General features: G+C 49.7%; 1 long non-coding RNA gene across 1 annotated transcript; it reads right to left on the bottom strand.

Annotated features, from left to right (window-relative positions):
* Nucleotides 1–20,287: 20,287 nt before the first annotated feature.
* On the bottom strand, nt 20,288–40,339 carry LOC140716214 (uncharacterized). Its single transcript, XR_012096270.1, has 3 exons — nt 40,247–40,339; nt 23,999–24,237; nt 20,288–21,048 (listed from the first exon to the last, which is right to left on the bottom strand). It is a non-coding gene; the product is annotated as an uncharacterized lncRNA (long non-coding RNA).
* Nucleotides 40,340–72,089: the final 31,750 nt, after the last annotated feature.

The following is a 72,089-nucleotide window of genomic DNA, read 5'->3' as shown; positions in this document are numbered from 1 at the left end:
TTTAAAGTAAATTCGTTGTCTGTGAAATTTCATGGCATGCGATGACGTCACACCCGGTTTCGCCGCGTCTTGTGGGAAAATACCGGTTTGGAGAAACGGGAAGGAGTGGGCTCACATGTGCAGGATCAGCGCAAGAAAAGTTTCTTTCTACGCACTAGAAACATCAGTGAAGCAACGCCGTAAGTTCATGAGATAATCGATGTGTGGAATTAAAAATGTTAACGCTGATTCTGTTAAAAGTAACGATGGTTGATAAGGTTTATGTTTTCGTTAGTTAAAGAGTTGCGGATAGTTTGTGTTGAAGTGTATTTAAAGCAGTCAATGGCGTAGGTAGATTCTGACTGTATGTTGCACTTTAATGTAATGTAGTTGTTGTAGTTTTACTTTTGCAAGTATTTACGATGTAAATGTGATATCAAGAAGGAAACAAATACTGTATACATTTTGTATTGTTTTATCAACAGTTTTCACCATACGTTAATGTGGAAGAGTGAACAGTAAACGGTTAATCTTACTGTGATCCTGTTTTCATTGACGACGGTTTACCTCGGTGTTTAGTTCAGCGTTCCCTTACACCTGAGCGAGAACACTACAGCGGTGTTTGGCTTACACCAAACATAGCATTTTAGTCGGATGGCCAAAAAGCTACCTTCTTCCAGCTGACTTCAGAGTCTCCCACACATCTTCTGGCAAACTCTAGCTGAGATTCCATGTGAGTTTTTTCAACAGCGGCTTTCTCTTTGCCACTCTCCCATAAAGCTGTGACTGGTGAAGCACCCGGGCAACAGTTGTTGTCTGCGCAGTCTCTCCCGTCTCAGCCTCTGAAGCTTGTAACTCCTCCGGAGTTGTCCTCAGTCTCCTGGTGGCCTCCCTCACTAGTCCCCTTCTTGCACGGTTACTCAGTGTTTGAGGATGACCTGCTCCAGGCAGATTTACAGCTGTGCCATATTCTTTCTATTTCTTGATGATTAACTTAACTCCAAGGGATATTCACTGACTTGGAAATGTTCTTGAAGTCATCTCCTGACTCGTGCTTTTCAATAACCTTTTCGCGGAGTTGCTTGGAGTGTTCTTTTTATCTTCATGGTGTAGTTTTTGCCAGGATACTGACTCACCAGCAGTTGGACCTTCCAGATACAGGCGTATTTTTACTATAATCAATTAAAACACCTTGACTGCACATGGGCGATCTCCATTTAACTCAAAGTGTGTTCATGGGATCAGTGTCCATTCAGAAATCGGATGGCAGAGGGGAAGAAGCTGTTCCTGAATCTCCGAGTCTGTGTCTTCAGGCTCCTGTACCTCCCTGATAGCAGCAGTGAGAATGTCCTGGGGGGTGGGGATCCTTAATGATGGACACTGCCTTTCAGGCACATCCCCTTGAAGATGTTTCTCACCATCTGGGACATGGACTCTTCTCATGAGAAGCCTGAAGGTACCCTCTCAAGACTTTAGAAACAGTGCCTCCCTCTCCGGAAGAGGCCACAGTGAGGAATAGAAGAAGAAGAGGGAGGGAGGGAGGAGGGGAAGACAACTTGCTGGAAGGAGAGATCAATGTTCATCCCGTCAGGCTGAAGGCTAACTAGATGGAAAGTGTTGTTCCTCTGTCCTGAGGCTGGCCTCATCATGGAATTGAGGAGGCCGTGGATCGACAGGTTGGAATGGGACTGGGGACTGGAATGTTTGGGAAATCCTGTTTTCTTGTAGATGGAGCGAAGGTGCTTGACAATATGGCCCCTCAGTCTAGGCCAGGTCTCACCAATGTAGAGGAGGCCGCAGCGGGAGTACTGGATAAAGCGACATCATTTCCTGTGCAGTGCTCCATGGGAAGTATTATGGCGGCCAGCCCACAAGCTAGGCCAAGCAAGAATGTCTGTTTAACAGGGCAATTGTTAGAGCCCAGTGGTTTGTGAGGGGGGAAGGGTGGGATTCAAGCTACAAGAGCTGGTGCTGCCCTCTGCCTCGCGACCTAAGGGGGCCGAGTTCGATCCTGACCTGGGCACTTTCCGTGTGGAGTCTGCAGGCTCTCCCTGTGACTGTGTGGGTTCTCTCCCACATCCCAAAGGACCGCGGGTCAGTGGGCTAATTGGCCACGAGTGTGTGGGTGAATGGAGGTAGAGGATGAAGAATACAGTGAGGGTTAAAGATTGGGATCCGCGAAGGATTAATAATGTGGTGGTTAGCACAATAGTTTACAGTGCGTGCGACCCGGGTTCAAATCCCACCGCTGCCCGTAAGGAGTTTGTACGTTCTCCCCGTGACTGCGTGGCTTTTCCTCCGGGTGCTCCGGTTTCCTCCCACAGTCCAAAGACGGACCGGTCGGTAGGTTAATTGATCATTGGAAATTGTCCCGTGATTGGGCTAAGATTAAAATTGGGGGATTGCCCGGCGGCGCAGCTTGAAGTTCTGGAAGGCCTATTCCATGCTGGATATCAATAAATACAGAAGTAAATGAATAAATTATTAAGTAGATAGATCAGAATCAGAATCAGGTTTCTAATCACCGGCATGTGACGTGAAATTTGTTATAGCAGCAGCAGTTCAATGCCATACATAATCCAGCAGAGAGAGAAAAAAAATCATAATAATAAATAAAATAAACTACAGTAATAAATAAACAAGTAAATCGATTACGTATATTGAATAGATAACAAAAAAATGTGCAAAAACAGAAATACTGCATTTAAAAAAAAGTGAGGTAGTGTCCAAAGCTTCAATGTCCATTCAGAAATCGGATGGCAGAGGGGAAGAAGCTGTTCCTGAATCGCTGAGTGTGTGTCTTCAGGCTCCTGTACCTCCTCCCTGATGGTAACAGTGAGAAAAGGGCATGCCCTGGGTGCTGGGGTGATGCAGTCTGTCAGAATGTTCTCCACGGTACAACTATAGAAGTTTTTGAGTGTATTTGTTGACATGCCAAATCTCTTCAAACTCCTAATGAAGTACAGTCACTGTCTTGCCTTCTTTATAACTGCATCGATATGTAGGGACCAGGTTAGATCCTCAGAGATCTTGACACCCAGGAACTTGAAACTGCTCACTCTCTCCACTTCTGACCCCTCTATGAGGATTGGTATGTGTTCCTTCTTCTTACCCTTCCTGAAGTCCACAATCAGATAAATAAATAGATAGATGAATGAATGGAAGGATGGTCGATGGTCAGACTGTACTTGATGGGCTGAAAGGCCTGTTTCCCTGCTATACCTCCCTATGACTCTACGATGTGGCATTGTAGTTTCTTGGAGACTTGCAAGAAAGCCCATCCTTCTTTCTAAGGGTCCTCCACCTGCTCAGGAGAAGTCCGGGTTTGGTCAGAGGGCAATTGCAAACTTGTTTCCCGTCACCAGTAGCTTGCTTCCTGCCCTTGTGTGCCCATCTCCTGTGCAGACCGGCCCGGGATAGGGAGGCAGGCGGCTCTCCCCCGCATCTTCACAGCAGTGGAACTGAAACCTTCACGTCTTGCTCATTCAGGTTAACCGGGTTGAATCCAGAGATGAAGGGGTTAACCTAGGAGGCGGGCTTGACACGCCTGGGACTACACTCGCTGGAATTCAGAAGAATGAGGGAGAATCTTAGAGGAGGATATAAGATTATGAAAGGGATGGATAAGATAGAGAGAGGAATGTGGTTTCCACTGGTAGGTGAGACGAGAACAAAGGGATATAACCTCAAGATTCAAGGGAATGGATTCAGGATGGGAATGGGAAGATGCTACTTTTCCCAGAGAGTAATGTCAGCCCAGGAAAAAGACTACCTCAACAAATATATTTAAGACACAGTTAGATAGTTTTTTGCACAGCAGGGGAACTAAAGGTAACGGGGAGAGGGAGGTAGGTGAAGCTGAGACCAGCTATGGTCTTATTGAATGATGGGCCAGGCTCGATGGGCCAAATGGCCTACTCTTGCCCCTCAACACCACACACAAAATGCTGGTGGAATGCAGCAGGCCAGGCAGCATTGAAAGGAAGAAGAACTGTCGACGTTTCGGGTCGAGACCCTTCGTCAGGACGGCCCGAAACGTCGACAGCGCTTCTCCCTATAGATGCTGCCCGGCCTGCTGCGTTCCACCAGCATTTTGTGTGTGTTGCTTGAATTTCCAGCATCTGCAGATTTCTGTGTCTTTGCACTTGCCCCTATTGCTTCCAGGGAAAGGCCAACGAGATGGAGACATGTTGATGGAACCAAGAGAGACAATTGCTCCCTCCGAGCCAGAGGCTTTCCTTGCTCCCGTTAAAAAGAGCGTTGGGCTTCATTAGTCGGGAGGAACTGAGTTCCAGAGCCCTGAGGTAACTCTATAAAGCCCTGGTTCGCCTAACGCTGAGAAAACTGCTCAGTTCTGGGTCGTCTCATCACGGGAAGGATGTGGAAGCGGTAGAGAGTGAGGAGGAGATTTACCAGGACTAGGGGGCACGCCCTGTGGAGAAAGGAGGGGCTTTTCTGTTTGGAGTGAAGGAAGGTGAGCAGTGACAACAGAGGTGACAGACCAAGACTTCTCCCCTGGGGCGGAGATGGGTAATACCAAGGAGCATGATTTTATGGCGGTTGGAGGAAAATATAATGTTTTTTTTTACACAGTGAGTGTGTGGGATGCATTGCCAGGTGGTGGGAGTGGCAGATACTCTTGATAGGAAGATGGATGATAGAAAACCAGAGGGTTATGTGGGAGGGAAGGGTTAGATAGATCTTACAGCAGGTTACAAGGTTGCACAACATTGTGGGCCGTGCGTTCGCTCCACCATAGGAGGCTCTCTCGTCTGGACAATGGGCGTGAGGTGCGACCTCAGCTCTCGGTTCATGCCAGGGCTCTGCACGGGAGGGGCTGAGATAGACAAATTCCTTAATCAAGATCATTTGCTACGTTGAACTTCAAACGCAGCAGGACTCTTGCTGCTCACTGCAGCCTTGGCTTGTGTCTCCCGTGTGAAATATCGCAGTAAGCTCCAAATTCCTTCCACATCGTTCCCACCAGTTAATTACTCCAACATCTTACTTTATCACAAGAGAATTCCTGTGTGTTTGGCCCTTCTGCTGTTGCCAAGACTGTGAGGTTGGAAAAGATCATTCATAACCTAGTGGCCAGTTCCAGCAACCCACACACCCGGGGATGGGACAGCACAGGTTAGGTGCAGAGTGAAACTCCCTCTACACTGTCCCATCACACACTCCCAGGGCAGGGACAGCACAGGTTAGATACAGAGTGAAGTTCCCTCTACACTGTCCCATCACACACTCCCAGGACAGGGACAGCATGGGTTAGATACAGAGTGAAGTTCCCTCTACACTGTCCCATCACACACTCCCAGGACAGGGACAGCACGGGTTAGATACAGAGTGAATCTCCCTCTACACTGTCCCATCACACACTCCCAGGACAGGGACAGCACGGGTTAGATACAGAGTGAATCTCCCTCTACACTGTCCCATCACACACTCCCAGGACAGGGACAGCACGGGTTAGATACAGAGTGAAGCTCCCTCTACACTGTCCCATCACACACTCCCAGGACAGGGACAGCACGGGTTAGATACAGAGTGAAGCTCCCTCTACACCGTCCCATCACACACTCCCAGGACAGGGACAGCACGGGTTAGATACAGAGTGAATCTCCCTCTACACCGTCCCATCACACACTCCCAGGACAGGGACAGCACGGGTTAGATACAGAGTGAATCTCCCTCGACACTGTCCCATCACACACTCCCAGGGCAGGGACAGCATTGAGTGTGGAGAGGGGGAGGTCGGTGAAGGTTGGGAGGGCAATTTTCCTGGTTACTTTACCCTTGGGCTTGGCCAAACTTGACTGGGCAATTAAGTGCAAAGACTATCTCAATGATCAAGAGTCAACAGTTCAGATCTCACTCTGGTAACTGGGAAACCTCCATTCATGTTTGAAATGATAAACAGGGCTAATTATAACGGTGGCCACACAATTGATGGTTTTTGAGAAAACCCATTTATGAAATATTTCATATTTCCTTACAACATAGAGGCCATTCTGGCCATTGAATCTATACTGGCTCTCAGACCAATCCATTTATTCCATGCTCGCATGTTGTTCCTGTAAACGAGGATTTAATTTTACTTCAGAACAACCTTCCACTCTCTTTTATGTAGGAAAGCTTCCTCAAAATTCCTAAAATTTCCTTTTCCAGTCCTTAGGCAACGATTACTAGTCTGCTGCTCCCCAAACAGCAGGAATAGCTCCACTACCTTTCCAATAACTGTAAAATTTCACACTGGTTGAAGTTCCAAGGAAGATTGAAATCATCGAGGCGAGTGTGTGTTCAGCGCTGTCTTCCAGCTGTTTGATCGTTGCTGCCGAAGTAAAGTCTCTCTCTCTTCCTCTCTCTCCCTCTTTCTCTCTCTTTCTCTCCCTCTCTCTCCCTCTGTCTCTCTCTCCCTCCCCCTCTCTACCCCTTCTCTCACTGTGATTCCCCCCTCTCCCTCTCTCTCCCCCTCTCTCTCTCCCTCTCTCTCCCCTCTCTCTCCCTCCCCCCTCTCTCCCCCTCTCTCTCTCTTTCACCCTCTCTCTCCCCTCTCTCTCTCTCTCTCCCCTCTCTCTCCCCCTCTCTCTCTCTCTGTGATTCCCCCCCTCTCTCTCTCTCCCCCCTCTGTGATTCCCTCCCTCTCTCTCTCCCCTCTCTCTCTGTGATTCCCCCCTCTCTCTCTCACTCTCCCTCTCTCTCCCCCCTCTCTCTCTCTCCCCCTCTCTTTCTCCCCCTTCTCTGTGATTCCCCCCTCTCTCTCTCCCCCCTCTCTGTGATTCCCTCCCTCTCTCTCCCCCTCTCTCTCTCACTCTCCCTCTCTCTTTCTCCCCCTTCTCTGTGATTCCCTCCCTCTCTCTCCCCTCTCTCTCTCACTCTCCCTCTCTCTCTCTCCCGCTCCCCCTCTCAATCCCTCTCTCTCCTCTCTCTCACTCTCTCCTCTCCTCTCTTCACCTCCCCTCCCCCTCCCCTCTCCCCTCCCCTCTCCTCTCCTCTCTCTCTCTCACCTCTCTCTCACTTTCTCATGGTGTTCCTTTGTTTTGTGGCTGTCTGTGGGGAAGAAGAATGTCAGGGTTGAATACTGTATGGGTACTTTGATAATAAATGTACTTTGAATCTTGTATCACCACCTAAGCATTTAATTTGTATCTGGCTCCCTATTTCTCTTGAGGAAAGGAAATATGTTATGCTGGAGTCTCCCCCACTCTCTCTGGTTTCACTCTGTTTTTTTTGGTTGGGGGCCAGCGTAGAGCAGCCACGACCATATTGAAAAGTGGGACAGGTTTGAGGGGCTGAGCGGCCTGCTCCTGCCCCTATTTTCGCATAGACACAAGAACATGCAGATGTTGGATTCTGGAGGCCCCGGAAACTGAACTGCCGGAGGAAATAAGCGGGTCGAACCGCGCCTGTTGAACCGCAGCGACATTTCAGGCCGAGAGCCTGCCTCGGGTCTCAGAGCGGGGAGCGTTGACAGCCAGTGCAAAGAGGTTCGAGGGAGGGGTGAGGCAGGGGCTCGTCTGTGATAGGTGGAGGCAGGGATGATAGGCAGGTGGAGATAGGTGGGGGAAGGGTAGGGATAGAGGCTGGGTAGGTTGTTAGATCATAGAGTTTATTTATTTAGAGAATTCAGCACGGTAACGGGCCCTTCCAGCCCAAAAAGTACACAACACCCAATTACACCCTTGTGACCAAATAACCTACCATAAGACCATAACATATAGGAGCAGAATTAGGCCATTTGGCCCATCGTGTCTAATCTGCCATTTCATCATGGCTGATCCATTTCCCTCTCAGCCCCAATCGCCTGCCTTCTCCCTGTATTCCAGTGAGTACAGGCCCAGAGCCATCAAATGCTCCTCATATCCTTTCTGTCCCCAGAATCACTTCTGTGAACCTTCTTTAAACCCTCTCCACATCCTTTCCAAGTGGCCCAAAGTTTAGGGGGGTGGTGGAGAGGGGTGGGGGCATTTGGCGCTCTAGCCGCTGTTTTCTAGCTGGGCGATCTGTTAGCTTTTGTGTGAAGGAGTGGGCGGTGGGTTTGGCGTTTGCCAAATCCTTTACTATTTTTCTTTTTTTTTCTCATGTGGTGGGTGGGGAGTGCTTTGATGTCTTTTCCTTCGACGATTCCCGTGGTTTTTCTGTAATGTCTTGGCTATCTGGAGAAGGCGAGTATCGTTGCTTGTGCCTACTTTGGCAACAAAGTGCGCCCTCTGAAACCGCTCCCAATCCTTCAAGCAGGGCCTCACCAGTGCCTTAGAAAGCCGCAACGCTACTTCCTCGTGAACCCGCCGGAGCCCCTTTAAAAGAATTTCTCCTTCGGAATAAATCCCCTCCGCTCGAAGGGTTCACTGAAGAGTTGCTCTGCCCTCCGTGTGACTGGAGGCCTTACGATCAAGCGCGTGGAGTTTCTGAAGGAACGCTCGGATTTAAAATTGACCAGACATCTTTGGCATCCGCACAAGTAGCACTTTGTTTTGATATCTTTTTATGTAGTGCTGCCAGGCCTACCTAACCGTGGGGAGTGTATGACTGTCGCATAATATTAACCTACTTTAATTTTGATCTCGCCTTTAATCTCTTAAAAGCTTGCTAAGGCATGTCATTCAGTGCGCTCTTGTGTTTAACATGAGGTATGATTACTTAATTGAGATTTACAAGATGTAACTGCGGTTTTCTCTCTCTTGAGCAGGGTGGGGTGGGGGGGTTCCCAACCTGTTAGGACAGAGATGAGGAGGAATTTCTTTTGCTAGAGAGCGGCGAATCTTTGGAATTCATTGCCTCGGGCATTTGTGGAGGCCCAGTCATTGGGTGTATTGAAGGCAGAGGTTGATAGATTCTTGATTGGTCAGGGCGTGAAGAAATACAGGGGCAGAGGCGGGAGATCAGGGCGGAGAGGAACATGGATCAGCCATGATGAAATGGCGGAGCAGACTCGATGGGCCAAATGGCCTAATTCTGCTCCTATATCTTATAGCCTTTATTTTAATGCCATGGTCCAAAACCATTAAGCAAAATGTCAGTGGACCCCACGTTGGGCACCCCTGGAATAGAGGTAAGGACCTGACAGCAGAGAGTTTTTTCACCACTTGTACAAGGCACTGTGGCGTGTGGTTAGGGTGTCGGACTAGCGATCTGAAGGTCGGGAGTTCGAGCCCCAGCCGGGGCAGCGTGTTGTGTCCTTGAGCAAGGCACTTAACCACACACTGCTTCAGTCCACCCAGCTGAAAATGGGTACCGAATAAAGGCTGGGGGTTAACCTCGCAATAGACTGGCGTCCTATCCGGGGGGGGTGGGGGCAGTCGCCATGGAAACCGGCCTGATGAGCCTGTAAGACTCGGGACAGACTTTAACAAGACCCAGAACATAATCAGCATTAAATTCTGAAGAAGCAGCCTTTTCCAAGGAGAAAGTGGACTTCGGTTCAATTGAGGGGAAAGGGAGAGGCTGATTGGGTAGAAATTGAGAGTATGAGAGACACGCATGGAGGCTGAATCCTTATCTCTGTCTAAACCTCATTAATTAGTAGGCCTGTAGTTACCAACACGAGATTCTGCAGATCTCTTGTGTTTGTGCAACTGTGAAGAAAGCACAGCAGCACCTCTACTTCCTCAGGGGTTTGCAAAGGTTGGGCATGACATCAAAACTTCGACAAACTTTTACAGGTGTGTACTGACTGGTCGCGTTGCGGCCTGGTACGGAAACACTGAAAGCCTTGAACGGAGAATCCTACAGAAAGTAGTGGTTAGGCCTGATCCATCACAGGTAACTCCTTCCCCACCACTGAGCACATCTACATGAAATGCTGGCACAGGAAAACAGCATCCGTCGTCAGGGATCCCCACCACCCAGGCCGTGCTCTCGTCTCGCTGCTGCCATCAGAAAGAAGGTACAGGAGCCCCAGGACTCGCACCACCAGGTTCAGGAACAATTACTACCCCTTATACAGCTCTCGTTACACACACGTGCAGATCAACTCTTTGAGTGATTATGCAGAAAGTTTGAAGTTAATAACTCATCTCCTTCTACCTTAGGCCATGAACTTATCAATCACCCCTCATACATTGAACACAGACAGACAGACAGACATACTTTATTGATCCCGAGGGAAATTGGGTTTTGTTACAGCCGCACCAACCAAGAATAGTGTAGAAATATAGCAATATAAAATCATAAATAATTAAATAATAAGTTAATCATGCCAAGTGGAAATAAAGTCCAGGACCAGCCTATTGGCTCAGGGTGTCTGACACTCCGAGGGAGGAGTTGTAAAGTTTGATGGCCCATCATTCAATAAGACCATAGCTGGTCTCAGCTTCACCTACCTCCCTCTCCCCGTTACCTTTAGTTCCCCTGCTGTGCAAAAAAACTATCTAACTGTGTCTTAAATATATGTGTTGAGGTAGTCTTTTTCCTGGGCTGACATTACTCTCTGGGAAAAGTAGCATCTTCCCATTCCCATCCTGAATCCATTCCCTTGAATCTTGAGGTTATATCCCTTTGTTCTCGTCTCACCTACCAGTGGAAACCACATTCCTCTCTCTATCTTATCCATCCCTTTCATAATTTTATATCCTCCTCTAAGATTCTCCCTCATTCTTCTGAATTCCAGCGAGTGTAGTCCCAGGCGTGTCAAGCCATCCTCGTAGGTTAACCCCTTCATCTCTGGATTCAATCCGGTGAACCTGAATGAGCAAGACATGAAGGTTTCAGTTCCACTGCTGTGAAGATGCGGGGGAGAGCCACCTGCCTCCCTATCCCGGGCCGGTCTGCACAGGAGATGGGCACACAAGGGCAGGAAGCAAGCTACTGGTGATGGGAAACGAGTTCGCAATTGCCCTCTGACCAAACCTGGACTTCTCCTGAGCAGGTGGAGGACCCTTAGAAAGAAGGATGGGCTTTCTTGCAAGTCTCCAAGAAGCTACAATGCCACTTCTATAGTTGTACCGTGGAGAGCATTCTGACAGGCTGCATCACTGTCTGGTACGGAGGGGCTACTGCACAGGACTGAAAGAAGCTGCAGAAGGTTGTAAATCTAGTCGGCTCCATCTTGGGCACTAGCCTACAAAGTACCCAGGACATCTTCAGGGAGCGGTGTCTCAGAAAGGCAGCGTCCATTATTAAGGACCTCCAGCACCCAGGGCATGCCCTTTTCTCACTGTTACCATCAGGAGCCTGAAGGCACACACTCAGCGATTCAGGAACAGCTTCTTCCCCTCTGCCATCTGATTCCTAAATGGACATTGAAGCTTTGGACACTACCTCACTTTTTTTAATATGCAGTATTTCTGTTTTTGCACATTTTTTAGTTATCTATTCAATATACGTAATTGATTTACTTGTTTATTTATTATTGTAGTTTATTTTATTTATTATTATGATTTTTTTTCTCTCTCTGCTGGATTCTGTATTGCATTGAACTGCTGCTGCTATAGCAAATTTCATGTCACATGCCGGTGATTAGAAACCTGATTCTGATTCTGATCTATCTACTTAATAATTTATTCATTTACTTATGTATTTATTGATATCCAGCATGGAATAGGCCTTCCAGAACTTCAAGCTGCACTGCCGGGCAATCCCCCAATTTTAATCTTACCCAATCACGGGACAATTTCCAATGATCAATTAACCTACCGACCGGTCCGTCTTTGGATTGTGGGAGGAAACCGGAGCACCCGGAGGAAACCCACGCGGTCACGGGGAGAACGTACAAACTCCTTACGGGCAGCGGTGAGATTTGAACCCGGGTCACACGCACTGTAAACTATTGTGCTAACCACCACATTATTAATCCTTCGCGGATCCCAATCTTTAACCTCACTGTATTCTTCATCCTCTACCTCCATTCACCCACACACTCGCGGCCAATTAGCCCACTGACCCGCGGTCCTTTGGGATGTGGGAGAGAACCCACACAGTCACAGGGAGAGCCTGCAGACTCCACACGGAAAGTGCCCAGGTCAGGATCAAACTCGGCCCCCTCAGGTCGCGAGGCAGAGGGCAGCACCAGTTCTTGTAGCTTGAATCCCACCCTTCCCCCCTCACAAACCACCGGGCTCTAACAATTGCCCTGTTAAACAGACATTCTTGCTTGGCCTAGCTTGTGGGCTGGCCGCCATAATACTTCCCATGGAGCACTGCACAGGAAATGATGTCGCTTTATCCAGTGTTCCCGCTGACGGGATGAACATTGATCTCTCCTTCCAGCAAGTTGTTTTCCCCTCCTCCCTCCCTCCCTCTTCTTCTATTCCTCACTGTGGCCTCTTCCGGAGAGGGAGGCGCTGTTTCTAAAGTCTTGAGAGGGTACCTTCAGGTTTCTCATGAGAAGAGGACATGTCCCAGATGGTGAGAAACATCTTCAAGGGGAGGTGCCTGAAAGGCAGTGTCCATCATTAAGGATCCCCACCCCCCAGGACATTCTCACTGCTGCTATCAGAGAGGTACAGGAGCCTGAAGACGCAGACTCGGCGATTCAGGAACAGCTTCTTCCCCTCTGCCATCAGGGAGGAGGTACAGGAGCCTGAAGACACAGACTCGGCGATTCAGGAACAGCTTCTTCCCCTCTGCCATCTGATTTCTGAATGGACACTGAACCCATGAACACACTTTGAGTTAAATGGAGATCGCCCATGTGCAGCCAAGGTGTTTTAATTGATTATAGTACAAATACGCCTGTATCTGGAAGGTCCAACTGCTGGTGAGTCAGTATCCTGGCAAAAACCACACCATGAAGATAAAAAGAACACTCCAGACAACTCCGCGAAAAGGTTATTGAAAAGCACGAGTCAGGAGATGGCTACAAGAACATTTCCAAGTCAGTGAATATCCCTTGGAGTTAAGTTAATCATCAAGAAATGGAAAGAATTTGGCACAGCTGTAAATTTGCCTGGAGCAGGTCATCCTCAAACACTGAGTAACCGTGCAAGAAGGGGACCAGTGAGGGAGCTCACCAGGAGACTGAGGACAACTCTGGAGGAGTTACAAGCTTCAGAGGCTGAGACGGGAGAGACTGCGCAGACAACAACTGTTGCCCGGGAGCTTCACCAGTCACAGCTTTATGGGAGAGTGGCAAAGAGAAAGCCGCTGTTGAAAAAACTCACATGGAATCTCAGGTAGAGTTTGCCAGAAGATGTGTGGGAGACTCTGAAGTCAGCTGGAAGAAGGTAGCTTTTTGGCCATCCGACTAAAATGCTATGTTTTGTGTAAGCCAAACACCGCACATCATCAAAAAACACACCATCTCTACCGTGAAGCACGGTGGTGGCTGCGTCACGCTGTGGGGATGCTTCACTGCAGCAGGCCCTGGAAGGCTTGTGAAGGTAGAGGGTAAATTATGCGGGAATCCTGGAGGAAAACCTGACGTCTGCAAGAGGACTGCGACTTGAGGCATAAAGCCAAAGCTACACAGGAATGGCTTAGAAACAACAAAGTTAATGTCCAAGTTAGAGTGGCCAAGTTAGAGTCCAGACCTCAATCCAATTGAGTATTTGTGGCTAGACTTGAAAAGAGCTGTTCACTCATGATCCCCATGCAATCTGACAGAGCTTGAGTGGTTTTGTAAAGAAGAATGGGGAAAAATTGCAGTGTCCAGATGTGCAAAACTGATAGAGACCTATCCACACAGACTCAAGGCTGTAATTGCTGCCAATTGTGAATGTACTAGATGCTAGGTTGAGTGGGATGAACAGTTATACAATCAAATATTTTGTGTTTTATATTTGTAATTAATTTAGGTCACTTTGTAGATATTTGTTTTCACTTTGACATGAAAGAGTCTTTTCCTGTTGATCAGTGTCAAAAATGCCAAATTAAATCCATCATGATTCAATGTTGTAAAACATGAGAACTTCCAAAAGGGGAAGGGGGATGAATACTTTCTATAGGCACTGATCTAATTTAACTCTGTCTTATATCGTTTATTTCCACTGTACTGCTGCCGCAAAGTTAACAAATTTCACGACACATGCTGGTGATGTTAAACCTGATTCTGATTAATAGATGACACCTTCTTGGGGCACTGCCTTTTGGAGATGTCCCTGACAGTCAGGCAGACAGACAGACATACTTTATTGATCCCGAGAGAAATTGGGTTTCGTTACCGTCGCACCAACCAAGAATGGTGTAGAAATATAGCAATATAAAACCATAAACAATTAAATAATGATAAGTTAATCATGCCCAGTGGAAATAAGTCCAGGACCAGCCTGTTGGCTCAGGGTGTCTGACACTCCGAGGGAGGAGTTGTAAAGTTTGATGGCCATAGGCAGGAATGACTTCCTATGACGCTCAGTGTTGCATCTCGGTGGAATGAGTCTCTAGCTGAATGTACTCCTGTGTTTAACCAGTACATTATGGAGTGGATGGGAGTCATTGTCCAAGATGGCATGCAACTTGGACAGCATCCTCTTTTCAGACACCACCGTCAGAGAGTCCAGTTCCACCCCCACAACATCACTGGCCTTACGAATGAGTTTGTTGATCCTGTTGGTGTCTGCTACCCTCAGCCTGCTGCCCCAGCACACAACAGCAAACATGATAGCACTGGCCACCACAGCCTCGCAGAACATCCTCAACATCGTCCGACAGATGTTAAAGGACCTCAGTCTCCTCAGGAAACAGAGACAGCTCTGCCCCTTCTTGTAGACAGCCTCATGCATCCAACTATGGCAGAGTCATCAGAACACTTCTGAAGATGGCAAGACTCTGTGTTGTAGTTGAACTCTGTGGTGTAGGTGGTGAAGAGAAAGGGAGACAGGACAGTCCCCTGTGGAGCCCCAGTGCTGCTGACCACTCTGTCTGACACACAGTGTTGCAAGCGCACGTACTGTGGTCTGCCAGTCAGGTAATCAATAATCCACGACACCAGGGAAGCATCCACCTGCATCACTGTCAGCTTCTCACCCAGCAGAGCGGGGCGGATGGTGTTGAACGCACTGGAGAAGTCAAAAAACATGACCCTCACAGTGCTCGCCGGCTTGTCCAGGTGGGCGTAGACATGGTTCAGCAGGTAGACGATGGCATCCTCAACTCCTAGTTGGGGCTGGTAGGCAAACTGGAGGGGGTCTAAGTGTGGCCTAACCATAGGCTGGAGCTGCTCTAGAACAAGTCTCTCCAGGGTCTTCATGATGTGGGAGGTCAATGCCACCGGTCTGTAGTCATTGGAGCCACTGGGGCGCGGCGTCTGCGGTACAGGGACGAGGCAGGACGTCTTCCACAGCACAGGAACCCTCTGGAGACTCAGGCTCAGGTTGAAGACATGGTGAAGTACTCCACATAGCTGGGGGGCACAGGCTTTGAGCACCCTGGGGCCGACACCATCCGGGCCTGCAGCCTTGCTTGGGTGGAGACGTTTCAGCTGTCTTCTCACCTGTTCAGCTGTGAAGCCCACTGTGGTGGTTTCAGGTGGGGGAGGGATGTAGTCACGAGAGCGGGGGGGGGGGGGCTGTGAGGAGGGGTAGGAGGGGAGAGTGGAGTATGTGTTGGTTGGGGGCCGACAACAGATGAATCATGTGGGGGATGGGCAGGGGCCACAGTGTCAAATCTGTTGAAGAACTGTGTGTGTGTGTGGGGGACAGGGACTTGTTTTGTTATGGTGCTGTTAATGTTGTTTTTGTTGTTTGTGTCATTCTGCTGGTTACAGCGGACATGCTGTGTTGGTGTGGTGACCCTCGAGGGCTGCCCCCAGCACACTCTTAGATTCAGTGGTTCAATGATATCAGAGAATGTGTTCGGTGCACCACCCGAAATTCCTACTCTCCACAGACATCCTCAAAACAGAACGGATCCTCAAGGAGGGAATGACAGGAAAACTCTCGAACTCCAAAGCCCCCTCTCCCCCCTCCCACGCACAAGCAGCAGCAAATCATCAACCCGCCGCCCCCCCCACCTCCCCCACTTACTTCGGCAAGAGGCATCAGTGCCCAGCACCCGCCAAGGCCCCCAAAGAGAGGCCTTGAGCTGCCGGCCAACAGAAACTATCGTCCACCCAACAATTTGACATGCCACAGGCTCTGTCTCTCACTACTGAGGAGCAGGGAGGTGCCATCCTTTCCACAGTGAGCGGGGAAACTAACACACAATGCATTTCACTATGTGTTTCGACATGCATGTGGTAAGTGAACGAAAAAAATCTCTGAATCTACATCATCGCTCCACCAAACTCTGTGAAGAACATTTGCAATTCCTTATATGAGCCACAGGCAAAGTACTGCAGACGACGGAAAATCTGAGATAAAGATGGAAAATGGCTGACAGGCTCGGTAGGCCGGGCAGCAACTATGGAGAGAGATTGAGAGTCTAGAACATGCAAAGTTGGAGCTGGGGAGGGTGGTGCAGTCCATCCAGCCTTTTGATCCTGTCCTGGTTGAGACCCAAAGGGCCTCCAGGATGGAGAATTCCCGGGTGTCACAGAATATAAAACCCAAAAAGTACATTTTGGTACAGTTCTGCTCGGTGTCCATTATGTTCAGGCCGCCCCAATTCAAAAATGATCTTCTGAAGGCCCGCTTGAACCCCGTCGCTCAGCACTCGGTGCGTCACCCCCTGAGCCAATGTGACCGGTGCCTGTTTAGACTCTTCTCCAAGGCTCTCCGTTTCTCTGTCTCCACCACTCTCTCGGGCGGAGTGTTCCAGATGATCAGTCCTCTCCGGGTAACGTTGTACCCCTCAATGGCATCCCCCCCCCAACCCTAAACCCGTGTCCTGTAATGTTATCATAAACACCAGTGCGTCTGCAGGTGCTGGAAGCCCAGAGCCTAGAGTCATAGAAAAGTACAGCACAGAAACAGCCCCCTTCGGCCCATCTACTCTATCCTGAACCATTTAAACTGCCTACTCCCATTGACCATTCATATCTCTACCATCCAACACTTAAACGTTGAAACCGAGCTTGCGTGCACCACTTGCTTGTTCCACACTCTCGTGACCCTCTGAGTGAAGACTTTTCCCCTTATGTTCCCCTTAAACTTCTCACCTTTCACCCTTAACCCGCGACCTCTGGTTGTAGTCCCACCCAGCCTCAGTGGAAAAAGCCTGCTTGCATTTACCCTATCTGTCCCCCGCCATAATCTTGTAAATGCTTCAGCAGGCCAGGGAGCTTCTACGAAGAGGAATATACGGTCGATAATCCGGGTCCTGAAGAAAGGTTTTGGCCTGAAGTGATGACTGTTTCTTCCCCTCCATAGACGCTGCCTGGCCTGCTGAGTTCCTCCAGTATTTTCAGTGTGCTTCTCTAGAATGGGGATAATTGTCCTAGACTCTGCCCTATCCATGTATGTCAATTGTGCTCTCTCTCAGCCTCCAGGAAGGACAGACCCAGCCTCTCCAGTGTCTTTCACCACACAGGCAATGTCTGGGTGAATCTCCTCTGCACACTCTCCAATGACGTTTCACCTCACCTCATTTTCCTCATTCTCAGCCCTTGACTCTCCCGGATGAGTGGCAGAAACCGGCGGAGTATAATGGCGCAGGAGGAGGCCATCTGGCCCATTCACTCCGTGCTAGCCCAGAGACCCCATCGACCCTCTTCCGGCTTCTTGCCCAGTCATGCTCTCTCTCTCTCTCTCTCTCTCTCTCTCTCTCCAGTTCGGCCCCGACACTTTCCTGAAGGTGCTGATGATTTTAACACCACCCCACCCCCCCGTGGAGGGGGCTTGCTCTCTGTTCAACAAACTTCTCGCTGCTTTTCAAACTCATGACACCTCTGAGACTGCTCCCTCTCTCTGCCGTGCGTGGGCAGCCTCTGCTCTGGGCTTTGGCTGTGAGTGGAGTCTTGGAGCCTCGGGCCGGAGCTGGGAGTTGCTTCGGAGCTGGTGCGTGTGGAGGGGGGCACTGCTCCCGCTAAGCTGCGCGGTAACTGAAACGCGCCCGCGTTTGTAACCCTCTGTCGCCGCGCAGCTGGGATAACGACAGGTGAGACAAAGTTTATCAAAAGTTGAAAAACTTTCTCCGTTGTACTGCGTTCCATTATACGCTTCAATTAGTAAATAAAATCAAAAGTATGTGATTCTTGAATTTCCATTCTAAATATTCATAGTTTGCATATTCCAAAAATAAACATTTGAAGAGCTGCGCAGTTTTTGGGCTGTGTAAACATTTCCTGCTCGGAGCGATGGTTGGTCCGCGCAACTGTAAAGAGAAATGAGAAGGAAGAAGAATTATCTGATTATTTATTGTTTTCTTGTTTGTTGATTGATTGAGATATAGCACGGAACAGGCCGGTCCCCAGTTTAACCCCGGCCTAATCACAGGACGATTTACAGCGACTAATTAACCCGCTGACCGATACGTCTTTGGACTGTGGGAGGAAACTGGATCGCCCCCAAGTGAGCCACGTGGTCACGGGGAGAACGTACAAGCTCCTTACAGACTGCGGCGGGGAAGGTAGGAAGCAGGGAAAGCCATCTATCTCCTTCTCGCTTGTCCTCCTTCTCCTCCCCCCCCCCCCCAACTTTTTTCATAATCTGTCGTCTTCCCCCTTCCTCTCCAGTCCCGATGAAGGGTCTCGGCACGAAATGTCGACCGCCCATTCATTTCCATAGATTCGGCCCGACCCGCTGAGTTCCTCCAGCGTTTTGTCTGTGTCACTCCGGATTTCCAGCATCTGCAGAATCTCTTGTGATGAAGGAAAGCCTCTGCCTGTGTCAGGAGGCCTAGGCCGCACTGTCTACAAACAAACCAGACTGAACAGCGTGGGTGGCTTCAGACTGATTAGGCTTGAGGAAGAAGAGAAATTGGAGCAGACATTCCCATCCTTCTCTGCCGCCCCCTCTTGCACTTTCTGTCCCATTGACGGATGGCTCTGCCTCTTAAAAAGTAACAGTGCTGAGAGGTTTTTGCTGTCTGCTTTAACCAGACCCCGCGATAGATAAGTGTGGTTGGCCCACACAGGAGGTGAAAGGCTGAATCACCCCATCATCTTGCAGCTCCCAAGTCCACGTTTAATTAAAGGGCCTGGATTTATCTAGCACTTTCTTGGTGGGAGGCAGTGGAGGTTTAATCTAGGCTGACATTCTCTGGGTGCAGGGACTCGCCTGACTTATTCAAACTTTTGTTCCCTTAGGACACGGACAGAGGCCATTCTGCCCGTCGATTCTACACCGGTCTCATTCTGCCATGGATTCCCTACAACCTACCTTCTTGCTCGGCGCAGGAACAGGCCATTCGGCCCGCTGTCTCCATGCTGAGCACCCAGAGTGCATCTGTCCTCATTTCAATTCCTGGTGCTTGCTCCGTTGAGTTCTGTTTGAAGTCTGGGCACTTCTGAAACATTGCCACCACTGCCCGCTCAGGCAGCGTCTCCCAGATTGAAACCGCACTCTGGCTGAATATACAATTCCTCAGATCCCCTTCAACCTTCCCACTGCTTCATTAAAGCCTCTGATTTGGAATGTTTTAAGTTACGCACAAAATTTCTCACTATCCATCTCAGCTATTTATTTATTTATTGAAATACAACGCAGAATAGGCCCTTCCGTCCCTTTGACCCGCGCTGCCTAGCAACCGCGATTTAACCCCAGAGTGATGAATAGGCCCTTCCTTCTCTTTGAGCCCCGCCGCCCAGCAACCTCCGACCCAACCCCAGGCTAATCGTAGAACATTGAACAGTACAGCACAGGAACAGGCTATTCGGCCCACAATGTTGTGCCAAACCAGCTAAAAAGCAAATCAAAAACACCCAAACAGTAATCCCTCCTGACACCATGCCCATATCCCTCCATTTTCCTCACATCCATGTGTCTATCCAAACGTCCTATAAGAGCCTCCAATGTATTTGCCTCCACCATCATATCAGGCAGGCCATTCCAGGCATCCACCACTCTGAGTTAAAAACTTATTCCTTTGAACCTACCCCCTCTCACCTTCAGTGTATGCCCTCTGGTATTAGGCATTTCAACCCTGGGAAACAGATACTCCCTGTCCACTCTACCTACGCCTCTTACAAACCTTTACTGGATCTCCCCTCAGCCTCCAGAGAAAATTTACAGTGACCAATGACCAACCGGTAGGCTTTTAGGACTGTGGGGGGCAACCAGAGCACCAGGAAGAAACCCAGGTTCCACACCCCTCCCTTGCAGAGGATGTCGGAAGTGAACGACGAACTCCAGCGCCCCGAGCCGTAACGGCGTCCCGCTAGCCGCAACGTTACCACGGCGCCCAATTGATCTCTGCCTTTCATGGTGCTGTACGTCCGCCCCCTCTCAGCTTCCCCTCCGCTCCAAGGAGAACAGATAGATAGATAGATAGATAGATAGATACTTTATTCATCCCCATGGGGAAATTCAACTTTTTTTCCAATGTCCCATACACTTGTTGTAGCAAAACTAATAACATACAATACTTAACTCAGTAAAAAATATGATATGCATCTAAATCACTATCTCAAAAAGCATTAATAATAGCTTTTAAAAAGTTCTTAAGTCCTGGCGGTTGAATTGTAAAGCCTAATGGCATTGGGGAGTATTGACCTCTTCATCCTGTCTGAGGAGCATTGCATCGATAGTAACCTGTCGCTGAAACTGCTTCTCTGTCTCTGGATGGTGCTATGTAGAGGATGTTCAGAGTTTTCCATAATTGACCGTAGCCTACTCAGCGCCCTTCGCTCAGCTACCGATGTTAAACTCTCCAGTACTTTGCCCACGACAGAGCCCGCCTTCCTTACCAGCTTATTAAGGCGTGAGGCGTCCCTCTTCTTAATGCTTCCTCCCCAACACGCCACCACAAAGAAGAGGGCGCTCTCCACAACTGACCTATAGAACATCTTCAGCATCTCACTACAGACATTGAATGACGCCAACCTTCTAAGGAAGTACAGTCGACTCTGTGCCTTCCTGCACAAGGCATCTGTGTTGGCAGTCCAGTCTAGCTTCTCGTCTAACTGTACTCCCAGATACTTGTAGGTCTTAACCTGCTCCACACATTCTCCATTAATGATCACTGGCTCCATATGAGGCCTAGCGTCTCCAATCTCTCTTCATAACCCCAGGCATCGTGCTCGCGAACGTCCTCTGTGCGCCCTCCTGTACAATCACGTCCTTCTATCACGTGCTTCCTTCGTTTCGTGGCTGTCTGCGGGAGGAAGAATTTCAGGGTTGAATACTGCAGGCATACTTGGATCATAAATGTAGTTTGAATCTGGGTCGTGGAAAGTCCAAGACTGCCCTTGGTACGTGATGAGCGAGAGAACGTACAGGTATACCTAACAAAGTGGCAGCTGGGAGTGTGTGGAACACCCGGGATTGAGATGGAGTCCAGGATCGAGATGAATTGACTTTATTTCTTACATCCTTCACCTACATGAGGAGTAAAAATCTTTACGTTACGTCTCCGTCTAAATGTGGAATGTGCAATCATAGTAATTCATAATAAATAGAACAGCCAATATAATATAGAGTACACTCAAATCAGTGTGAGTTCATCAGTCTGATGGCCTGGTGGAAGAAGCTGTCCCGGAGCCTGTTGGTCCTGGCTTTTATGCTGCAGTACCGTTTCCTGGATGGTAGCAGCTGGAACAGTTTGTGGTTGGGGTGACTCGGGTCCCCGATGATCCTTCGGGCCCTGTTTACGCACCTGTCTCTGTAAATGTCCTGAATAGTGGGAAGTTCACATCTACAGATGCACTGGGCTGTCCGCACCACTCTCTGCAGAGTCCTGTGATTGAGGGAAGTTCAGTTCCCATACCAGGCAGTGATGCAGTCAGTCAGGATGCTCTCAATTGTGCCCCTGTAGAAAGTCCTTAGGATTTGGGGACTCATACCAAACCTCCTCAGCTGTCTGAGGTGAAAGAGGCGCTGTTGTGCCTTTTCATCACACAGCTGGTGTGAAGCTGTTTACCCTCTCAGCCCCAGATCCACGGATGTCAATAGGGGTTAGCCCGTCTCCATTCCTCCTGTAATCCACAACCAGGTTCAGGTTCAGGGGATTTATATAGAGTACAATATCCCCAGGAGTGGGTTACAGGACAGGGGTTTGGGGGCTTATATATAGAACAAGATCCTTTTTTTAACATACAAAATGTATTTATTACAAATTCAGTGCTATATGTACAAACAAGTGACTAACACAATTACTGCACTACAAATAGACAATGCACGTTAAACTGAAATGTTTCCATCTCTGTCAATGATATAGTAATAATCCCTCGCTGAGCCCAACGGTCCCGGAACTCCTCTATGGTCGCCGTGAAGAGCGTGTGCTCCTTCTCAATATTTACCCGGGCACGAACATACCCCCTAAACATTGCCAGGGCAGATCCCTCGGCCACCCGTTTCCAAGACCAGCGGATGACTGATCTCGCCAGCTCCGTGAGCAGGTTGACAAGGACGTCCTCATCCCTCCACGTGGATGACCGTATATAAATAGGGCGGGGCTAAGGTGCAACCAGAAGGCGAGAAGCAGCCCTCGCAGATACGCAAAAAGGGGCTTCAGCCTCACACACCCCATGTACGCGGTCTCCTCCAGCCCGCAGAAGTGACGTGCATCTGGGAGATCCGTGTACAAGCTAAGGAACTTATGGCAGGGCAGCCTCCACCCCAGATCCCCCCAGTGAGTTACAGACCGAAATCGAATCCAGGGATTTGGAGGGTTTATGTATCGAATAACAGATCCTCAGGAGTGAGTTACAGGCTGAGATCTAATCCAGGGGTTCAGAGGGTTTATTTATAGAATAACAAATTAACCATAGAACACTACAGCACAGTACAGGCCCTTCAGCCCTCCATGTTGTGCCGACCCATATAATCCTTCAAAAAAAGTACTAAACCCACACTACCCCATAAACCTCTATTTTTCTTTCATCCATGTGCCTGTCCAAGAGGCTCTTAAATACCCCTAATGTTTTAGCCTCCACCACCATCCCTGGCAAGTCATTCCAGGCACTCACAACCCTCTGTGTAAAAACTTACCCCTGATGTCTCCCCTAAACTTCCCTCCCTTAACTTTGTATATATGCCCTCTGGTGTTTGCTATTGGTGCCCTGGGAAACAGGTACTGACTATCCACCCTATCTATGCCTCTCATAATCTTGTAGACCTCTATCAAGTCCCCTCTCATTCTTCTACACTCCAAAGAGAAAAGTCTCAGCTCTGCTAACCTTGCTTCATATGACTTGTTCTCCAATCCAGGCAACATCCTGGTAAATCTCCTCTGCACCCTCTCCATAGCTTCCACATCCTTCCTGTAATGAGGTGACCAGAATTGAACACAAGATTTGTGGGAGGAGGGTACAGGTCGGGATCAGGGGGAATATAAACCCGAGGGGGTTTATACATAGAATAACAGATCCCCAAATATTGAGTTAAAGGCTAAAATCTAATCCAGGGGTTCCGGGGGTTTATATATAGAATAACCGATCCCCGGGAGTAGGGTACTGACCGGGATCTAATCCAGGGGTTCAGGGGGTTTATATATAGAATAACCGATCCCCAGGAGTGGGGTACTGACCGGGATCTAGTTCAGGGGGTTTATATATAGAATAACCGATCCCCACGAGTGGGGTACTGACTGGGATCTAATCCAGGGGTTCAGGGGGTTTATATATAGAATAACCGATCCCCAGGAGTGGGGTACTGACCGGGATGTAATCCAGGGGTTCAGGGGGTTTATATATAAAATAACCAATCCCCGGGAGTGGGGTACTGACCAGGATCTAATCCAGGGGTTCAGGGGGTTTATATATAGAATAACAGATCAATGGTGAGTTACGGGCTGAAATCTAATCTGGGGAGTCAGTGAGTTTATGTACAGAGTAACATGCCTGAGAATGAGTTATCGGCTGGGATCTAATCAAGAGGTTTGGGAGAATTTATGTACAGATCAACAGATATTTGAGAGTGAGCTACAGACTGAAATACCATGACTCTTCTAAACAAGACTAAGGCTTGCGAAGTCTGTAACTCTGTCACTGGCCTGCCTTATTCCCTGTAGCCGGCTCACAGGAGCAGTTTCTGTGGAAAAGCAATGTTTTTCAGGACTGTCCTGACTTTCTAATTAGACACAATCTCCTTCGCTGTTTGTTTACCTCCTATTGTTCCAGCTCGTGGGAAACGTTGAAATGTGCGACTATAAATAACTTCCTCGCTTGAACCAGGCTCGCTCTCGTCCTTTTGAACCCAGTGACAGATACTCAATGTGTGAGATCTAGACGGGCCGTCCTCCGCGTCGACTATCCTGACGGGGTCAGGTTTCGAGCTGTGCGTGAGCCGGGGCTCCCAGGGCTGGGTCTGGAGTTTGCGGATTCCAATCCCCACTTCCGGACACCTACATATAAAAAGGAAATTGAAAATAAAACCCGCAGATGCTGGAAATCTGAACTAATTTTAAAAAACGCTGGAAATGCATAAACTAGAGAGAGAGAAACAGAGATAATGTTTCAGGTCTGACAGAAAGTGTCAGACAGATCTGAACCAGTAACTTCACTTCATTCACCACAGATGCTGCCTGACCTGCTGTGTGTTTCACTTGCTTTATACCCAGATATTAAAATCCAGCTCTGAATTAAATTAAATAGATTCAGCTGAGCTAAGCTGAAAGCAAACATTCCTGGACTGATTTGTTGCCTTTCTGGTTTGATGTTTCATATCCTGAGTTTATCGCTCTCTTTTTTTGCTGTTTGTGAGATCTGTTCTAATTTTTGCGCGTTAGTGGTTGATGTTTCTCTTTGAACGGGTTCCACGAGTTTCTTTGTTTCGTGGCTGTCTGTGGGGAAGACGAATCTCAGGCTGTACACCGCATGCGTGTGGCTTCCGTTAGTCTCGTGAGACCATGGATCTGCGCCTGGAAAGTCTTGCTTCAGTCTGTGTTCGCGGTGAGGCGAAGCTGGAGTGTCCTCTCCAGGGCGCAGGCCTGGGCAGGGTTGTATGGGAGACCGGCAGTTGCCCAAGCAGCGAGTCTCCCCTCTCCACGCCACCGATGTTGTCCAAGGGAAGGGCAAGGGCCGATACAGCTTGGCACCGGTGTCGTCGCAGGTGTTGCCAGAACGAGGTTGAAGGCAACGTCGGACTGCCTTAGGGACTCCAGCTCTGGATTTGTCCTCGGGGTTTACTCCCGAAGCCTTTCCCCTGAGTGGGTATGGCCGCAAGGCAGCAGAGGTTTGAAATCGGAGTTTTCCCTCTCTTAGATGGACTGCCTTCCCAGGCTGGCGAGCTCCATCTACCCGAAGCATTGGTTTTAAGGCACCAGGACCTACTTTCTCCCCTTCTCCTGTCAGTAGAAACATCTCCGCCGGGCTTAGAGGCCAAGCCACACGAGAAGGCCAGGAGTTGGACTTGGTTGTCAGAGGCTATTTGAGGCACATGCCGTGAGGAGCACTTTAGGTAGTGGGAGCTTGTCCCCTCCACCACTCGTCGGCTTGACTACGGTACACATACTGTATGGTATGATAAGGAAAGATTGAATAAGTTAGGGACTGTATTCTTCAGAACGTAGAAGACCGAGAGGAGATTTGATAGAGGCATTCAAAATTATGAGGGGTACAGATAGTCAGGCTTTTTCCTCTGAAGTTGGGTGGCACTACAACCAGAGGTCAAGGGTTAAGGGTGAAAGGTTAGAAGTTTAAGGTGACCATGAGGGGAAACTTCTTCACTCAGATGGGCGTGAGAGTGTGGAATGTGCTGCCAGCACAAATGGTGCAGGCGAGCTCGATTTCAATGTTTAAGAGACGTTTGGACAGGTACATGGATGGGAGGGGTATGGAAGGCTGTGGTCCTGGTGCAGGTTGATGGAAGTGGGCAGTTTAAATGGTTTCAGCATGGATTAGATGGGCCAAAGGGCCTGTTTCTATCCTGTACTTTTCCATGACTCTATAAATGTACTTGGAATTGTTTTGAATTCACAACTGCGTGGCCGATTCTGCTTCAGCTCCATCTACAGGCTTGCAGATGACACCATCGTAGCGGGCCGCAACTCAGGTAACGATGAGAGGGAGGACAGGAAGGAGATAGAGAGCTTCGTGGCCTGCTGTCATGGCAACAACCTTTTGCCCTCAATGCCAGTAAGAGGGCTGGCCATTGGCTTCAGGACGGGGAACCATGGACAAGCCTCTGTTGGCATCAACGAAGCTGGCATCAAGAGAGCTCCAAGTTCAGAGGGGCAAACATTACCAATAGCCCGTCCTGGGCCAGGGCCAAGAAAGGCCACCAAAGCCTCAGGAGGCTAAAGAAATTTCCCTCACCAAGATGGACAGTCCACGGACCCCTTGCTTAGTGGCATTGGTCCATGGCGTAAAATTATTGGGAATCCCCGCTCTATCGAAAGCATCCGATCAGAATCTGTCGCAGGTTGGCCAGCAACTGCTCTGCATGTGACTGCAAGAAACTACCGAGAGTTTTGGACGCAGCTCAACGCACCGTGGAAACCAGCCTCCCCGCTTCCATAGAACCAGCGTACAGTTCTCACTGCCTCAGTGAAGCAGGCACCCTCGACACCTTCTCTTCCCTCACTGCTCATCGGACAAAAATTGTAATTAGAAATATAGAAACGTAGAAAACCTACAGCACAATACAGGCCCTTCGGCCCACAAAGTTGTGCCAAACATGTCCTTACCTTAGAAATTACCTAGGGTTACCCATAGCCCTCTATTTTTTATCCTATCCAGGAGTCTCTTAAAAGACCCTATCGTATCCGCCTCCACTACCATCGCCGGCAGCCCATTCCACACACTCACCACTCAGTAAAAAAACTTACCCCTGACATCTCCTCTGTACCTACTTCCAAGCATCTTAAAACTATGCCCTCTCATGCTAGCCATTTCAGCCCTGGGAAAAAGCCTCTGACTATCCACACGATCAATGCCTCTCATCATCTTGTACACCTCTATCAGGTCACCTCTCATCCTCTGTTGTTCCAAGGAGAAAGGGCCAAGTTCACTCAACCTATTCTCATAAGGCACGCTCCCCAATCCAGGCAACATCCAGCAAGGTTGTGGATAGTGTGGAGGGCTATCAGAGGTTACAGTGGGACATTGATAGGATGCAAACCTGGGCTGAGAAGTGGCAGATGGAGTTCAACCCAGATAAGTGTGAAGTGGTTAAATTTGGTAGGTCAAATATGATGGCAGAATATAGTATTAATGGTAAGACTCTCGGCAGTGTGGAGGATCAGAGGGATCTTGGGATCCGAGTCCATAGGACGCTCAAAGCAGCTGCGCAGGTTGACTCTGTGGTTAAGAAGGTGTACGGTGTATTGGCCTTCATCAGTCGTGGAATTGAATTTAGGAGCTGAGAGGTAATGTTGCAGCTATATAGGACCCTGGTCAGACCCCACTTGGAGTACTGTGCTCAGTTCTGGTCACCTCACTACAGGAAGGATGTGGAAACTATAGAAAGGGTGCAGAGGAGATTTACAAGGATGTTGCCTGGATTGGGGAGCGTGCCTTATGAGAATAGCTTGAGTGAACTTGACCTTTTCTCTTTGGAGCGACAGAGGATGAGAGGTGACCTGAAAGAGGTGCAAGATGATGAGAGGCGTTGATTGTGTGGATAGTCAGAGGCTTTTTCCCAGGGCTGAAGTGGTTGCCACAAGAGGACACAGGTTTAAGGTGCTGGGGAGTAGGTACAGAGGAGATGCCAGGGGTAAGTTTTTTTACTCAGAGAGTGGTGAGTGCGTGGAATGGGCTGCCGGCGACGGTGGTGGAGGCGGATACAATAGGGTCTTTTAAGAGACTTTTGTATTGGTACATGGAGCTTAGAAAAATAGAGGACTATGGGTAAGCCTAGTAATTTCTAAGGTAGGGACATGTTTGGCACAGCTTTGTGGGCCGAAGGGCCTGTATTGTGCTTTAGGTTTTCTATGTTTCTATGTAACATCCTTGTAAACCTCCTCTGCACCCTTTGGGAGGGCAGTAAAGGGTTAGGTGAATGAGAAGGCAGCTCCGTGGGAGGTGCAAATGCCCCAGTTTTGATGTCATGGGAAAGAATGACTGGGAGCAGACAATGAGTTATAAGACGCGGGGGTGTAGGCCAGAGAATTGGTTTATTATTGTCACATGTACCTAATGCTAGAGGGCTTGCATTGAAGGTGGGGAGGGGGGGGTAGGTTCAAGGGGGATGTGAGGGGTGAGTTTTTTTACCCAGAGAGTGGCAGATGCCTGGAATGCCCTGCCTGGTGTGGTGGTAGAGGCAATTACAGTAGAGGCTTTTAGAGATGTTTAGATAAGGTAAGGAAAATGGACGGTAGGAGGATTAGTGTTTGGGTGATTTTGATTTGCTTTTTAACTGGTTCAGCACAACATTGTGGGCCGAACGGCCTCTTCCTGTGCTGTCCTCTTCTACGGTTCAAAAAGATCAAATCACTGTGCCGGGCATCGAGACAGAACTAAGTGAAGCAAGAATAGATTGTAGAATAAAGTGGAACAGTTACAAAGAAACTGTCCCGGTGGTACCTAGTGCAGTTTCCACTGAGATCGTCAGCCTCCTGATCGTTAGCTCCCTCCCGAGCGGCCATTAACTGTAAACTGACTGAATCCATCTGTGCTCGTCGCTCGCGCCAGTGGTCACTGGATGAGGCCAGCCCGTGCCGGAGGTCAGAGTTGAATTCGGGTCCCACAGGGGCCGTTCAACGCAGCCGGCTCCTCACGGTACCTACTGGCAGCCTCGCCGCTTCTTCAGCGTTTTCGAGCGCTTCGTTACGAGGCCGAGTCACTAGCTCGGCGCTCGACCCAGCGCGAAGGGGAGGCGTGAAAGGAACTTTCCGGAACCGAAGTCCGGTGCAGACGCCACTACACCACCTGCGGTCTATTTGCGCGGGGACTGTTTAATTACGATTCCCTCCGATACCTTGTGGCCTGTATATCAAAGTTCCCTACGGGAATGAATTCTCGTTCCCCTCGCATTCTGGGTGTAACCCCAGCTTCACTGATTGAGTTCTGGTTTTCATCAGCCTCGGAATTCACCCACACAACATCTGTTCTTTAAGTTTTATTTAAACATCATGGCTGGGTTCAGAAAACAAGTCCCGTCCCACACAGCTGGCCATAGCCCTGACTGACACATCGGAGTGGCCGGCTCAGCGAGTGCTGGTAGAGCCGAGGGCTTTCTGTGTGAGGCGGAAAGCTTGGGATCAGGAATGACTGGGACGTGTGCACCTCAGGCTGAAGTCAGCATGGGGCCATCTGGCTTCGTTCAAGCTGAGAGTGATAGAACGAGAGCCTTTGCCACAAAACTCCTCTGAAGTATACTCACCGAGGATTACCAGTGAAGCCTGTGCTCGCTCCCTCCCTCCCTCCCCGGCCCTACACCCCCGCGTCTTATAACTCACTGTCTGCTCCCATTCTTTCCCATGACATCAAAACCGGGGAGTCTGCGCCTCCCATGAAGCTGCCTTTCCAGTTCACCTAACCCTTTACTGCCCTCCCACAGCACTCACCCCCTCATCTTTTCTCATGGCGCTTTATGCCACAGGCCGTTCAGCCCATCGAGTCAATACCGACTCCTGGAGCAAATCCACTCCTCCCCCACCTCAAGTCAAGTTTATTGTTACCTAACGAGACGTTTCTCCAGACCAGGGTGTAAAGCACAGTTGTACACATAACACACAATAACTTATGAAAGTGAGGATAAAATCTACAGATGAATTACACACAGATAAACAAACTGATAAATTAAATATTGTGGGGTACAGAACAGATTAACTGGTGACACTTTGAGTGCGATGCGGCCAGGAGTTCAGAAGCCTAACGGCCTGAGGGAAGAAACTGTTTCCCACCCTGACCGTTCTTGTCTTTATGCATCGGAGTCTCCTGCCTGATGGTAGAAAGTCAGAGAGGATGCTGGATGGATGGGTGGGTGGGATCCTCGATAATACTAAGGGCCCCGCGTACGCAGCGCTCCTGATAAATGTCCCAGTGGACGGTAGGGAGACCCCTCTGATCCTCTCAGCCATTCTCATACACCTGGGGATGGATTTATTGCGGCATCCGATCGCACCGCTATCTCGCCGGAAATAGATTCAAATTCAAGATCGCTCAGTGTCATTTCCCCGAACAGAAGAGAGGCACGCGGACAATTAACGCAGAGCTCGGGGGGACATGACGCCACAGACTTTTAACACCATAAATCAGCGAGCTGTTTGTTATGTGTCCCCTCTCGCTGTGAAACGGAGACACCTCTTCCTCCCTTATTGGCGAGAGAGAGCCTGTGGGATGTCGAATACCGGGTGAACGAGTAGTCTTTGGGGTTCTGCAAGTCTGTGTCTTTACTCATGCTTTGCTGCACGCTTGAGTCCTCGGTGTGGGGGTGTTGATGCTTTTTTGCTGCTGGGGGAGGGGGGATCGTTGCTTTGCTGCTGTTTACGCGTGGGAGGGGGGCGCTGGGGGGGGCTTTGGGGTTCTAACATTTTAACTGTCATTCATTCTTCGGGGCACTCCTGCGATTCCGTGGATGTTTGCGAGGAAAAAGAATTTCAGGATGTATATCGTATACATTTCTCTGCCATTTGAAACCTTTGAATAGGAGACTCACTGATGTAAAAACGTGAAGAGAGGTAGATGGGAAGAGGGTTCACTTTGTTAGGTAGCTCAGGGTGTTCAGAGTTCAATTCCGGCGTCCTCCGAAAGAAGTCTTTCTACGTCCTCCCCGGAGAATGCGAGGGTTTCCTCCCACAATGCCAAGACGTCCCCGTTGGTAGGTTAATTGGTAGTTGCTTAGATGCTGTCTGTCCTGCTGAGCTCCTGCGGCATTTTGTGTGCGTTGCTTTGGATTTCCAGCATCTGCAGATTCTCTCTTGTCTGTGATCGTCAATTGTCTCGTGGCTTGGTTCGGGTTAAATCGGGCTGCTGGAAGAGCCGGGAGGGGTTATTCTGTGCCATATCTCTAAATATAAATATATAAACAAACAAACACAAGGCAAGTGTGACTGCCTCAGGGAGATGCATTGGTCGGCGTGGAAGAGTTAGACCAAAGGGCCTGATGACCACAAGTTGTCAGCCTGTGGCCCTCTGCCTCTGAAGCTCCGGGTTCAAATCCTGCTCCGGCAGGCTGATCACAAAATACTAGGCCGAGGTGCTGAGTGAGGACTGCACTGGCAGTGGGCTCCTCTGTCCCCGGTGCCAAACGGGCGCTCTGTGGGCTGGAACCATTTCACAGAAAAACATTACATCAGAGTGGACAGCTGGTATCACTCTCCCAGGGCTGAAATGCCTAATACCACAGGGCATGCATTGAAGGTGAGAAGAGAGAGGCTCAAAGGAGATTTGATTTATTTATTTTAAGATACAGTGTGGAACAGACCCTTCAGGCCTAACAAGCTAGGCCACTCAGCAACCCCTGACTTAACCCTAGCCTAAGCACAGGACAATTTACAATGAGCAATTAACCTACTAACCGGTACGTTTTTGGACTGTGGGAGGAAACCGGAGCACCCGGCGGAAACCCACGTGGTCACGATGGGGAGAATGTACAAACTCCCTACGCATGGCGCAGGAATTGAACTCTGACCTCCGATGCCCTGAGCTATGATAGAGGTGCTCAGGGCAGGTTTTCTTTTTACAAGGTATTTGGGGGTTCGGAAGGAGCAGCCAGGGGTGGCGATAGGGGCCCTCGTGAGGCTCTTAGGTAGGCACACGAACGGACGTTGGGTAGGTAGACGGGATGGTTCAGATCGATGTGGGCTGAAGGGTTTGACCCCGGCACTGAGCTCATCTACATTCTTTCTGTTCCCCAGCTTGGTAGCGTAGTGGTTAGCACGGCGCTTTACGGTGCAGGCGACATGGCTCCCGCGCCTGCCGCGGAGAGCACGTTCCCGCCACAGCCCGCGAGGAGCTTGTACGTTCTCCCCGTGACCGCGTGGGTTTCCACCCACAGTGAATACACTGAAGAGTATTGATAATGGCGGGGGGGGGGGGGTCACCCGTCTTGTAACGACACTGCCCAGAAGAAGGCAATGGCAAACCACTTCTGTAGAAAGATTTGCCAAGAACAATCACGGTTGTGGAAAGACCGTGATCGCCCGTGAACGAACGGACAGATAGTAATACAGCTCACACCCCTGAGTGTCATGCCCTGTAGATAGCTGGTTCTTGGATGTTGTCCTGAGCCATGTTTCTGCAAGAACAAGTTGTAGCAGTTCCTCATCTCACTGAACTCAATCCAGCTTGTCTTTCCACTGACTGGACACTGGGGGGCAGCACTGACAGGATGGGTCAGCCCCTAACCCAGTGGCACACGGGCCTTGTCCGCACAACAGCCAAGGCAATGCAGCCCCCTCGCTGGCGGTCTCTCCACTGAACCCGAGCCTATTGTTCACTCAGCCAATATCGTTCAGATTCATACATAGATTTAGTTCAAAGTAAATTTCATTGTCAAAGTACATATATGTAACCATATACAAAACTGACATTGATTGCCTTGTGGACATACTGAATAAATCCATAGGATAGTAACTATGTAGATCTCCATTAGTCTCAATAGACAATGGATTTGCACCTTGGAGAGTTTCCCGAGTGCAGGCCTGGGCAGGGATGTATGGGAGACCGGCAGTTGCCCAAGCTGCAAGCCTTCCCCTCTGCACGCCACCGATGTTGTCCAAGGGAAGGGCACTAGGACCCAAGTAGCCTGGCACCGGTGTTGTCGCAGAACAATGTGTTGTTAAGTGCCTTGCTCAAGGACACAACGCACTGCCTCAGCTGAGGTTCGAACCAGTGACCTTCAGATCACTAGACCGACACCTTAACCACTTGGCCACGCGCCAACACACAGTAACTATAACAGAATCAATGAAGGACTGCCCAACTAGGGTGTTCAGCCAGAGTTCAGAAGACAACAAACTCTGCAAGAGCCTGATGGTTGAGGGGTAAGGACTGTTCCTGAACCTTGTGGTGCGAGTCCTGAGGCTCCTGTACCTCCTTCCTGATGGCGGGAACAAGAAGAGAGTGTGGTCTGGGTAGAGGGGGGGTCGCTGATGATGGATGCTGATGTCCTGCGACAGTGCTCCGTGTAGATGTGCTCAGTGGTGGGGAGGGCTTTACCCGTGATGGACTGGGCCAAGTCCACTACCTTTTGTAGGATTTTCCATTCAAGGGCATTGGTGTTTCCAAGCCAGGCTGTGATGCAGCCAGTCGATATACTCTCCACCACACATCTATAGAAGTTTGTCAAAGTTTTAGACGTCACCTGAGGAAGTAGAGACGCTGCCATGCTGGGCTGGAAACAGGTCCTTGAAATGAGAACGCTGAGGAGTTTAAAGTTGCTGGAGAACTCAACTATTACTTAAATCAGAACCAGAATCAGGTGTAATATCTCTGGCATTTATCGCGAGGTTTGGTGACTTCGCGGCAGCAGTTCATTGCCGTGCATAATAGCAGAGAGAAAAACTGAATTTCTCTAAGCATGTGTATGTCATTAAATAGTTAAATAAGCAATGCAAAAACAGAAGTGTTTACAGATTCAGTGTCCATTCAGGAATCGGATGGCAGAGGGGAAGAAGCTGTTCCTGAATCTCTGAGTGTGTGCCTTCAGGCTCCTGTACCCCCTCCCTGACGGTAACAGTGAGAAGAGGGCATGTCCTGGGTGGTGGGGGTCCTTAACGATGACGCTGCCTTCCTAGGGCACCGCTCCTTGACGATGTCCCGGATGCTACTGAGGCTGGTACCCGTGATGGAGCTGACTGATTACGAAATCCAAAACAAGAGCCTAGCATGAAATACACAAAAACTTCCCTCGGGTGGGGGGGGGGGGGGGGGTGGTGGCTCTTGAAATTATTTTGCAGATGCTGGAAGTGGAAGTCACCGTGGAAATCCACGGAGCTGGTGAGGCCGTCTCACCTTCCTGACTTGGAAACTGTTCTTTCATTGTCACTGGGTCAAAATCTTGGCGTTCCCTCTCCAACAGCACTGTGGGTGTACCTACACCTCAGGGGCTGCAGCGGTTCAAGAAGGCAGCTCATCACCACCTTCTCAGGGGCATCTAGGGATGGGCAATAAATGCCGACTTAGCTGGCGACATCCACTCGTAAATGATTACATTTTTAAAAATGGGTATTTTCTCTGTGTGCTCTGGTTTCACCCCACAATCCAAAGGCGTGCTGGTTAGCAGGTTAACGAAGACGGGATGCAGAGGGGGGTCCTGGGAACCGAGCATCGGGCCTTCCCAGGGAGCCCGACGGAGCGAGCGTACCCAGGGGACCCACTTCGGGGGGACCCCATTCACCGCAGCCATTGGGGTGGGCACCACGGCAGACGCCGTCGAAGCAAGAGGAAGGCCAAAGGGCCTCGAGGGTGAGCGACACGAGGTCCACCCTGAGGTTCCCCAGATACAACAGCCCCAGCCGCCCGGCGCAGGTCAAACGCCGCAGGGCAGAACGGGGGGAGCCCCAGCGAGGCGGCCGTGCACATTCTCCTGGCGCTGAAGGCAGACGCCCAGCAGGCCCCCCTCGACCTAACCCCTCCCGAGCAGTAGCGGCACTGGAGCAGTAGTTGGTCATTGTGAAGTGTCCCTTGATTAGGTTAGGGCTAAATCAGCGGGGTTGGGGGGCAGGGTGGAATTGCTGGTGGCTTCCAGGCGCTGTGGCTCAAAGAGGCATTAGGCCCTATTCTGTGTTGTATCTCTGTTTAAGAATATTACTAGATTTAACAACCAGTGGTAAAGTTACTGCTGTAGTTAGTGCTCGTGGCTGTGAGCATCTCTTTACCCATACACAGATGCGTTACCCTCCCCTCGTGTGTGTGTGTGTGTGTGTGTGTGTGTGTGTGTGTGTGTGTGTGTGTGTGTGTGTGTGTGTGTGTGTGTGTGTGTGTGTGTGTGTGTGTGTGTGTGTACTTCCTTAGAAGGTTGGCGTCATTCAATGTCTGTAGTGAGATGCTGAAGATGTTCTATAGGTCAGTTGTTGAGAGCGCCCTCTTCTTTGTGGTGGCGTGTTGGGGAGGAAGCATTAAGAAGAGGGACGCCTCACGTCTTAATAAGCTGGTAAGGAAGGCGGGCTCTGTCGTGGGCAAAGTGCTGGAGAGTTTAACATCGGAAGCTGAGCGAAGGGCGCTGAGTAGGCTACGGTCAATTATGGATAACTCTGAACATCCTCTACATAGCACCATCCAGAGACAGAGAAGCAGTTTCAGCGACAGGTTACTATCGATGCAATGCTCCTCAGACAGGATGAAGAGGTCAATACTCCCCAATGCCATTAGGCTTTACAATTCAACCGCCAGGACTTAAGAACTTTTTAAAAGCTATTATTAATGCTTTTTGAGATAGTGATTTAGATGCATATCATATTTTTTACTGAGTTAAGTATTGTATGTAATTAGTTTTGCTACAACAAGTGTATGGGACATTGGAAAAAAGTTGAATTTCCCCATGGGGATGAATAAAGTATCTATCTATCTATCTGTGTAAGCATGCATTCTTATTTTGTGTATGGGGGCAGAACCTATGTTTATGTGCGAGGATGTGTGTGTGTCTGGGGGTTTCTGTGTGTGAACATGCACGTGTCTGTGGGTCTATGCATATCTTTGCTTGTCTGTCTGTGTCTGTATGAGTAGCTGTGGCTCTCGGTGTTTGAATCTGTCTGTGCATGAGTGTGTGTAACTGTGTCGTCTGTGCATCTGTGAGAACGTATGTGTGGAAAAATATGTGTCTATGTATCTGTGCGTGAATATGTGTGTTTGAGTGTGAATGTGTGTGTGAGCGTGAATGTGTAGGTTTGTGTGTGTTTGAATGTGAACATGTGTCTGTGTGTGTTTGAGTGTGAATGTGTGTGTGAGCGTGAATGTGTGTGTCTGTGTGTGTGAGCGTGAATGTGTAGGTTTGTGTGTGTGTGAGCGTGAATGTGTGTGTCTGTGTGTGTGAGCGTGAATGTGTCTGTGTGTGTTTGAGTGTGAATGTGTGTGTCTGTGTGTTTGAGTGTGAATGTGTCTGTGTGTTTGAGCGTGAATGTGTGTGAGTGTGAACATGTGTCTGTGTGAGGGTGAGCGTGAATGTGTGTGTCTGTGTGTTTGAGTGTGAATGTGTCTGTGTGTTTGAGCGTGAATGTGTGTGAGTGTGAACATGTGTCTGTGTGAGGGTGAGTATCTGTGTGTGAGAGAAATGGAGGGCTACGTGGGAGGGAAGTGTTGGGGTGAAATTAGAGTAGGTTAAAAGGTCAGCACAACATTGTGGGCCGAAGGGCTGTACTGTGCTGTACTGTCCTACGTAAATCCATAAGACCATAAGATATAGGAGCAGAATTAGGCCATTTGGCCCATCGAGTCTGCTCTGCCATTTCATCATGGCTGATCCATTTCCCTCTCAGCCCCAATCTCCTGCCTTCTCCCCTCTAATCTTTGGTGCCCTAACTAATCAAGAATGTACCAACCTCCGCTTTAAATATACTCAATGACTTGGCCTCCACAGCCGTCTGTGGCAACGAATTCCACAGATTCATCACTCTCTGGCTAAAAAGACCCCTCCCCATCTCCGTTCTAAACAGATGTCCTTTTATAGTCCAGTCCCCTGTGACTCTTTAATCAGGCTCTCCTGAATTCTCCAGTAAGGTCTTCTGGCTGGACCATTGGACCGTTAAATCTGCTTCTCTCCCCAGTGATGCTACCCAATTTGTTGTCTGTTTGTTTCCAACAACCCCACCCCGGCTTTCACCGTCTATAAACGCCTTCCGTTACCTCACCCACCCGTGAGTTCGGGTGCAACGGTGCCAAAGCTAGGTGGCTCCAGTGAGCAAGGCGGCCCTGGACAACTTCTTCCAGGTCGTCCACGAAACGTTTCCTGCACTGTTTTTATGCCTTCTTTTTTTTTAAAGATGTTGCTGGTACCCTCAGCGGCTGCGATCTACAGTTTGAAGATCAATCGAGCGATCGGCCGCTTTGCTGTCTCCGAGTAGGTTCCGGGGGGGCGAGCAGCCTCGAGGCCCGGACGCCTGGAGACGGGGCGCGAGCCCGTGACCGACTCCATTTCTCACCGGTCTCGCCGGCTGAAGAGCCGAGGAAGATCGGAACATCGAGGGGAGCGTTCAGCGCCGCCTACCGGCCTCTGGCTCGCTGCTGGAGGGAAGTGACCCTCCCTCACTCGCTGCTCCCGAGGGAAGGCCCCCGCGTCCGAATGGCCCCCCCTCTGCCTCGATGCCGTCGCGGGAAGGTACTGAAGTTCTGGATCTGCGATTTGTGGGCTGGACCCCTTCGGTTTTATGGTTCCCTGTTCCGTGTTTTTGCCTGTTCTATTTCGCTGCTGTTTGTGCAATTTGTTGTTTTTTTTTTCGCGAGCAAGGAGGAGGTTTGTGCTTCGGGGTTTAACATCTCTATTGCTGTTTGAGCGACTTGTTCTTTTTTACGCGCGGGGGGGTGTTGGAGTTCTTGTTGCCATTTGCACAGCTTGTTTTTCTCTGCACGGAGGGGGTCGCTGTTTAAAGTTTTCCCTTGAATGACCCCCCCGTCCCCCCCAGCGTGGTTTCCCTTGTTCCATGGCTATCCGGAGAAGACGAATCTCAGAGTTGGATGCCGCATATGCACTTTGACAACAAATGCATCTTGAACCTCGCGTCTTGGAGAGGGTGGGAAGGGAAGCGGGAAAACAGGAAAGAGGTGATTTTACATCCACAGTGAAGCGGGAAGCCAGCTGCATTGCGTGAGGTTAGGAGAAGGGAAGTCAAGTTTTCAGCATTTGTCTCTCTCAAAGGCAGGGCGGGCAAGTGTCTGATGTGGCAGAGCTAAACGCTGTAAGTGTAACCTTGGTCAGATCCCTAATTAGCCACAGATATTAAGTTGGTATCCTTTTCGTAAACATTAGCCTCTGAATTAGAGTCAGTCACTGGAAGTTAAAGGGCCAGGCCCTGATCGGGGTCAGACAATGTCCCCACCTGTCGTTACCTCGCCGGGAGGCTTCAGCGGCCTTTCCTACCGGACCTGGGTAGGAACAGCAAGTGGATTTCACCAGGGAGATGGGCGACACCTCATAGTCCATCCCAGCCCCACTCACGTCAGCTCGAGCAGCAGCCATCGGGCTCTCGCTCTCCGGTTGAAGGCTGGCGTGCGGGAGTGTGTATCGGAACGTGGGAGTGTTAGAGTGTGTGTTAGTGAGTGAGGGACAGTGTGAGTGTTAGTGAGTGAGGGAGAGAGTGAGGGACAGTGTGTGTGTTAGTGAGTGAGGGAGAGAGTGAGGGACAGTGTGTGTGTTAGTGAGTGAGAGAGAGAGTGAGGGACAGTGTGTGTGTTAGTGAGTGAGGGAGAGAGTGAGGGACAGTGTGTGTGTTAGTGAGTGAGGGAAAGTGTGTGTGTTAGTGAGTGAGAGAGCAAGGGAGTCTGTGTGTGTTACTGTGTGAGGGAGAGAGTGAGGGACAGTGTGAGTGTTAGTGAGTGAGGGAGAGAGTGAGGGACAGTGTGTGTGTTAGTGAGTGAGGGACAGTGTGTGTGTTAGTGAGTGAGAGAGAGAGTGAAGGACAGTGTGTGTGCTAGTGAGTGAGGGACAGTGTGTGTTAGTGAGTGAGGGAGAGAGTGAGGGACAGTGTGTGTGTTAGTGAGTGAGTGAGGGAGAGAGTGAGGGAAAGTGTGTGTGTTAGTGAGTGAGAGAGCAAGGGAGTGTGTGTGTGTTAGTGAGTGAGGGAGAGAGTGAGGGACAGTGTGTGTGTTAGTGAGTGAGGGAAAGTGTGTGTGTTAGTGAGTGAGAGAGCAAGGGAGTCTGTGTGTGTTACTGTGTGAGGGAGAGAGTGAGGGACAGTGTGTGTGTTAGTGAGTGAGGGAGAGAGTGACGGACAGTGTGTGTGTTAGTGAGTGAGGGAGAGAGTGAGGGACAGTGTGTGTGTTAGTGAGTGAGGGAGAGAGTGAGGGACAGTGTGTGTGTTAGTGAGTGAGGGACAGTGTGTGTGTTAGTGAGTGAGGGAGAGAGTGAGGGACAGTGTGTGTGTTAGTGAGTGAGGGACAGTGTGTGTGTTAGTGAGTGAGGGAGAGTGTGTGTGTTAGTGAGTGAGGGAGAGAGTGAGGGACAGTGTGTGTGTTAGTGAGTGAGGGACAGTGTGTGTGTTAGTGAGTGAGAGAGCAAGGGAGTGTGTGGATGTGTTACTGTGTGAGGGGCTGTGTGTGAGAGATTGAAGGACAGTGTGTGTGTTAGTGTGTGTGAGAGAGCGAGACACTGTGTTAGAGAGTGAGGGGCTGTGTGTGAGAGAGAATGAGGGATAGTGTGTGTGTTAGTGAGTGAGAGAGAGAGAGAGAGCGCTCGATGTACAATGCACACACCGATTAATGTGAGAGTACTCCCGGGGTAGTGTTTGTGAGAGTCTATGAGGGGCCGTTTTGAGGCAGTCAGTGTGAGAGTGGGTGAGTGTCTGCACAGTCTGCGACAGTGTGTGGGTAAAAGTATCAGTGTTATGGTGAGTTTGGTGTGTGTGTGCTTTAGCATGTACACACATCTGTGTGATATGTCGGAATGTACGTATCGGCTCGTGTGTGTCAGTACGAGAGGGAGTGTGTGGGTGTGGGTGTGTGACAGTGTCTGTGCATGTACTGGACATGTATGTACAGACACATCGAGCACGAGTGGCAGTGGGGTGTGTGATGTGAATGTATGTGTGTGTCATTAGGTGACAAGTGTGTCAGCGTTTACCAGGGTCTATGTAACGGTGTGATTGTTTCGGCCTGTCACCCGTCCTTGTATCCAATGCTGAGCCTGACTGGGTCAGATAGCTGTGACTTTGTACATTTCTGTGTGTGTGATGTGAGTGTGTGAGTGTAAGTGTGTGTTTGTGAGTGTGTATATGTGTGAATGTGTGTGTTTGTGTGTGTATGAGTGTGCTTTTGTGTCTGTATTTGTGTGAGTGTGTTTGTGTGTGTGCGCATTTGATTGAATGTGAGTGTGTGTATATTTGTGAAAGTGTGTGTTTGAGTGTTTATGTATGTTTGTTTGTGTGAGTGTGAGTGCATATGTGTGTGTTTGTGCAAGTGTGTGTATTTGTGCGAGTGTGTTTATGTGTATATATTTGTGTGAGTGTGTTTGTGTGTTTGTGTGTGTGTTTGTGAGTGTGTTTGTGTGTGTGTTTGTGTGAGTGTGCCCCACTCAGACGCATTTGCCCGCTGCCTGCTTGTCATTGTAAGTGTGCCTCCGTCTCGACCCCAGCACCGAACACAAGGACACTTCCACCGTCCCCAGGATGCCCTGGCCCGCGGCTGGCTTTGGGCATCACAGACTTGGCAAGGCGAGCACAGTGCAGGGTGCGCACTCCCTTAATGAGAGAGCGCTCCCTGGGGCACAGGGCATCAAGCAGGCCGCCAGCTTACCAGCTCGTTAGCTTTACTCACTCGGATCCTTTGAACAAAATAGACCTTTTACAAATTTGGCCACAGAATAATTAACGCACATACCTTCGTAATGAGCTTCCTGGAAGCTTTCAAGTTTCTCTGCAGGCCTGAAGTACAAGAGACCAGAGAGCCCTGCGGGATCCATTCTTGAGAAGGGATTAAGCTGTACTTATTTTTAGTAAACAAACGCCTCGGACATTAATTAACTCCCCCCCGTGTGCCACAGAGGATGAGGGCTCATGACTTACAGGCGGCCATGCTGACTTCCAAGAAATAGACTTTAATCCCTTTCCTGAGTGGAGACCTCTGAGCCGCTCGCGTCAGCCACGGTTCACCTGCAGCCGGGTCGGGAGGTCGCAGGTTCGATCCCCGCTCGGGATGCTGGGGCTGACAACTGAGGCGCAGCGGTGTGTCTAGGGGGCAGCGCTGAGGGAGCATCCCACAGCAGAGTGGAGGTACTGAGGGAGCATTTTAGTGTGGGATGGTCAGTACTGGGGAAACCCCTGTCATGGAAGTTTATGGTCATAGTCTTTTTCCCAGATTGGGGACTCTAAAACTAAGCACAGAAGTCATTGAGTCAAAGTCCAGCCAGAAACAGGCCCTTCAGCCCATCTAGTCTATGCTGAAACCTTTTAAACTGCCTACTCCCATTGACCTGTACCAGAACTGTAGCCCTCCATCCATGTACCTATTCAAACTTCTCTTAAACGTTGAAATTGAGCTCGTGTGCACCACTTGTGCTGGCAGCTCATTCTAGAAACATAGAAACATAGAAAATAGGTGCAGGAGTAGGCCATTCGGCCCTTTGAGCCAGCACCACCATTCAGTATGATCATGGCTGATCATCCAACTCAGAACCCTGTACCTGCTTTCTCTCCATACCCCCTGATCCCTTTAGCCACAAGGGCCATATCTAACTTCCTCTTAAATATAGCCAATGAACCGGCCTCAACTGTTTCCTGTGGCAGAGAATTCCACAGATTCACCACTCTCTGTGTGAAGAAGTTTCTCCTCATCTCGGTCCTAAAAGGCTTCCCCTTTATCCTTAAACTGTGACCACTCGTTCTGGACTTCCCCAACATCGGAAACAATCTTCCTGCATCTAGCCTGTCCAATCCCTTTAGAATTTTATACGTTTCAATAAGATCCCCCCACAATCTTCTAAATTCCAGTGAGTATAAGCCTAGTCGATCCAGTCTTTCTTCATATTAAAGTCCTGCCATCCCAGGAATCAATCTGGTGAACCTTCTCTGTACTCCCTCTATGGCAAGAACGTCTTTCCTCAGATTAGGGGACCAAAACTACACACAATTCTCCAGGTGTGGCCTCACCAAGGCCTTGCACAACTGCAGTAGAACCTCCCTGCTCCTGTACTCGAATCCTCTTGCTATGAATGCCAACATACCATTTGCCTTTTTCACTACCTGCTGTACCTGCATGCCCACCTTCAATGACCGGTGTACAATGACACCCGGGTCTCGCTGCACCTCCCCTTTTCCTAATCGGCCACCGTTCAGATCATAATCTGTTTTCCTGTTCTTGCCACCAAAGTGGCATCTACACTCTCACAAGGGGAAATGTCTAGAGGGGTCTGAGGAACAGTTTTTTTTCCACACTGTGGAACGAACTGCCACAGCCTGAGGCAGGTATAAAATAGATTAGGCAAGTAAATAGATAGGAAAAGTTTAGAATGGGGGTTCCAACCTGGGGTTCAACCCCCAACCCCCCCCCATTAATGGTATTGATCCATGGCATAACAACGGTTGGGAACCCCCCGGATTAGAGGGGAACGGGCAAATGGGATTAACTCAGGAAGGCACCCTGGTCGCATGGATGAGGTGCAACAAATAACTTGTTTTTCTGCTATAAACTCAAACCTCCAAGAGGACCACAACCCTGCCGTTGGGTGTGGAGGCCCGCGTGCCTCAAGGACCCGGAGAGCCACGCTGGCTGGAACCAGGGCTTTCTGCTTTGGATCTTGGCAGGGTCGCCCACGGTGAACAGGTCAAAGGGTAAAGGTCAGACCAAGTTTTCCACTGGTCCTCCAGGTTCGGGGTTCTCCGGACGGGGCAAACAACCCTGAGCGGTCAGAACAAAACTGTTGCAGAAACAGCGATGAAGAATCCTTCCGCGTGTGACTGCGGCATGGCTGCCAGCAGTGAAAACGGAGAGGAAGCTACTGACATGGTGAACACCGCCAGAGATGGAGGACCTTCATTCCTGCCCCAAAGGCCAGCGGTGTGACAGCTGGTAAGGATAAGCTCAGTAACTCTATGACACTTGCTTTTGGCTACGAGACTCTTGGCATATTTTACTCAAAGTTCCTTAAAGAACATCGTAATTGGAAGCAGAGCAGTTCAGTTCCTCACACCTGCTCCAATATTCAACGAGAATGTTATTGACGTTGGTTTATTATGAACTAAATACAGTGAGAAGCTTGTCTCGCATGTGATGTAACGTGAACAAAGCCAGCAGAGATATACTGAAGCTAGTGAATACAGAAGTGTTTTATTCAACAAAATGAGACCCTCTCGGAGACTGAGGTCCTTTAACATCTGCCGGGTGATGCTGAGGATGTTCTACCAGTCTGTGGTGGCCAGTGCTATCATGTTTGCTATTGTGTGCTGGGGCAGCAGGCCGAGGGTAGCAGACACCAACAGGATCAACAAACTCATTCGTAAGGCCAGTGATGTTGTGGGGGTGGAACTGGACTCTCTGACGGTGGTGTCTGAAAAGAGGATGCTGTCCAAGTTGCATGCCATCTTGGACAATGACTCCCATCCACTCCATAATGTACTGGTTAGGCACAGGAGTACATTCAGCCAGAGACTCATTCCACCGAGATGCAACACTGAGCGTCATAGGAAGTCATTCCTACCTGTGGCCATCAAACTTTACAATTCCTCCCTCGGAGTGTCAGACACCCTGAGCCAATAGGCTGGTCCTGGACTTATTTCCACTTGGCATGATTAACTTATTATTATTTAATTATTTATGGTTTTATATTGCTATATTTCTACACTATTCTTGGTTGGTGCGGCTGTAACGAAACCCAATTTCCCTCGGGATCAATAAAGTATGTCTGTCTGTCTGTCTGTCAGGAAGAGGGCTGACACCCAATATTACGTGACATTTTTATATGCTAAAGATCAAAGGTAACAGCAGGACAATGCTATAGTTACAATATATCTACAATGCTTCCTGTGAATTACATATAATTTTCATACGCCCCTTTCGCTGCACCCACACTCCAGACACCCTAAATGAATGTTAATCAGCATAGTCTGGTTTTCAATCAACTCCGGTGCACAGCTTCAGGAAAACTATTGTTCAGGACTGCATTTTAAATTTAGTCTACAATCCACATTCAGGTCTGAAGTATTGCTGTCGTTAAACTTAATATTTGTTTTATACTCTAACTCCAGAAAATTTCCCAACTGGATACTATTTGTACATAACAAATCGTTACACAGTGATGGAGCAGAAGAAGGTGAAAAAGAATAAAGTGTTATCATTAACAGAGAAAGTGCAGTGTAACGAGCTCCACAGGCATGGATCGGGTGACAGAGAGCACTGAGATCAAAGGTTTTCAGAGCACTGGAGTTGGTTAATTGTTGTCTAACGAGGGCCATAATCAATTAGAGTTCCTTGTGTTTTTCTCGAGTAACTTACTCTTTGTAATGTGGTCTCCTGGTGCCATCTATATAAGCTTGTTCAGTTTATTTTGATAGGTTTGGGGATTGTGTATTATTTAAGTGGACATCTGATTAGCACCAATTGCGAGGTTTTAGTTTTTAGAGTGCTGCTTCTCACAGGGCCGTTTGGCCGAGCCACTAGTGTTTTCCTTTGGAACTTTGTGAATGAACTCTCATCGCCGTCTCTACACTGGAGTCTGTCTTTCCTCTGTGCTGGCTGGTGGTTCCAATATCGCCCACACGCATCGTGACCATCGTGAAAACAGAAAATCAGAACATAAGAAATAGGAGCAGGAGTAGGCCATCCGGCCCATCGAGCCTGCCCCGCCATTCAATAAGATCATGGCTGATCCGTCCGTAAACTCAGCTCCATCTACCTGCCTTTTCCCCATAACCTTTAATTCCCTCACTATGTAAAAACTTATCTAACTGTATCTTAAATATATTCAGTGAAGAAACCTCAACTGCTTCCCTGGGCAGAGAATCCCACAGATTCACCACTCTCTAGGGAGAAACAGTTTCTCCTCATCTCCGCCCTAAATCTACCCCCCTGAATCTTGAGGCAATGTCCCCTAGTTCTAGTCTCACCTACCAATGGAAACAACTTTCTTACTTCTATCTTATCTATCCCTTTCAGAGTTTTGTATGTTTCTATAAGATCCCCTCTCATTCTTCTGAATTCCAGAGAGTACAGTCCCAGGCTATACTCGAAATCAAAACAAAGGCCTGGTTGTTACTCACCAAAATTTGTATAAACAATGAGGTGCAAGATCATAACAAGATAGATTGAGAGGCAAGGAAGCCATTTTATTGTATGAAGGAACTTCAGCTCTATGTTGCTGCCTTGATTCATGTAAAAGAAATCCATTGACCTTGAATCCACTCAGCGATTGGTCCTCTGCTCCAAAGATACAGCACCCTCCGGCGAAGAAGCGTCTGATCTTCCTAGCTCGGGAGTGCTGACTTCATAAGTTACTGAGATGGGACCGCTCCCACGTTCACCACCCAACCTCTGTGGGTTGTAAGAAGGTTAGCACTCAGTGTAATTTCGACGGAGGAGAAACCCAGAATGCCCAACCTGATCCCATGCGATAAGCCCAGATTTCCACGGATATATTTGACAAGTTGCTGCCACACTCCCTTTGGTACGGGTCTCTGCTTCTTCAGATGGGGTGGCCAGACCTGTACACAATATCTCAAGAGCTGTCTCACCACATAGGGGACATAGCCTCAAGATCCGGGGGAGTAGATTTAAGACGGAGATGAGGAGGAACTGTTTCTCCCACAGAGTAGGGAATCTGCGGAATTCTCTGCCCAATGAAGCAGTGGAGGCTACCTCAGTAAATATATTTAAGACAAGGTTGGATAGATTTTTGCGTAGTAGGGGAATTAAGGGTAATGGGAAAAAAGGCAGGTAGGTGGAGATGAGTCCATGGCCCAATCAGCCATGATCTTATTGAATGGTGGAGCAGGCTCAATGGGCCGGATGGCCGACTCCTGCTCCTGTTTCGTATGTTCTTAAGTTGGTATGTCCCTATAACTGGAGAAGAGCGATTCTGCTGTCAGATTCAAGTCAGCCTCCCGATTTCTTGCTGTGCCTGGATATTTATTTTCGGTGACTCTTGTTACGGGGTCGCCTGGGTCCACAGACTCTGCCCTTTCACGCAGCCTCCTCTCAGTCAACCTGCCATCCGCTCCCCAGTTCCTTGATATGGATCGTGATAGGCTAAGCCAAGACTCACTCCCCGTGAAACCAACAAATCACAGCCTCCCAGCTCAGAGTGACACGCTTACTCCCCACCCTGTTTTCTGTCAGCTCATCAGTCAACAGCCACCCCCCTTCATCCATGCCGACCCGTCAACCGTAATGCTTTGTGCTCCTATCCTATAGGACCATAAGTCAATAACATACATAAGATCATAATTGGACTAATCAATCCATCAAATCTGCTCCACCATTCCATCATGGCTGACTTATTATCCCTCTGAACCCCATTCTCCTGCCTTCTCCCCGTAACCTTTGACGCCCTGACTAATCAAGAGCTGTCAAACCCAACGTTAAATGCACTCAGTGGCCTGGTTCCCACAGCCGTCTGTGGCAATGAATTCCACAGATTCACCACCCTCTGGCTGAAGAAATTCCTTTCCATCTCTGTGCTAAAGGGACGTCCTTGTAATCTGAGGCTGTGCCCTCTGGTCCAGGACACCCCCACTATCGGAAACATCCTCTCCACGTCCACTCTATCTGTGTCCTCTGGTCCTAGACTGCCCCACCATAGGAAACATCCTCTCCACATCCACTCTATCTGTGTCCTCTGGTCCTGGACTCCCCCACTATCGGAAACATCCTCTCCACGTCCACTCTATCTGTGTCCTCTAGTCCAGGACACCCCCACTATCGGAAACATCCTCTCCACGTCCACTCTATCCAGGACTTTCAATTTTCGATAGGCTTGAATGAGATTCCACCCCCATTCTTCTAAACTCTGGCGAGTACAAGCCCAGATCCTTGGAACTCTCCTGACCATTCATCTCCCTCCACGGATGCTGCCCGACCTGCTAAGTCCTCCCAGCCATTTGCCTCATTTTGCTTTGTTCTCTAATTTTGCTTTATGGCCTCTTGAGTAGTGATTGGTCAGGGAGTTGGAGGTTACAGGGAGAAGGCAGCCTATGAGCAGACAAGCGTCATGGTTGTGTAATTTATAAATTCTTTGATAGTAAATGTACTTTGAGCTTGAGCTTCAGAATGGGGTTGAGAGGGTTAACAAATCAGCCATGATGGAATGGCAGAGCAGACTCGATGGGCCGAATGGCCTAATTCTGCTCCTATATCTTATGGTCTTATGGCTGTTGGTAACTCCAGGTACATCACAACTGGGACCATCTTATTCCTCAGCCTCCCCAGCATCCAGTGTGCCCTCAAAAGGCGGCATCCATCATTAAGGACCCCCAGCACCCAGGGCAGGCCCTTTTCTCACTGTTACTGTCAGGTAGGAGGTACAGAAGCCTGAAGGTACGCACACAGCGATTCAGGAACAGCTTCTCCCCCTCTGCCATCCGAGTTCTGATAGAATGTTGAACCCATGAACACTACCTCAGTACTTTTCCCTCTCTTTTTGCACTATTTATTGATTCTAAAAAATACATATTGTAATTTACAGTTTTTATTATTCTCTATTACAATGTACTGCTGCCACAAAACAACACATTTCATGACACATGCCTGGGATATCAAGCCTGCTTTTGATTTATTCTGCTGTAATCTTAAATAATTGGTTCATCAAATGTGATTTTCTTTTCATAAATCAATGTTAGCTCTCTCCAGCCGTGTCTATTCTGCATGCTCCCCGTCAACACGTCCTCAGAAGCACCTTTTTCCTTCTACTGATATCAATAAACTTTGGATTTTTTACTATCTCCTTTCTTAGGTTGTGGGGTCAAACCTGGGACCTTCCAATCTCCGGGAGATGATCCAAGTTCTGCGGAGGTTTAGATAATCTTTGCTCAAATGTGGGTGATCCAGGTCCAGGGATTCATCACAGTTCATCCGTATAAATTAAACAGTCCTGGCACAGTGTCTTCAAAGCAAAGTTAGTGTTGAAATCCTTTGGCTCATGAATGTGAGGAAGCAAAAGCGTCAGAGAGGAGCTAAGAAATATATATTTTTTCACCCAGGAAAGGTTCAATATGGACCATCCTGGCTGAAGATGATGGGGCAGGTACGCAGGACATTTAAATACAACTGCAGATGTTGTGGATCAAAGAATACGTACATAACGCTGGAAGAACTCAGCAGGTCAGGCAGCATCCATGAGAAAAGAGTAGCCAACGTTTCGGGCCGAGACCCTTCATCAGGATATGCTACTCTTTTCTCACGGTTGCTGCCTGACCAGCTGAGTTCTTCCAGCGTTGTGTACGCAGGACATTTAACTGTCCAGCAGTTCCCTTCAGACGTGAGTCTACGGACCTGCTTTTGGTATAGGCCCCTTATCTAAGAAAGGATTTGCTGACGCTGGAGAGCGTTCAGAGCAGGTTCATGAAAATGATTCCAGGATTGAAAGGCTTGTCATATGAAGACTGTTTGATGGCTCTGGGCCTGTACTCACTGGAATTCAGAAGAATGAGGGGTGACCTCATTGAAACCTACCAAATGCTGAAAGGCCTCGATAGAGTGGGACATGGAGAGGATGTGGTGGGAGAGTCTCAGAACAGAAGGGCGTCCACTTAGAATGGGGATGGGGAGGAATTTCTTTGGCCAGAGGGTGGTGAATCTGTGGAATTTGTTGCCACAGGCGGCTGTGGAGGTCAAGTCATTGGGTGCATTTAAGGCAGAGGTTGATAGATTCTTGATTGGTCAGGGTGTGAAGGGTTACAAGAAGAAAGCAGGAGATTGGGGCTGAGAGGGAAAATGGATCAGCCATGATGAAATGGCAGAGCAGACTCAATGGGCCAAATGGCCTAATTCTTCTCCTATATCTTATGGTCCTATAACTCTGACATTAGATCATTCATTCCAGGACCTTTCCTGTCTTCTGTGAGAACAGACTCAAAATATCGGTTTAATTACTCTGTCTTTTTCTTATTCTCAGTGCACACAAGGGGCCCCACATTAACTTCAGCTAATCTCTTCCTATCAATGTCCTTAGAAGCTCTTGTAACTATTTTTACTCTTTTGACAGACTGCTCGTTATTCAGCTCTCCATTCCCTTATCAACGTCCTGTCCTGCATTGCTGGGGTCTGATATTTACCCAGTTCTTAGACTTTCTGCTATTTTTGGCATTGCTGCAAGTTTTTCCCTTTGAACGAAGACAATCTTTAACTTTTCTTGGTAGTCGCCGCTGAAGCACTTTTTTTTTCTTTGGGGTTTCAGTGCCGTGAGGAGACACGTATAACTTGTAAACTGTGTATTAATTCTTTACATGTTAACTGCTGGTTACTTGCAGTCGAACTTTTTAATGTGGTGTCCCAGGTTACCACAAACATCTCCTACCTCATGACCTGCAGTTTGTTTTATTCCGTTCGGACTGAGCTAAATCACTTTTCCTTTTATGTGAAAGTCAGCGACATTTTCCTCGGTTCCCCTCAAGGCCCCGTAACCAGCGGGCCACCTGTTAACCCTTTCTCGGCACACAGTGCCTGAAACAGCCGAGGCCTCGAAGCTGGAGATGTCCCAGAGATGTTGCGGAGGGTGAATAACTGGGTGGGGCGCGGGGGTGAAGAGAAGTTGAAGCCTGCGGCGCATGGGAGCGGGCAGCTTAAATGGTTTCGGCGCGGACATGGTGGGCCGAGTCGTCCAAGAGGGTCACTATCTTGTGGTAGGGTTCGGAGGCTTGCGCGCCTTGACGACCCGGAGAGCTACGTCGACGGGAGTCAGGGCCTTGTGCTCGGACTCTTGGCGGGGTCACCCATGCCAAACAGGTCAAAGAGTGGAGGTCAGACCAAGGACGGTCCTTCGGGTTCGGGGTGGGGGAGGGGGGGTTTCAGCTCAGGGCGAGAAACTCTGGCTGGTCAGAATAGAAATTGTTAATGAAACAGCGACGAAGAATCCTTCTATGCCTGTGTGCAACAGTGGACAAACGGGTCAAAGGGTAGAGGCCAGGCCAAGAGCGGTCCACCGGTCCTCCAGGTTCGGGGGACTCGATGAGATCAGTTTTGGTCGCCTATCCGTAGGCGAGGTTTCAATAAGATCTGAATGAGAGAGCAGAGAAAACTTAGAAGGAAACACGAGGAAATCTGCAGATGCTGGAAGTACAAACAACACACACAAAATGCTGGTGGAACACAGCAGGCCAGGCAGCATCTACAGGGAGAAGCACTGTCGATGTTTCGGACCGAGTCCCTTCGTCAGGACTAACTGAAAGGAGAGATAGTAAGAGATTTGAAAGTAGTGGGGGGAGGAGGAAATGCGAAATGATAGGAGAAGACCGGAGGGAGTGGGATGAAGCTGAGAGCCAGAAAGGTGATTGGCAAAAGGGATACAGAGCTGGAGAAGGGAAAGGATCATGGGACGGGAGGCCTAGGGAGAAAGGAAGGGGGAGGGGAGCACCAGAGGGAGATGGAGAACAGGCAGAGCTTTGATGTCCTGTCGGCAATTAGCAATAAAGAGATCCAGAGCAGGCAGAAGACCAGAGCGGGGCATCCATGAAGAGGAGGAGGGTTGAAGACTGGAGGAGGGGTCATTGGTGGGTGTAGGAGAGTCCTTACCAAAGAAGTAAGCTCGGAGACGGAGCCGTGGAAGAAAAGCTCGGCATCATGGCGTACGCGGAACTCGCTGGGGTGTGGGCGAAGGGGGACAAAGGTGAGGCCCTTACTGAGGACAGAGTGCTCTGCCTCAGAGAGCTGAAGGTCGGGGGGGGGGGGATGGTAAAGACCCAGTACTTAGAGGGGCATTGCCAGGACTTGAGAACCTGAGTTACAGGACAAGGTTTGAATAGGTTAGGACTTTATTCCCTGGTGTGTAGGAGAAATAAGGGGAAATTTGATAGAAGTATACAAAATTATGAGGGGTATGGATAGGGCAAATGGAAATAGGCACTTTCCACTGAGGTCGGGCGGGACTAGGTCTTGAGGTCATGGGTTAGGGGTGAAAAGTGAAGGTAGACGTAAGGGGGGAGCTTCTTTACTCAGTTGGTAGAGTGAGTTGCCAGCAGAAGTGGTGGATTTCAATGTTTAGGAGGAATTAGGAGGGGCTTGGAGGGTGATTGTCCAGGTGCAAGTTGATAGGACAAGGCAGATTAATGGTTCTGCACAGAATAGATGGGCTGAAGGGCCTGTTTCTACGCTGTTCTCTCTGATTCTACGATTGATCAGGTACATTTGAGGGCAGTGTGGAGGCAAAGCTGATGGAGTCGATGAGCTCAGCATGGGTGCAGGAAGCAGTGCCAATGTAGAGTTGGTAGAGTCAGGGTGGTGTTGGCTTGGAACGTGACCGGCGAAAAGGCAGGCATAGCCTCCCGGATCCCTGCTTCCCCCCTTCCCCCCTCTCCCGGTTTCACCCATCGCCCGCCACCTTCTTCTTCCACTGACCCCAACTTCCTTTTTGTGGCTTCCTGTAACGCCCGGGGGAAGGTTTCACCGCTAACGTAACGGTCTTTCTGTAGGAGCAGCGTTCGGGCTACGGTTAGAGATATATCACCGTGACAGAGGGAACAATGAGGGGAGGGTGCTTTCGTGCCGTGTTCCCGACACCGAGGCGAGCTGGGTCTTTGTTTCGGCGGAAGATGGGGGAGAGAAGATACCAGAAAGGAGTGGGACCGGGCGTCGACGAAGCCCGGGGAGATCGATGGAGGATCGGCGGGAGAGAAACCGTGAGCTCCAACACGTGCACATTAGACTCTTTCATTAAAATGGGCCCTTTTCTTTTTATTTTACTTTTCTAAACCCTTTAGGTCAAATTAAGAACTATAAAGCTAAATCACTTAATTGCATATGGCGTACTGCCTGTTATTTCGTGGTACTGATTTGTAGCGGGAGAGCAGGTCACACGGCATCCACACAGACAAGAGGTTTCACACCTCAGGTTCCACACAGTGGGGCCAGAGACTGTCTGCCCCAGACTAACGCCGACAGCCGAACCTGAGGGTGACATACCGCTTTCCTTCCCAATCCTGATGACGGATCTCAGCCCGAAACGTCGACTCTTTATTCCCCTCCACAGATGCTGCCCGACCTGCTGAGCCCCTCCAGCGCACTGTGTGTATTTCTCTAGAAAGTTAACAACGTGCACCGGCGATGTTAAACCTGATATTCCGATTCAGATCGTCAAGTGTGTATGCGACCTTCAGATTCGTCTCCTCACAGGACAAAGGAACCTTAAACTAACCCATCAAACACCCAACGTGCAGGGCAAGTGAAAGAAGAACAAATCGTGCAAACAAGGAAAGCAGGTTGCTTCAGAAGTGAGGTTTTACGAAAGGCACGGAGCCGGGCGTCACTGCGACCGGAGCAGGCCACAGCCTCAGTTCGGCGCGGAGTCGGGTAAACGTCTCCGTGGTCTAATGCCTGTCTGATTACTTGTGCGGGGGGTGCACTGGAACGGGGCGTTTCCTGCGACGTGGAAGCTCACGCAAAACGCCGAAGGAACTCCGCAGGTCGGGCAGCGTCTATGGAGGGGGGATAAACGGTCGAGGCTTCAGGCCGAGACCCTACATCAGGACTGAAATGGAGGGGGGGGGGGGAAGCCAGAATAAGGGGATGGTGGGGGGGGGGAAGGTGGCAGATGAGTTGAGTCTGGGTGAGCACATGGCCAAAAAGTTGGAGAGCAGCAAGAGAGGGCGTCGTGGTGCGCGCTCTCGGGACTGGACCCCAGTGCAGAGGAACGACAGGCTCCCTCTGTCACGGTGATCATTGTACCCGGCTCGGCCCAGGAGCGGACGAACGACAGACTCTGGCACGGTGAACTCTGGCGACAACTCGACCCAGGAGCGGAGGGACGGCAGACTCCCTCTGTCATGGCGATCGCTGTACCTGGCTCGACCCAGGAGCGGAGGGACGGCAGACTCCCTCTGTCATGGCGATCGCTGTACCTGGCTCGACCCAGGAGCGGAGGGACGGCAGACTCCCTCTGTCATGGCGATCGCTGTACCTGGCTTGACCCAGGAGCGGAGGGACGGCAGACTCCCGTAAAGAGACAGAAACAAGAAGATAGACAGAGGAATTCCTATAGAGCGTCAGAGGCGTGACTGAGTGATGCTGCAAATCATTCTCCGCAAACGCAGAGGAGGACTCCGCTTACTGACACAACAAGTGTCCTCTTTAATTAATCCTGGAACGCGGGAAACCCGTGGCAGTCACAATTAACTTGCTAATATTAACCAAAGCACCTGGGCTAAATGGCTCTAACGATGAGTAAATCCAGATGCTCGAGAAACCAGGAAGCCCAAGGCCAGAAACCCAGCAAGCCGCAGATCTTGTGAGAGAGAGACTCACCGAGCTCCTAACGCAGAGGCTGTTAAACTCCTTCAGGGCAGGTGTGCCTCGTTCCTTGAAGTCCCCCTTGGATACGATGGAAGCCAGTGCCTGTGATGGAGCCGACGAATCTTCCAGCACCCTCCGGTTTCCCCCTCTGCCCCTCCATAGCAAGTATACTTTTGAACTCTGAGATACAGAGTGCTGTCAGACGCAACTACCCGTGGGAAGTCTTGGCGGGGGGGCGCGACGCAGTGGCTGCGGAGGAGACGAGAGCCGAGGACCACGCTGGCCGGCAAACCCGGAGCAGGTCTGGCGGGAAGCCATTGATCTGAGAGGTTTGGTGGCAGCGGGAGGGGGAGGTGAAGGGGCAGTGAGACTCATACCAGTAACTGTGGTCGGGAAAACCACAGAGAGAGCCGCATTCATCCCTGTTTAACATTAATCACTTCGCAAAGGGAGAAGGAGAGATGAGAGGGGATCAGGCAACTTCAAAGGCTGTCTCCAGGACTCAGACTGTACTTCAGATGTGTGCATAATCAGATTGGCACGGCAGTAAGTAATTCCATCTCCCTCTCTTCAGCTTTATCATCGTGACTTACACTGGGATGAGTAACATGCTGTGGCTGTTCATTTACTTGACCAGCAGTCGAGAGTTTAGGGCTTGGGAAATCAGCGCAGGTGCGGCCCTGCAGACGCGAGGCCGAGGGGGGGAGCTCGCAGTGTAAGCGTCCCTCGGGGAAGAAGGCCGATATGCCTCGGCACCTATGTTGCCGGCTCCCAGGGGCCCAGGCCCGTGGAGGCTCCTCGACGCAGAGAGCCCAGGGATAAGATTGAAAGGGAAGATCCCGCCACAGTGTCAGGGGCGACCCCTGGAGAATTCAAGTGTAAGCGTGCAAGATCCCTGCCCTCCCTCATTATGACTGGGTTTGTTAGGGGTTTTAGGCCGTTTTTTTTTTGGAATCAGGAACTAACTTCAGCCACCAACCTCCAGATCTGAATATGGACTGTAGGTTAAATTTAAAATGCGGCTCCGGACAATGGGATCCTTGAGCTGTGAAAACAGCAGTAAATTGAGAAAAAAAACAGTCAACATCGTCCGGAGTGTGGGTGCGAGGAGGGAGCTGTAATAGTTATATGTAATTCAAAAGAAGCATTAGACCATGAGGTATAGGAGCAGAATTAGGCCATTTGGCCCATCGAGTTTGCTCCTCCATTTTATAGTGGCTGATCTAATTTTCCTCTCAGCCCCAATCTCCTGCCTTCTCCCCGTATCCCTTCATGCCCTGACCAGTCAAGAATCTACAGCCTCTGCTTTAAATACACATAAAGATTTGGCCTCCACAGCTGCCTGTGGCAATCCACAGATTCACCACTCTCTAGCTAAAGAAATTTCTCCTCATTTCCATTCTAAAAGGACGCCCCTCTATCCTGAGGCTGTGTCCTCTGGTCTTCAGACTCTCCCACCACAGGAAACATCCTCTCCACATTCACTCTATCGAGGCCTTTCAATAAGATCACCCCTCATTCTTCTGAATTTGAGTGAATACAGGCCCAGAGCCATCAAATGCTCTTCATATGACAAGCTGTTCAATCCTGGAATCATTTCTGTCAATCTCCTTTGAACCCTCTCCAGTTTCAGCACAATCTTTCTCAGATTAGAGGCCCAAAGCTGCTCACAATACTCCAAGTGAGGCCTCACCAGTGCTTTATAAAGTCTCAGCATCACATCCTTGCTTTTCTATTCTAGTCCTTTTGAAATGAATGCTAACATTGCATTTGCCTTCCTCACCACAGACTCAACCCTCAAATTAACCTTTGCGGAATCCTGCACAAGGACTCCCAGGTTCCTTTAGATTATGAGGACATTCAGTCCTCGTTTATTGTCATTTAGTAATCCATGCATTAAGAAATGATACGATGTTCCTCCAGTATGATATCACAGAAACACAAGACAGACCAAGACTAACTGACAAAAACCACATAATTATAACATATGGTTACAACAGTGCAAAGCAATGCCGTAATTTGATAGTCAGCAGACCGTGGACATGGTAAAAGAAAGTCTCAAAGTCCTCGATAGTCCATCATCTCACGCAGACTCTTCCTGCCATGAACCTCCAGCACCGCAAAGCTTCCCGATGCAGCACCCTGGAAGCACCCGACCACAGCCAACTCTGAGTCCATCCGAAAACTTCGAGTCTCCGACCAGCCCTCCGACACTGAGCACCGAGCACCATCTCTGCCGAGCACTTCGACCCCGGCCCCGGCTGCCAAGCAACAGGCAAAGCCGAGGATTCGGGGCCTTCCCCTCCGGAGATTTCTCGATCGCACAGTAGCAGCGGCAGCGAAACAGGCATGTCGGAAGTTTCACCAGATGTTCCTCCGTGCTTCTCACGTCCATCCCCATCAAATCAGGATTGTACATGGCATCCTACTTACAGATAACAGATATTAATCCTGGAGTGGTCGCGCGCATCTCAGTTTTGTTTTGTATTTTCTCTCCATTTAGAAAATAGTCAGCCCTTTCATTTCTCCTACCAGAGTGCATGACCGTACACTTCCCAACACCATATTCCATCTGCCATTTTTTTTGCCCACTCTCCTAATCTGTCTAAGTCCTTCTGTAGCCTCTCTGCTTCCTCAGAACTACCTGCCCCTCCACCTATTTTCATGACATTTGCAAACTTTGCAACAAAGCCATCAACTCCATCATCGAAATCATTGACATATAATGTAAAAAGAATCGGTTCCAACACAGACCCCTGTGGAACACCACGAGTCACCGGCAGCCAATCAGAAAAGGCCCCCTTTATTCCCACTCTTTGCCTCCTGCCAATCAGCCACTGCTTTATCCATGATAGAACCTTTCCTGCGGCAGCTTGTCAAAGGCCTTTTGAAAATCCAAGCACAACATCAACCAATCATGGTAGATGCACAGTAAATACAAAATCCCCCTTTGATCTTTAGCATCTAAAATGTCATGTAATGTTGGGTCAAGCAGGCATCTTCCTTTGGAAGGGTCTCAATGTGGTGGCTACTGTGTCTCATTTTGTGGAATAAAAGACTTCTTCATACCTGCTGCATCTCTCTGGCAACTTTGTTCACGTGACAACACCAACCCCCCGGTATGAAAATTTGGTCCCCATTCTGAGAGATCGCTGTCCTATAATCCTGTCCTATGCACTGAGCGATCAGGGAAACTACAGAATACTTGGACAGATAAGGAGAATGGGCAAAAAAAGTGACAGATGGAAAATATTGTAGGGAAGTGTGGGGTAGAAGGAATAAGGGGATAGATTATTTCCCAAATGGGGAGAAGGTTCAGAGATCAGAGGTACAAAGGGACTTGGGAGACCTCGTGCATGATTACCTAAAGGCTAACTTCCGGGTTGAATCAGCGGTCATCATCACCATTATGTGCTGTGTCGTATGACATCATCATTATGCGCCATGTTGTATGAGATCATCACCATGTGCCGTGTTGTATGACGTGGGCGATCATGGTGACCGTGATAGTTTTCAGCAAATTTTTCTACAGAAGTGGTCTGCCATTGCCTTCTTCTGGGCAGTATCATCACAAGACGGCTGACCCCCCCCCCCCAGCCATTATCAATACTCTTCAGAAATTGTCAGTGGTCACATAACCAGGATTTGTGATCTGCGCCGGCTGCTCGTACGACCATCCACCACCTGCTCCCATGGCTTCATGTGACCCTGATCGGGGGGCTAAACAGGTGTTTCACCTTGTCCAAGGGTGACCTGCAGGCTAGCGGAGGGAAGGAGACATATCTCCACCCCACCATCCAATGTCAATCAGTGATAAGGAAGGCAAATGCAATGTTGGCATCCATTTCAACAGAGCTAGAGTAGATAAAGAAGAACGCAATACTGAGGCTTTAAAAGGCATCGGTCAGACTGTACTTGGGGTATTGTGAGCAGGGGTATTTGGGCCCCTTATCTAAGCAAGGATGTGCTGGCATTGCAGAGGGTCCAAAAAAAAAGGCTCAGAAGAATAATCCTGGGAAGGAAAGGGTTAACGTATGAGAGGCGTTTGATGGCCCTGGGCCTATACTCACTGGAGTTCAGGAGAATGAGGGGGAGGGATCTCATTGGACCCTATCGAATAGTGAAAGGCCTGGACAGAGTGGATGTGGGGTGAATGTTTCCGATAGTGAGGGCGCATTGGATCAGAGGGAATCGCCACAGAATCAAGGAAGGTCCACTGAGAACGGAGATGAGGAGGAATTTCTTTAGCCAGGGGTGGTGAATCTGTGGAATTCATGCCACAGACAGCTGTGGAGGCCAAGGCATTGGGTATATTTAAAGCAGAGGTTGGTACATTCTTGATTAGTAAGAATGTCAAAGTTTACGGGGAGAAGGCAGGAGAATGGGGTTGAAAGGGAAAATAAATCAGCTAGTATGGGATGGCAAGCAGACTAGATGGGCTGAATGGCCTAATTCTGCTCCTATGTCTGTTGGGCTTATAGTAAGGCACACTGAGAGATCAGGGTCAGGAACCCTGTTCTCATGCCCTGCGAGGTCAGGGTCTTGAATTCTGTCCCATCCACTGGTGGTTTAGGGTCCTCTATCCTGAGGTTTCAGTACGGGATGGGGAGAAAGATGAAGGTTTGTGAGTTTTAATGAGGACTGAGAAGGGAGACAGGAAGGAGAGGGGAAGTGGGACTGGTGAGGTGTCCCTCCTACCAGAGGGACTGGAGGGCAAGCTCCAGGCTGAGGGAGGCAACTACAGCAGCCCCCACCCGCTCTCTGGGCCAAAGGTCCCAAGCCAGTGGTGCAACGGAGATGGTGGGCCCATTCCCAGCATCCCTTGCACCCGCCGTCATGGAATCTCGGAGTCGGCGGCCCCATTTCTCCTGGGGGAAGCTGGAGTGGCAGCAGAGCCCCTGGGAGGGAGAGGAGACCCCGGGCGATCGAGCCGACACGGTGACCGGTACCTCTGATGGAAGTGTAGCCTGCTGCCTTCAGGGTGGTGGATCCACAGCAGCACAGGTGGACATTTTGTGCTAATTCCGACCCACCAGGCTCCAAATATCTCAGTGTCTGCTGCCTGCCCTGCCCTGCCCTCCCCCCCCCCCCCCGGTGTGTATATATTTACAAGCGTATAATACTTCAGTGTATACACGCAGGCAGCTGTGGATCCTGTTGGCACTGTGGGACTCAATAATCCTGCGTCCAATCTGCCAACAATTGCTAAAGCTGGAAGAGTACAGATTCACTGAAAACTGGGATAAATGCGGATCTTGGGAAAGCTCATTCCGTCGCTGGGAGTGTTTAAACCAGACAGAAGGCCGCAGAAACGCAAAATTAACAGCGTCTCCGGTCTAAAGCCCTTCTTTGCCACCGTGGTCAACCGTTGCTTCACACACAAAATGCTGGAGGAACTCAGCAGGCCAGGCAGCATCCCTGGAAAAGAGTGAATGGCCGAGGTTTGGGGCCGAGGCCCCCGTCGCTTGCTGCTTTCTGAAAACCCATCGATGGACGGATGGGTGTGCTGACGCTGGAGACAGTCCACAAAAAACGATTCTGGAAATGAAAGGCTTATCTTACGGGGAGCGTTTGATGGTACTGACTGGAATTCGAAAGGAAAAGGGGTGGTCTCACTGAAACCCATCAAATACTCTTCAGAGATTGTCCGCCTGATGTCAATGGTCACTTGTGAGGTGCACCAGCTGCTTGTATGACCTTCCAGCACCTTCTCTCATGGCTTCAGGTCACCCTGATTGGGGGGGCCAAGCAGGTCCTACACCTTGCCCGAGGTTGACCTTCTCCCATGGCTTCACGTGACCCTGATCAAGGGTGGGGAGGACAAGCAGGTGCTACACCTTGCCCAAGGGTGACCTGTAGGCTAGTGGAGGGAAGGAGCACCTCACTCCTCCTTTGGTAGGGACGTATCTCCACCCCAACACCCTTTCACAACACATGCCAGTGATATTAAAGCCTGGTTCTGTTTTTGACAAGTAAACAGATTTTGAATCCTGGTTGTTATATTTACTCCCTTCTTAACCGAGTTCCAGAAAGATTATCACTGACTCACTTCCAAATGCCTCAGCAGCCCACTGTCATTAACAGAGCAGCTCCCAGCTTGCTGTGTCCTGTTATCTACAGTATGCCCAGTCAACCCCTTTACCAACCACTGTGCCTTTTATCCAGTGCTCCTCCCTTTATCCGAGCTAACCACCCGCTCTTTGATTCTGCCCCTGGGGCCTAACCCTGTCTTTCATGTGGGTCTGTGAGGAGAGAAGTCCCGTGTTGCCAAGTGTACACCAAAACATGTAAATTGGACAGAGTTTTTGTGAGACCACATCTGAGATATCGTGTCCAGTTTTGATCTCTGCACTTCAAAAGGATGTAATGTTTTTGGAAGGGAGTGAATTCAGCGGTGGCTGTCGTGGTACAGGATTAATAGGGAACAGAGCACTACACTATTAAGGAGGAATGCTTATTGTAGGAGGCCCCTCTTTATAGCATGAAAAGTCTCACCTCATAGAAGCTTTATTAAAATGGGAAAATGCTGATGGTTTGTAAAGAAATGGTGTCGCACTTAAACCCCACGTTCCTGATCTGCGGTCGCCCGGGACGGAGGGTTGTGGCTCACTTGGCCGATTTGTTTCTGGGCCTGGCCAGGCCGGCCCGTTCAAAGTTCAAAGTACATTGATTGTCAAAGTGCGTCCACCTTGAGACTCGCCTCCTGACGGACAGCCGCAGAGCAAAGACGCCCAAGAGCGCGGCGTGGTAACGTAGTGGCCAGCGCGACGCCTTACAGTACCGGCGACCCGGGTTCAATTCCCGCCCGCTGCCTGTTAGGAGTTTGTGTGCGTTCTCCCCGTGACGGCGTGGGTTTTCCTCCGGGTGTTCCGGTTTCCTCCCACAGTCCCAAAGACGTACCGGTCGGTAGGGTAATTGTTCTTTGCAAGTTGTCCCATGATTAGGCCAGGATTAAATTGGGGAGATCGCTGGGCGGCCAGGCTCGAAGGGCCTGTTCTGCGGTGTATCTCAATAAATAAAAAATAAATAAATAGACCCATTTTAAAGAAGGAACAGCATCAAACATCCAGTGTACAGAGAAAAATAAATCACGTGAGCAGTGAACGCAGCGGGTAGCGTTCCGAACTGAAGTCCACAAAGAGAGTCTGCCACCTCCCCTTAGTCCTGCGCAGAGCGGAGTATCGAGCTGAACCGGCCCGTCCCTCGTCTCGTGTGCCGACACCCTGACCTTTTCGATCTGTCCCGGCGCCTGAATCGCCGTCCAAACATCAGGTTCAGTGGCTTCGAAACGCTTTGGGGCCCGGGCCCCCACCGCCTCAATTCGGCCTGTACCCGGCCTTTCTGATTCGGCCCTGCGCCTGCCCGAACCGATTGCCTGCCCCTCTTCCGGGGTTACGTCCCGTGCCAGGTCTCCCTGAGAAGATCACGCCACAGCCACAGGTGCAATGGGGGAGTTTCCGGGAACCGTTGGGGCCAAGTGTGTTGTAGGTGGTGAAGACCGTATTTTAATTTGAGACTATAAACCGTGTGTTTTCTGAAACCCTGCATGTTGTACTGCTGTGATACTGCCGGTACGAAGAATTAAAGGCGCAGGATTAAAATCCACAATACTTAAGATATTCAGCAGCCCAGGCAGCACCGTTGGAAAGAGAGACAGAGTGGAGGCCCATTGGCCAGAGACAGAGTTGAGACCCACTGGCCAGAGACAGAGTTGAGGCCCATTGGCCAGAGACAGAGTTGAGGCCCTTTGGCCGGAGACAGAGTTGAGGCCCATTGGCCAGAGACAGAGTTGAGGCCCTTTGGCGGGAGACAGAGTTGAGACCCATTGGCCAGAGACAGAGTTGAGGCCCTTTGGCGGGAGACAGAGTTGAGACCCATTGGCCGGAGACAGAGTGGAGTCCCATTGGCCAGAGACAGAGTGGAGGCCCTTTGGCGGGAGACAGAGTTGAGACCCATTGGCCGGAGACAGAGTGGAGTCCCATTGGCCAGAGACAGAGTTGAGGCCCTTTGGCCGGAGACAGAGTTGAGGCCCGTTGGCCGGAGACAGGCCTGGGAATCTCTGCAACTCTGCTGGGCTTTTGGAGCCCAATATCTGAAGGCCGGAGGCCTGCATTTTGGAGGATGAAAGTGGGAGGCTGAAGACAGCCTGTCCTGGGGTTTAAATACTGTATGCCTGTAGGTGTGAGGGAAGAAATAGTTTTGGCTGTTGTTTTTTTTTTGCTTGAGTTTTATGTTTTTAAAATTTTTTTATTGATGGACAGTACAGCAACCCCCTGATTAACCCTAGCCTAGGCAATGGAGAATTTACAATGAAAATTTAATCCACCAACCGGCCTGTGGACTGTGGGAGGAAACCCACACGCTCACGGGGACGAGCGTGCGAGCTCCTCACAGACAGCGGGGGGGAAATGAACCCGGTCCACTGGTACTGCAAAGTGATGTGCTAGCTCCATTTCTTTCCCCCTCAGATGCTGTCCGACCTGCTAAGTATTTCCGGCATTTTCTGTATTTTGATATTTTATTTTTTAAGTCACGGTTGTAGCACAGGACTCACGTCAGGTGATCTTGGCACAGCAAGATCCCACAAGGCGCACTGCGCTCAGCTCATCCATCCCTGTTAAGCGAAGGGTAAACTCTGACCTAACAATACTCTCCTAACTCTCCTGATAGGGAACCTGGTCCCAACATATGAAAACCTACAGCACAATACAGTCCCGTCCGCCCACAAAGCTGTGCCAAACATGTCCTTACCTGAGAAGTTACCTAGGCTTACCCATAGTCCTCTATTTTTCTAAGCTCCATATACCTGTCCAGGAGTCTCTTAAAAGATCCTGTCCTATCCGACTCCACCACCATTGCCGGCAGCCCATTCCACGCACTCACCACTCTCTGCGTAAAAAAACTTACCCCTGACATCTCCTCTGTACCTACTTCCAATCACCTTAAAACTGTGCCCTCTTGTGTTAGCCACTTCAGCCCTGGGGCAAAGCCTCTGACGATCCACACGGTCAATGCCTCTCATCATCGTGTACACCAGCGTATCGATGCAGCTACAACGGAGACACGACAGCGGCTATATTTCATTAGGAGTTTGGGGGGTTTAGTTTGTCTCCTAAAACAATTGAAAACTTCTGCAGATGTACTTGCGGAGAGCATTCTGACTGGCTGCATCACCGTCCGGCTACTGCACAGGATCGAAAGAAACTAAACTCAGTCTGCTCCATCACGGGCACCAACCTCCGTAGTATCCAGGACACCTTCAAGGAGCGATGCCTCAAAAAGGCAGCGTCCATTATTAGGGACACCCACCACCCAGGACATATAACCACAGTTACAGCACAGAAACAGGCCATCTTGGCCCTTCTAGTCTGTGCTGAACGCTTACCCTCACCTAGTCCCATCGACCCGCACTCAGCCCATAACCCTCCATTCCTTTCCTGTCCATATACCTATCCAATTTTACTTTAAATGACAATATCGAACCTGCCACTACCACTTCTACTGGAAGCTCGTTCCACACAGCTACCACTCTTTAATTAAAGAAGTTCCCCCTCGTGTTACCCCTAAACTTTTGCCCCCTAACTCTCAACTCATGTCCTCTTGTTTGAATCTCCCCTACTCTCAATGGAAAAAGCCTATCCATGTCAACTCTATCTATCCCCCTCATAATTTTAAATACCTCTATCAAGTCCCCCTCAACGTTCTACGCTCCAAGGAATAAAGACCTAACTTGTTCAACCTTTCCCTCTAACTGAGGTGCTGAAACCCAGGTAACATTCTAGTAAATCTCCTCTGTACTCTCTCTATTTTGTTGACATCTTTCCTATAATTTGGTGACCAGAACTGTACACAATTAAACCCGACTCTGGTCTGATCCGACACTGCGGCCGTGCACGCCCATCTCCGTGCTGTGGTCCGGACCTACAAGAGCTCTGGGAGCGATCAAAGAGACGCGGATCACTTTACTGCAGAGAGGCGCGTGGAGTCGCAGACTGCGGCGTGTAATCCCAAAGCAGAGGCTGGACGCTTGACAAGAGATGAAAGCGGAGATGTGGACAGCTCTCTGCAGAAGGAATCCCAGACTTGACAGAGGAACAAAGATTGCTTCCGTGGTTGTGTCATACCCCTGATCTGGCTGTGTACATAACGATAATGATGCATTAGCCGGCCCACCCAGCCTCTGAGAGCTTGCTGCACACAAAGAGCTTCCATTGTCGAGGCTGAAGAAGAGTTCTGAATTAACCCTTTCCTCGCCGTGGCCTCTGTACAGCCGAGGAGCAGCTTCCAACGCTTTGCTCTTCGCCTCGTCCGCCATCTTCAACGGGGCCCTACCGCCAAGCGCACCTTTACCTTTCCCCCCGCCCCCTCCGTTTTCCGCAGGGGTCACTGCCTCCGCGACGCCCTTGTCTGATCGTCGCTCCCCGCCGATCTCCCGCCCAGCCCTTATCCCGCGGGCGGCAGCCCTTCCGCCTCCGTTCAGGGCCCCAGACTGTCCGTCCAGGTCCGCCTGCGGGATAAGGGCCGGGCTGGGGAGGGGCCCGCTTTGTCAATCCCTATCCCCATTCCCCTTCTGACTTGTCGATCCACGGCAGTCGGATCTTCGGCCACGTCGAGGCCACTGTCAGGTTGGAGGAGAAACACCTGGTATTCCGTCTGGGTAGCCTCCCAACCTGATAAATCGATAAAATGGACGACCATTGACCGCTCCAGGTCGGGCGGGCTGGTCTGAGATGGAACCCACGAACACTAAAGTTTCTTCTCCTTCTCTTTTTCCACTTCTACCTGTATTTAATTAAATTTCCTTTTTATATATTCTTCTTACCGTAATTCACAGTTTTTAATCATTATATATGGCCACAAAACAACAAATTTCACGACATATGCCGGTGATACTAAACCCGATTCTGATGTCTCCAGCTTCCGGTAACGTTTCCCCTCTCCCTTCCATCTTCATTTCCCCACTCTGACCTCTGGCCTCTTCCCCTCACCGGCCTATCGCCTCCTCCAGGGGCCCCTCCTCCTTCCCTTTCTCCCTCAGTCCACTCCCCTCTCCTATCAGATCCCTTCTTCCCCAGCCCTTTGCCTTTTCCACCAATCACCTCCCGGCTTCTTACTTCATCCCCCCTCCCCGCCTGACTTCAACCATCACCTTCGAAGTTTGTACACTTTATTTGTCTCCTTCCAGGCAGCCACGAAAACAGCATGAAGGAACCCACCGAAAAAAAGAGAAGACCTTCAAACACCTAATGTGCAGGAAAAAACAATCATACAAACGGTAAAAGTACGCAAATAACATTCAGTTCCCCCCCACTTCTCAGTCCTGCCAAAGGGTCTCGGCCTGAAACGTCGACTGTTTACTCTTTTCCTTAGGCTCTGCCTGGCCTGCTGAGTCCCTCCAGCGTTTTGTGTGTGTTGCCCTGGATTTCCGGAATCTCCCTGTGTTAATGGCTCCCAGCGTTCTGGATCTGAATTCCTATCTGAACAGAAGTGCCCACAGCCGTATCTCTTGTGTTTTCGGTCGCAGAATGGCAGAGCGTGGAAACAGAGAGGCGAGAAAATCCGTAGGCCCTGGAGATCACAAAATGGCGGAGCAGGTCGGGCAGCCCTATGGAGATGAGCAAGCAGTCGACGTTCCAGGCCGAGACCCTCCATCAGGACTGAGAAGGATGGGGGAAGATGCCAAATTAAAATGGTGGGGGCAAGAAGGGGGGAGGGGAAAGAAGCTGGCTGGAAGGTGATGGGTGGGAAAGGTTCAAGGGTTGGAGAGGAAGAGGTGTGATAGGAGAGGAGAGTGGACCGTAGGAGAAAGGGAAGGAGGAGGAGACCCAGAGGGAAGTGATAGGCAGGTGAGGAGAAGTGAACAGTCAGGGTGGGGAACAGAGGAGGGGTGGGGGGGAGGATTATTCGTTCACCAGAAGGAGAAATCGACATTCATGCCATCAAGTTGGAGGCTACCCAGATGGAATATAAGGTGTTGCTCCCTCAGAGGGTGGCATCCTGGCACAAGAGCATTAAAACAGGCCCTTTGGCCCATCCTGGCTGTACTGACCATCAAGCATATCTATACTAATCCCACTTGCCTTCATTAACTCTATATTCCCCTGTGCCCTGGTCAATCTAGTACCTGTCTGGATGCCTTTAAAATGATGGAACGATTCTACTTCTCTTTTACACTTGTGTCCCAAGTGCTTCGAAGAGAATACTGAAGAATTCATTTTGTTTTCCTCTGGTTATTTTAACAGAAGTTAAAGTTCTTCTCCGTGGATTGTCACATTGTCGTGGTGTGGTCCTGAGATCCCGAGAGCGATGCCGTCTGGAGCTATGCTCCTGGTAGGGTCACCCATGGCGGTGAGGTCGAGGGTGAGGTCCCTGACAAAGAACAATCCAACCAAGACCTCAACGGTGGAACAGGCGGACGAAGTTACTTCGAACTCAACGGCTGTGAAAGCGGATGAAGGCTTCGACAAATCCATCAGCTCCCATCGTCGTGGTTTCCATGCCATTGGAATTGGTTGGTTGATCTGTGAAGTATCGTGTGCTTCTTGGAGTGCAACATTAAGTACACGTTAAACAAATACACGCGCAGGCGTCTTCGCTCTGTGATAGATCAACGGAACGAAGACCATCATCCTCGACCTCGATGGATAGCCATGACGACTTTAACAAAAGATAGTCAGAATCAGAATCAGAATCAGAATCAGAATCAGACTTTAATCGCCAAGTACCTATGCACATACAAGGAATTTACTTCCGGCAGATGTTGTCTCTCTGCTCATAACAATAATAATGATAAATATAAATGAAAATATAGATTATACATACAAGTAGTGCAATCCAAGTAATAATTAGGCGACAGTTAACCGGCAGTTAACTGTTCAGCAAAGTGACCGCAGTAGGGAAAATATCTTTTGGGAAGAAAAACTAATTAAATATGCACGATCAATAAGTCAGATTCTCGGCTATACTAGTGGAAGCGCGACGATATTGGAGATTGGGGCGTCGGAGTTCTGAGTTCAGTCCTGGCGTCCTCTGTAAGGAGTCTCCAATGCATCTTCCCCGTGGAATGCGTGAGTTTCCTCCCACAGCCCAAATACCTACCGGCTGGTAGGTTAATCGGTCATTGTAAGTTGTCCTGAGATTAGTGTTGTGTATTTAATATTTCAATAATATTTGAGTAACTTTACATATAAGTTGATTATTAATTCTTGTTTGTTTAAATGATTAATTACGCATTGTATGTAAAACTACGTAAATTACACACGTCATTGCGCTATCGCGTGATACGTGTGCGCCTCGCTTAAACTAAACTTGAAGTTAAACCTGCATTCTGGACGCCAGTGTTTTTTTTCTTTGATTTAATTGAATGTTTTGAAGTTATAAAACAGAACAATTAGGCTGGGGATTAAACCGGGTTTGTCGGGGTTGCTAGGCGAGGCGACTCGACGGGCCGGAAGGGTCTATTTCGCTCTAAGTAAATAAAACACACATAGGTTTGCTTTTGAAGATGGTAAATTTGCTTTTCCATAATGTAAACAGACACTTCAGTGCAAAATAACTATTAAAAACTGGCAACAACTGTCTTTTTTTTAAGTACAGACGAACTTACCAGAACTAATGCGTTTTTGGGAAATCCAATCACAAACAAGAGAAAATCTGCAGATGCTGGAAATCCAGAGTAACACACACACACACACACACACACACTCACACACACACACACACACTCACACTCACACACACTCACACTCACACACACAGACACAGACACACACACTCACTCACACGCACACTCACACACACACACACACACACACACACACACACACACACACACACACACACACACACACACACACACACACACACACACACACACAGGAACTCAGCAGGCCGGACAGCGTCTAGGATAAAAAGAGCAAGCAGTCGACGTTTCAGGCTGAGGCCCTTCATCAGAACTGGAGAAAAAAGATGGGAAGTCAGGGTAAGAGGGTGGGGGGGGGGGGTGGGGGAGAGGAGGAGGAAATACAAGGTGGTAGGTGATAGGTGAAACCAGTGGGGGGGGGTGGGGAAGTGAAGAGCTGGGAAGTCGATTGGTGAAAGAGCTTGACTCAGTCTGAACATCCTCCTCTGATCTCTCTCATTAACAAGGCATTTTCTAATCACAGAAATGCTGATCACTGGAGTTTTTTCTTGTTTTTGGCACCATCCTCTGTTAACTCTGGAGCCGTTTCTGAGATACTCAAACCACCCCATCTGGCACCAACAATCACTCCACAATCAAAGTCACTTAGATCACGTTTCTTCCCCCATTCTGATGTTTGGTCTGAACAACAGCTGAACCTCTTGACCACGTCTGCATGCTTTAATGCATTGAGACGCTGCCACCTGATTGGTTGGTTGGATATTTGCTTTAACGAGCAAGTGTAACTGATAAAGTGGCCGCTGAGTGCTTTTCACCTCATACTACTTCAGAATTATGATGCTGAGAGACATTAGGATCATCAGTGATGTATCCTGGGGTCTTCGGGTGTTTCGGGTCTTCCCACACCAGACTCTGTCTCCCAGGCGACCCAGCCAGGGTTGATCAGGCCCCGGCCTGTGTCCCAGCAGCACTGGTCCATGGGTCGCAACTCTTGATTCACAGCCATCTGGAGGCTCGATCAGCCACTTCTGTGACGGTCCTGAGGGCTCTTTTCTTTGCAGCCCCCGTAAAGCCAAGGAGACCTGGATCACTGAGGCACATTTTAACAGGATGCCCCACGAGCCTCAGCCAGGGGCGGTACACTTGGCGGCATAACCAAGTTCTCAGACAGCCGGCATCGATCTTGGAACAGAGGCGAATCACCGCAAACGTTCTCCCACAAACATCGGCAAGAAATGCTCACATCACACGATCTGTACCAGCAGGCACCATATAACATCAAAAGAGGTAAGCATTCTGCACGTTGCTCGGGATTGGAAAATGGACGTGGACTTGGAGAAAAAGCTTGTGATTCCCCTAGACATTGCAGCTACAACACTCCGGCCAGACATAGTCCCGTGGTCCACAACAGCCAAGCTGGGATATGTTGTGGAATTGACGGTACCATGGGAAGATGGTGTTGAAGAAGCTTATGAGAGGAAAAAGACCAAGTACTCTGACCTGGCAACTGGAGCTGCCCAGAATGGCTGGAAGACCAAGATTTTCCCTGTAGAAGTGGGATGCAGGGGATTCGTTGCTACATCTACGACCAGTCTGTTGAAGAAGGTGGGGGTGAGGGGTGTCTCCCTCCAACAAGCAATCAAGTCCTTGTCAAATGCAGCAGAACAATGCAGCAATTGGATTAGGATTAAAAGGAAAGACAACAACTGGGCTGCAAGATGAAGGCAGGAGGGTACGGAACTGAGGGGGGTGTTTGTGGGACGCCAGGTAGCTGGAGGAACTCAGCAGGTCAGGCAGCATCCATGGAAATGAATAAACAGTCAACGTTTCGTGCCAAGACCCTTTGTCAGGACTGGAAAGGTAGGGAGAAGATGCAAAAATATCCGATAGGATTAGTGAGATGAGAGATTAAAATGGGTCATTTGCTACAAATCAGAATCAGGTTTATTATCACCGGTGTGTGTCATGAAATTTGTTAACTTAGCAGCAGCAGTTCAATGCGATACACGATAGTAGCGAAAGGGAAGAAGAAATGAGCAGCACAGTCCGAGAGTGTGCTCGCGATCTGGCGCCAACACGTGAAGAACTTCCTCGCTCTCACTTGTATGCACTCGGACTGTGGGAGGAAACCAGAGCACTGGGAGGAAACCCACACAGTCACGGGGAGAACGAACAAACTCCTCACAGGCAGCGGCGGGAATTGAACCCAGAGCACGGATCGCTGGTGGCATTAAGTGATGCTGCTAACTGCTACGTTTTCATGCTGAGTGATGCACCATCAATAACTCTCTCTGAGATGTGAAGGCGAGATATCGGCTTTTATTGATTGGAAGAAAGAACAAGCAGTAGTTGACCACCATACTACATCCTGGAGACTGAGGGCAGGGCTCAGGCCTCAATCGCCTTTATACCGGGGTCTGTGGGAGGAGCCACAGGAACAGTCAGCAGGGGGCGTGTCCAGACAGGTATATGTAGTTCACCATATTCACCCTCCCTTTGTTTTAAAAAGAGTCCCCATGTGGCGAAGTTTCTTACAAGTATATTTACAGGTTAAGTCCATCAGGTGGTCGAATCTGTCGCTGCGATCTACGTAGCACCGGCTGTGATTGCACAGGTGCCGGTGGTGATTGCACAGGTGCTGGTGGTGGTGATTGCACAGATGCCGGTGGTGGTGATTGCACAGGTGCTGGTGGTGATTGCACAGGTGCCGGAGGTGGTGATTGCACAGGTGCCGGTGGTGGTGATTGCACAGGTACCGGTGGTGGTGATTGCACAGGTGCCGGTGGTGGTGATTGCACAGGTGCCGGTGGTGATTGCACAGGTGCTGGTGGTGGTGATTGCACAGGTGCTGGTGGTGATTGCACAGGTGCCGGAGGTGGTGATTGCACAGGTGCCGGTGGTGGTGATTGCACAGGTGCTGGTGGTGGTGATTGCACAGGTGCCGGTGGTGATTGCACAGATGCCGGTGGTGGTGATTGCACAGGTGCCGGAGGTGGTGATTGCACAGGTGCTGGTGGTGATTGCACAGGTGCCGGTGGTGGTGATTGCACAGGTGCCGGTGGTGGTGATTGCACAGGTGCTGGTGGTGATTGCACAGGTGCCGGTGGTGGTGATTGCACAGGTGCCGGTGGTGGTGATTGCACAGGTGCCGGAGGTGGTGATTGCACAGATGCCGGTGGTGGTGATTGCACAGATGCCGGTGGTGATTGCACAGGTGCTGGTGGTGATTGCACAGGTACCGGTGGTGGTGATTGCACAGGTACCGGTGGTGGTGATTGCACAGGTGCTGGTGGTGATTGCACAGGTGCTGGTGGTGGTGATTGCACAGATGCCGGTGGTGGTGATTGCACAGATGCCGGTGGTGGTGATTGCACAGATGCTGGTGGTGATTGCACAGGTGCCGGTGGTGATTGCACCGGAGATGGTGGTTGTGCTGGTTCCGGCCTAACTGGAGGTGTCAGCCCACTAGGCGTCAGTGATCCCTCATGCATGTGCGAGGCGCCTGGTATATGCGCGTACGAGACGCCCGGTATAGGAGTGTCGTGAGGAGTCTGTGTAGGGCTCGGTGTGCGCGGTGTCACCTCGGGTACAGGGCTCATAGTTACCATGGAGTGTTCGGGGTAGTGGTCTGCTGCTCCTGTGGGCGCCAGGTCGCGGACGGAGACCGTGTCCTCCCGCCCATCAGGTAAGACCACGTAAGCATACTGGGGGTTTGCATGTAGAAGGTGAACCCTCTCGACTAGCGGGGAGTATTTATTGCTCCTCACATGTTTCCGGTGTAGCACTGGCCCTGGGGACGTCAGCCAAACCGGTAGGGTGGTCCCAGTGGCAGACTTCCTGGGAAAAGAGAATAGACGCTCGTGAGGGGTGGCATTGGTGGACGTACATAACAGGGAGCGGATAAAGTGGAGTGCCTCAGGGAGGACCTCCTGCCATCGAGAGACCGGCAATCCCTTTGACCTAAGGGCTAAGAGTGTGGCCTTCCACACTGTGGCATTCTCCCTCTCCACCTGTCCATTTCCCCGGGGATTATAACTCGTGGTCCGACTAGTAGCAATACCCCTACACAGCAGGTACTGGCGCAGCTCGTCACTCATAAAGGAGGACCCTCTGAGACGTGAAGTTGAGATATCGGCTTTTATTGACTGGAAGAAAGAACAAGCAGTAGTTGACCACCATACTACATCCTGGAGACTGAGGGCAGGGCTCAGGCCTCAATCGCCTTTATACCGGGGTCTGTGGGAGGAGCCACGGTCAGTGGGAGGAGCCACAGGAGCAGTCAGCAGGGGGCGTGTCCAGACAGGTATATGTAGTTCACCACACTGAGACAAAACATTCACAAGAAAAACTTAAATTATACAAGAAAGAGTACAATTAGAACAAAAAAAAATGTTCATTGCGGTACACAGTGGTCGCAGTGTTGCTGAACTGAGGTATTTAAGGTTTTCAGCAGGCCAGGCAGCGTCTACAGAACAAAGTGCAGTCGATGTTTCGGGCTGAGACGTTGACTCTTTACTCTTTTCCGTAGATGCTCCCTGGCCTGCTGAGTTCCTCGGATCTCCAGTTTCTGCAGATTTTCTCCTGTTTGTGTTGAATGTTTTGCCAGTTGGTTCGCTAACTAAATGGCTGAAGGGAAGTAGTTGTTCCTGAACATGGTGGCATGGGACTTCTGTACGTCCTGCCTGACGGTAGCTACGAGAAGATGGTCCAGAGAGTTGGGATCTTTGATGATCAATGTTGCATTCTTATGGTGGAACCAAGAGGCTCGCAATGTTGTCGTAGGGTTTGGAGGCTTGCGTGCCTCAATGACCCGGAGAGCTATGTTGGCTGGAGTCAGGGCTTTATGCTTTGGATCCTGGTAGGGTCACCCATGCCAAACAGGTCAAAGGGTAAAGGCCAGGCTAAGAGTGGTCCACCAGTCCTCCAGGTTCGGGGGTTCAGCTCAGGGCTAACAACCCTGACTGATAAAACAAAGTTGTTACGGAAACAGCAATGAAGAATCTTTCTACATCTGAGTGTGACGGTATTCCTGAGTCTCCACCCGGGACTTGCCTGACTGACAGGAGTGAAAACCGAGAGGAAGCTACTGACACGATGAAGGAAGTCCTGAACACTGCCAGAGATGGAGAACCTTCATTGCTGCCCCAAACGCCAGTGGCGTAATGGGTAGTAGCTCTTGAGGCAGTGCCTCCTGTAGATACGACCAGCGGCGGGGGGATGTGTCTGTGATGCCTCTATTTCTTTCTGAAGCTTCTTGTGTTCCTTCCTCCCCATTCAAATGAGTTTACCAGACCATGACGCAACCAGCCAAGGTACTTTCCCGAAACAAAGCGTTTAGAATTGAAGATGGCGTGAGATTGCTCACAGAACGAAGTTGGAATGAGATTGTCAGTGGAACGATGATGGAATGAGATTGCTAGTGGAACGAGGATAGCATGAGTTTGTGAGTGGAACGAGGATGGCATAAGATTGCTCATGAAATGAAGATGGAATGAGATTGCTAGTGGAACGAGGATAGCATGAGATTGCGAGCAGAATGAAGATGGCATGAGACTGGTATTGGAACGAAGATGGCGTGAGACTGCGAGTGGAACGAAGATGGAGTGAGATTGCAAGTGGAACGAAGATGGCGTGAGACTGGTAGTGGAACGA

Source organism: Hemitrygon akajei, chromosome 25 (assembly GCF_048418815.1).
Source record: "Hemitrygon akajei chromosome 25, sHemAka1.3, whole genome shotgun sequence".
NCBI lineage: Eukaryota > Metazoa > Chordata > Chondrichthyes > Myliobatiformes > Dasyatidae > Hemitrygon > Hemitrygon akajei.
The sequence above is the reverse complement of the archived record's forward strand: the minus strand, read 5'-3'. Positions and strand labels throughout refer to the sequence as shown.